This window comes from Salmo salar, chromosome 16 (assembly GCF_965601325.2).
Source record: "Salmo salar chromosome 16, fSalSal1, whole genome shotgun sequence".
In the NCBI taxonomy this organism is placed as follows: Eukaryota; Metazoa; Chordata; class Actinopteri; order Salmoniformes; family Salmonidae; genus Salmo; species Salmo salar.
This window is the reverse complement of record NC_138306.1, coordinates 23720320-23792408: the sequence shown is the minus strand read 5'-3', so window position 1 is coordinate 23792408 and position 72089 is coordinate 23720320. Positions and strand designations below refer to the sequence as shown.

Sequence of the window (72089 nt, the reverse complement as noted above, 5' to 3'; positions counted from 1 at the left end):
ATTTACAGAACAGTAAAGTAACTGCTGATATTTACAAAGAAGTGCCAATACAACTGAGTATTACTAGTGTCCTAATCACAATGTTTTACTGTTATATCCTCTTAGTATGAATAGATTGTTTTTATACATCCTGAGAAAATAGTGTTAGGTTCAAGCTCTGTGTAGGAGAAATGTAATTACAGTGCACTCGGAAAGTATTCAGACCCCTTCCCTTTATCCACAGTTACGTTACAGCCTTATTCTAAAATGGTTTAAACATATTTTCCCCCCCCATGAATCAATCTACACACAACACCCCATAATGACATCACAATACCCCATAATGACAAAGCGAAAATGCACAGCATTTATTGGACTGCAGGAATGTGTACTCCCAATAACTCAAAGCCTCTCCTGACTGATAAGGTGATATGCACGGAGAAGTACGGAGAAATCCTGGGTGATGGAAAAGTACATCTTTGTGGCAGGTGGATGCATCCTGTCAGTAACAGTGGATAGAGCCATAGTTACTAAATCAAAGGGGAAACAGACCCAATTTATGAATATGATGGGAATGAGAGACGTTGTGTAGATCTGGTGAGTTCATTGAACCAATACATTTGTGACGGAGAAGTCCGTCGTCACTGCCCGCAGGCAGCGTTTGGTACACTAACAGGCTGACTACACCGCTTGCGTCGCGTGCGTTGCAAAATAAATTTAGAAAGATATATTATTCAATTATTGCACCCACACTGCTTGCGTGCATCTGCGTTACGAAGGGCTAAAATAGAAGTCAGTTCTATTTCTGACGCAGATCGCGCTGCAAGTCCTGCCTCTCCCATCTCCTCATTGGTTTATAGAAGCACATACCCATTGGTTATACCCACGTGGGTAAATGAAAGACGAACGAGGTCAGTGGTGGTAATGCACCTAATTTATGAAAGTTGCCAATCGCAATATAAAGTCAAGAGAAGGAAAATGCCTAGAAGGAGATGATGACTAGAAACGATTCGGTTGACCGTTTTATGTGTGGATTAATTGTTGGAGTAGAGGACCTTGTGCATTTCAGGTAAAATAACAAATCAATGTTTATATCCCAGGACAAATTAGCTAGCAACAGCAAGCTAGCTAAATAGGACAAATTAAGTAGCAAGTGCAAGCTAGCTAAATTGCCAAAAATGTTTAACGATTTTTGACCTGTCCCCAAATTAATGTAATTGGTTCAGAGTTTGTTTTGATATTTTAACCTTAGTGTTGTGATCACGTTTGGTGTGGGGGGACAAAATACATTTATGCAGCCAGTTTGGCTTCCGTGTTACACAGACACATTCATTGCGCCCCCCTGCTCCGTTATCAGCTACGTTAACAATGTGGGTCGACATACAAGTTAACTTCAGTACATACATTTCACACTTTATTCTTACCTCCTGTCAGTAACAAGTTATGGTATAAGCAATATACAGACAAGTGTTCATGTTTAATTTAAGCAACGTTTATTGTACTTATCAATGTTATGGATGAGCGCGTTGTTTGTCTGGTTCTGTTCCTCTATCTCCAGCTCTGTAGCTTCCGGGTATGATGGGATAAGGACCTGAGCTAAGGCAATCGGGCTGGCTTTGTAGTGCCTGTCCCGAATGGCTCGTTCATGTGAATGGGCATATTGGAAGACTACATGTCAGTAGGGATGGGATTTTGGAAATGGGTTATATTGGTATATTGTATCATGAGAAACGTGGTGCAATGTATACAATTAATTATGTTTAGCTGAGTGGAAAATGTAGGCTTTGATGAAGGTAATTGCTGAATGAATTAGTGCTGGGTATGTTCTGATGGGAGGGGCTTCCCCTACAAAAGGAGTTTCTCTTTCAGTTCAATGGGGGAACCATTTTGGATTGAGCTGTTGATGGGGCAGCATTGTTTTAAGCTGTTCCCATAATGTATACTTTGGATGGCAGTACTGTTGTTTTTCTTCCAGATTCACTCTGTAAATAAACACCCAGAAGCACAGAAGTACTTTTGCGGCTCCGCCATCTTTTTATTTGATAGAGGTTAGGTTTTTCAGTTTAGCCTTCTGGCCTACTCTATGTGACAACATTCAACGACCGAGAAGTCACTAATTATTATTAGTATAGATATAATATAATTTATTATTATATATATTTTTTTAAATATGTAGAGGCAAGGACAGAGAGCTTTGTGGCGATATTGCTCTTCTTGCCTCCCAATCTACTGACCGGTGACCACAAACAGTGAAGCAATTGTGTGAGAAAGCAGAAGAGGAGTTTAAACGTGTATATAAAGGTTGTTAAAAGAGGTGATCGTGAGATGTTATGCTCCAGAGTCTACAACCCACAGCAAAAACTGGGCCCCTATGCAACTGTGTAAATAGTTGCATTAGAAACATCAGTCAATTCCAAACCACAGCCAATAGTTAAGACTAAAACTAAATTGGAAACGAAGCAGAAAGCGGTAAGGAATAGTTCAATAGATACAGTACGTTCTAAATTTGGTGAACATTGGTGTGATGACTGATGCATTTTATAATTTGGACGCATTACATATTAACCTCAAAATAAGACATTCATGAGTGTGAAGCAAATGAATATACAATGGAGATTGGTAATAAATATGTACAGCAAAAAAGTTAGGGTAGACTAAAATACACCGAAGCCTTCTGGGGGGGGGGGGGGGGGGCCTGCCTCTGAAAGTAAGTTTTGTTTTGTCTGTAATTAAAACCTTTTTGTTGACCTGGTAAAATAATGTTAGAGGGAAAGAGAGGTAAAGCATAGAAGACATGTTAAAGGGAAACTAGCGTTAGAGTGGAAGAGAAATGTACTGGGTGATGATGATTGAGAGGGCTTTCCAGTCGGAAAGGGTGGAAGAGTGAGTTGAAGGAAAACACACAGTTGAAGTCGGAAGTTTAGATACACCATAGCCAAATACATTTAAACTCAGTTTTTCACAATTCCTGACATTTAATACTTGTATAAGTTCCCTGTCTTAGGTCAGTTAGGATTACCACTTTATTTTAAGAATGTGAAATGTCAGAATAATAGTAGAGAATGATATATTTCAGCTTTCATTTCTTTCATCACATTCCCAGTGGGTCAGAAGTTTACATGCATTCAATTAGTATTTGGTAGCATTGCCTTTAAATTGTTTAACTTGGGTCAAACATTTCAGGTAGCCTTCCACAAGCTTCCCACAATAAGTTGGGGGATTTTTGGCCCATTCCTCCTGACAGAGCTGGTGTAACTGAGTCAGGTTTCTAGGCCTCCTTGCTCGCACACGCTTTTTCAGTTCTGCCCACAAATTTTCTATAGGATTGAGGTCAGGGCTTTGTGATGGCCACTCCAATACCTTGACTTTGTTGTCTTTAAGCCATTTTGCCACAACTTTGGAAGTATGCTTGGGGTCATTGTCCATTTGGAAGACCCATTTGCAACCAAGCTTTAACTTCCTGACTGATGTCTTGAGATGTTGCTTCAATATATCCACATAATTTCCCCTCCACATGATGCCATCTATTTTGTGAAGTGCAACAGTGCTTCACGGTTGGGATGGGGTTCTTCGGCTAGCAAGCCTCCCCTTTTTCCTCCAAACATAACAATGGTCATAACAGCCAAACAGTTTTACTAGACCAAAGGACATTTCTCCAAAAAGTACGATCTTTGTCCCCATGTGCAGTTGCAAACCGTAGTCCGTCTTATTTTTATGGCAGTTTTGGAGCAGTGGCTTCTTCCTTGCTGAGCAGCCTTTCAGGTTATGTCAATATAGGACTTGTTTTACTGTGAATATAGATACTTTTGTACCTGTTTCCTCCAGCATCTTCACAAGGTCCTTTGCTGTTGTTCTGGGATTGATTTGCATTTTTCGCAGCAAAGTACATTCATCTCTAGGAGACAGAACGCATCTCCTTCCTGAGCGGTATGACGGCTGCGTGGTCCCATGGTGTTTATACTTGCGTACTATTGTTTGTACAGATTAACGTGGTACCTTCAGGCGTTTGGAAATTGCTCCCAAGGGTGAACCAGACTTGTGGAGGTCTACAATTTCTTTTCTGAGGTCTTGGCTGATTTCTTTTGATTTTCACATGATGTCAAGCAGAGGCACTGCGTTTGAAGGTAGGCCTTGAAATACATCCACAGGTACACCTCCAATTCACTCAAATGATGTCAATTAGCCTATCAGAAGCTTCTAAAGCAATGACATAATTTTCTGGAATTTTCCAAGCTGTTTAAAGGCACAGTCAACTTAGTGTATGTAAACTTCTGACCCACTGGAATTGTGACATAGTGAATTATAAGTGAAATAATCTGTCTGTAAACATTTGTTGGAAAAATTACTTGTGTCATGCACAAAGTAGATGTCCTAACTGACCTGCCAAAACTATAGTTTGTTAACAAGAAATTTGTGGAGTGGTTGAAAAACGAGTTTAAATGACTCCAACCTAAGTGTATGTAAACTTCAGACTTCAACTGTACAGTGGGGGGGGGAAAAGTATTTGATCCCCTGCTGATTTTGTATGTTTGCCCACTGATAAAGAAAGGATCAGTCTATAACTTTAATGGTAGGTTTATTTGAACAGTGAGAGACAGAATAACAACAAAAATATCCAGAAAAACAGATGTCAAAAATGTTATAAATTGATTTGCATTTTAATGAGGGAAATAAGTATTTGACCCCCTCTCAATCAGAAAGATTTCTGTCTCCCAGGTGTCTTTTACACAGGTAACGAGCTGAGATTAGGAGCACACTCTTAAAGGTCAGTGTTAGGGGAGGGTTTGGCAGGCAGGAATGTCCTTGTCCCATCGCGCTGTAGCAACTCCCTGTGGCGGGCCAGGCTCAGTCGCCAGTTGTACGGTGTTTCCTCCGACACATTGGTGCAGCTGGCTTCCGGGTTAATTAGGGCTAGGCCCCTTTTTTCTCCATTTCCGCCTGAATAACGTGCCCAAAGTACACTGCCTGTAGCTCAGGCCATGAAGCCAGGATATGCATATAATTGGTACCATTGGAAATAAAACACTTTGAAGTTTGTAGAAATGTAGGGAGAATATAACACAATAGATATGGTAGGAGAAAATCCTAAGAAAAACCAACTGGAATTTTTTTGCTGTTGAGAGACCATCCTCTTAGAAATGCAAGAGAAAGGTCATATTGTAAATTAGCTCCCTGGATGCAATTCCTATGGATACCACAGGGTGTCAGGGGTCTATATCCAAGGTTTCAGGGTTGTAACTTCAAAAATGAATAAGAAATAACAGTTTTTGTAGAAGAACACAGTCCCGGAAATCCGTGTTTGCGCACACCATGAAGAAATTACGTACCTGCTAAAATCGGGTTTCCTAATTAACATACTTCTTTCTGAAATAAATAGTATAGTTTGATTACATTTTAGGGTATCTGAGGAGTAAATAGAAACGTATTTTGACTTGTTGAAACAAAGTTTAGGGGTAGATTTTCGGATTCCTTTCTCTGAAAGTTGAACGAGTGGATTACTCATATCGATGTCGCCAACTAAACTGACTTTTTGGGATCTAAAGAAGGATTTTATCTAACAAAACGACACTACATGTTATAGCTGGCACCCTTTGGATGACAAATCAGAGGAAGATTTTCAAAAAGTAAGTGAATATTTAATCGTTATATGTGAATGTATGAAACCTGTGCCGGTGGAAAAATATTTTGATGTGGGGTGCCGTCCTCAAACAATCATGTTTAGGAGGACGCATGGTTCTTCACCTTAGCCTCTCCCGAGTCCGTACAGGAGTTGCAGCGATGGGACAAGACTGTAACTACCAATTGGATATCACGAAATTGGTGAGAAAAAGGGGGAAAATGACAAACGAATGAACAAATTTAAAAAAGATAGCTGTGGATTATTTCAAATCACAAGTTTGTAGGTCTATGCCTATTTGAGAAGCCCGCAATTATTTAGTTGTGGTTGTCTGTAAAAAGCATCTAAAATGTGTGAAGATAGTGTCTTGAGTATCATTTAAAATGTTGAGACAAGAAGAAGGGCAGGTGTGTGGCGAAGAAAGGCAAGTCGCTCCACAGAACAATTCTTGCGCATTTACGGTTTCGATGAGTATGGTTACATGCACACAATGCAATTATATTAAAACTATAGTTCCTCACAGTAAACTATTTGAAAAATCTATCCAACAATCTCCCCCTTGATAATCACCAATCCTCAGTGTGAAAGAACAATGGAAGTTATAGGCCTACTGCTGCATTGGCCTATAGGCTGAGTTCCATGTGCTCATTTCTTTAGCCGCCAATGCTTCACGGTGTATCAATGTGTCCATATGGCAAAGGCTTTTGATCTCGCATTAGTTGACTTTTAGATTTTTTGCATTTTAATTCAGATTTTTATGATTAACCACGTGACAATGACATTAAAAAAACAAAACGTTATTATTGAAATGAAACTGTGGCACGAAAGTGTGCTTGTGAAAAATCATAACTGGCACACAGAACGGTAGAAATGGCAGGATAAGGCAAGCTTCCCCAAACTTGAAACTCACGTGCCGAATATTACATCTTCATAAAATAATGCCCCCACCTTCGGATTTTGCCTATAGGCTACTTTGAAGCAAGGTAAGATATGCCTCATAATATGAAATAAAACATTCAGGTTTAAAACAATTAAGTATGTTTTCAAAGTGCATACTGCTTCCAGCTCCCACTGTAAAATGGTGGATGACGCGCACTTGAATGGTGAATGGGAGGCGAGCTTCAATTACCAGTAGAGAAATAAAAATAGTAGCTCTTTTTAATCATGCACCAAAACTGTAATTGCATTTAGAATTGTTGTGCAATGAATGGGCTTATAAAAGCTAATGTTTTATTCCAACAGCAACCAGCTGATGAGCTGCAGAAATCCAGCTCAAAAAAGGCTCTGTATGCTGTGCTTATGCAATAGTTGTGCTGGATAAATAAGTTACATGATGACTAATGAAAAACACAGCCTAATGTAACTCAACTAAATTAAATTAACCTATAGACTGATACTCATGACTGTCAAATACATTTCTATCAACTGGTATTTCCATCCATTTTTTTTCTCCTGATCATTTTGGCCTTTATTTAAATCGGCTTTTCATTCATCTGCATTATTATTGCCAGTTATGTTTATTGTATATTGAGATCTTGGTCCTATCACTATGATCATTGATATTCTAAAGAAGCTATCCCTTTTCCTTTCTTTCTGTGCCACCAAATGTTTAAATATACTGATAAAGTTACCAGATAGATAAAAAAAAAAAAATCTACCAGTCACTCAGAATACTTACCAGTCATAATAACATTAAAAACCACAACAAAAAACTACTCGGTTTAGTTTTTCCAGGTTCACTCAAAATCTATAATTTTTTCAATAAAAAAAAATAAAAAATTGATGTTCCAAGTCCATGAGAATGATTAAAACCACATCAGGAGATCACTTTTGAGGCCGGGGAAGAAAATTAAATATTTGATGGTACTTAGCGTCGCTAACTGGCTACACAAAGTGGTAGACAGGCATTCTCATGCAGTTCTCTTCAGAACGTTACAAGAAATACAAATCGCTGGTGCATTCTTTACAATATTAAAGAATCTGTGCTCGCTTTTTTCTCTAGGGCTCTCAAACAATTGCACAGTGAAGCCTATCATTACAACAGTTATTATCTGGGTGATTCCCCCCCCCCCCCCCCCCTGGTCACACCAGTGCTCCCAAAAGAAAATGTCAGGTCCCACAGCAAAATATCTAGGAGCACCTAATAGAGCCCTGGTGATACCAGTCCTCTGTGACCTGTCTTCCCACACCGGCTTTGTCTGGAGCTGGGAGGCTGTCTGGTCTAGTCTAGGCTGTGAGGGAAGAGATGGGCCTCGGTGTACATGGGGTTGGGGTGGGTGGTGTATAACCTAGACTATGTCTGGGGAATAAAGCCTTGTGCTTTAGTTTTACTGATCATGGGACAGCTTTAATAACCGTGTGAGAGGGGATTTCAGCTCCTCCCAGTGTAGTGCCTACTAGGGTTGGGTGGTATTGACTTCTGTAACTTCATACCGTTCCTGTACCATACCAGGGTATACGGTATTACCACACAATGGGCAATATTTCATTCAAAAAAACTTTATTTATTTTTTTACACACAAAACAAAATTTAGGCAGCGGGCATCTTGATCCAGGAGGGATTGTCTCTTCTGTACCCAAGAAGCTTGATTTTGCAAGCTAGCAAGTTAGCAAACCAAACGCATAGCTGTAGTCCTGAGCTAGAGATCATTTCTTTGGCAGATCTTAGATTGTTAACTTATACTTCTCAGTAATGGCGTAGCACACACACACCACTTTATGTTTGTGACAAAGATTTGACATGTAGAGTTCGAGAGGGAGCATAAAATAAAGAAAAGGCAAGAATATATCCTGAGGCAATAGAAAATAAAATGTGCAGCTTGATTGGTTATACGCTTTAGGACTGTCAGCATCATCTCTGTAGAATGGATGGAGTGTGGAAGGGGAGAGAGAAGGGACTAAGTGGAAGGGGGAGGAGGGGATAGAAGATTGATAGATAGAGAGCTGAAGAAACAGACCTTGGCAGGCCAGCCTGCTGCACTTCACACAGGAGATTAGAAATTCATCAGTCAGGAATCTGACCCATTTTAAATTCACAAAAGCAATGAGCTCAGGGGCGGACTGAGCATGTGTGGAATTCTCTCTCTGGGCTGAACGAGGGGGAAGGGCTGTGATCGCAGCATCTCCACATTCTTGGTGTGTGTGGGATCTGTGACGGTTATGACAGGCTCAGAGGGTGTCACTATAAAGACAGTGCTTTCGGAAAGTATTCAGACCCCTTGACTTTTTCCACTTTGCCAAATTACAGCCTTATTGTAAAATTGATTAAATTAGTTTTTCCTCATCAAGCTTTACACAATACCCCATAATGACAAAGCAAAAACAGGTTTTAAAGAAAATTTGGAAAAATGTCAAGAAGGACAACCATCTCTGCAGCACTCCACCAGTCAGGCCTTTATGGTAGAGTGGCCAAATGGAAGCCACTTCTCAGTAAAAGGCACAACAGCCCACTAGGAGTTTGCCAAACGGCACCGAAAGACTCTCAGACCATGAGAAACAAGATTCTCTGGTCTGATGAAACCAACATAGAACTCGTGACGCATGGCACTCAAGCCGACATCTGGGGGAAACCTGGCACCATCCCTACGGTGGTGTCAGCATCATGCTGTGGGGATGTTTGTCAGGGGCAGGGACTGGGAGACCAGTCAGGATCGAGGCAAAGATGAAGGGAGCAGAGTAAAGAGAGATCCTTGAACAAAACCTGCTCCAGAGCGCACAGGACCTCAGACTGGGGCGAAGGTTCACAGGACAAAGACGCTAAGCACACAGCCAAGACAATACAGCAGTGGCTTCGGGACAAGTCTCTGAATGTCCTTGAGTGGCCCAGCCAGAGCCCGGACTTGAACCCGATCGAACATCCCCGGAGACCTGAAAATATCTGTCCAGCGAAGCTCCCCATCCAACCTGAGAGCTTGAGAGGATCTGAGTTTCTCCCATTATTCTCTATAATGGGAGAAACTCGCCAAATACAGCTGTGCCAAGTTTGTAGCTTCATACCCAAGAAGACACCAGGCTGTAATCGCTGCCAAAGGTGCTTCAACAAAGTACTGAGTAAAGGGGCTGAATTCTTTTTGAATGCAATATCTGTTTTTAATTTTTAATAAATGTTTGCTTTGTCATTATGGGGTAGTGTGTGTAGATGGATGAAATGAACGTTTTTTCCCCCATGAAATTTTAGAATAAGGCTGTAAGGTAACAAAATGTGGAAAGTCCAGGGGTCTGAATACCTTCCCAATGCACTGTATTTGGTCATTTTTTTTATATACAGGGTAAAGCTGATCATTTCATAACCTTCGTGAATTCTCATCCGACTGGAGAAGTGTCTGATGTGGAGCAGAAAGTTTATTGATTTATTCTGCATTAACGCGAGACACATTACTAGCTAACACGTTTAAATCGGCAAAAATGACAAATTAGTAGGTGATTTTTTAAATTTTATTTCACCTTTATTTAACCAGGTAGGCTAGTTGAGAACAAGTTCTCATTTGCAATTGCGACCTGGCCAAGATAAAGCAAAGCAGTTCGACACATACAACAACACAGAGTTACACATGGAATAAACAAAACATACAGTCAATAATACAGTAGAACAAAAGAAATCAAAACATCTATATACAGTGAGTGCAAATGAGGTAAGTTAAGGCAATAAATAGGCCATGGTGGCAAAGTAATTACAATATAGCAATTCAACACTGGAATGGTAGATGTGCAGAAGATGAATGTGCAAGTAGAGATACTGGGGTGCAAAGGAGCAAGATAAATAAATAAATACAGTATGGGGATGAGGTAGGTAGATAGATTTTCTTCAACTTGAAGTTGTAATTTAACATCATGACTTTCAAGACAAAACATGCAACACAGCTCTCTGTGACTGTACGAGTAAAGTATAAACCTATTGTGAAACGTTAGTCATACCAATACCACAATGAGGAAGGACACAAAAAACCATCACAAAATGAGGAAGTGTGGGGCTACTCTAGCGCCCTTCCTCTGACCAGAAAGAATCCAAACAATTAAAAGGGAAAAGGCAACACCGTTTCTTAAAGGGAAAAAAGCTGTGGCTGTGACTCAGGAGACTGAATCAGGGAGGAAATCACTCTGGCTGTGGGCCACGAGATTCTACTGGAACGTGAACAGTCACCGGTGTTGTGGTGGCATAGACCCATGTAGTAGGTACTAAACGGTCAATAAGAAAACATTGTCAAATTCCATTTCAAAAAGCTTTGCTGCATTGTGCACTAATGAAGATGACCCTTATATTCAGGAAGGGGTCCATCCTGATCTAAAATAGACTGTCATCTCTAGGGCCGGGACAATACCAGAATCACTATATTTTTTCCATGGCAAAAATGAAAACACGAAGCAGGCCACACACTTTGGTCCTTTAAAACCTGCGGTATGTAAAATAGTCTGCTATAGCCTGGGAAATAAATCCATTTGACTCTGGATGACAACATAATGATGTTTGTTTCCAACATTAGGGATGTTTTCCTAAACGAGTTAAATCCACTGTGTTTTGTTTCCTTGTCACAACACTTACGAGTATCAAGATATTGGTATTGTCCCAACCCTAGTCAACATTGCTATTGGCAACGGGCTAGATCTCAAAGAGGAAATGCCAGGAACTTGACTAATGAGATAAGGCTTATAATAAATACAAAGGTGAGGGTTCGGAAGAACAAAGGAGAGATTGCACTAGTGTACTAAACTAATATCAGGAGGATTATTAGCAACTATTTTACAACAGATATTTGATACGGCTTTGAGATACAGAACGCGCATTGGCCATTGCGATTGCATAGGCCTCATTGGGCGGTAGGCTGCAACTGCAAAGTTTTGTAGGATATTACATTCATTAATAGACGGCTACTAGCAGTGGGTATAATATTTACAGTTGGCAATCTAGCTCATGTGTTTTTAGTTTCCACTTACTCAGTTGGTGAATTAGCCCCTAATAAATTAGCCTATGATATTAGTGCACATAAAGATGCATGCAAATTTGCAACACCAGAGCAGAGCAATGTGAAGGGACACGCTGGGATGACTGTGACTGATTTAAACACCTGCACAGTTAATGTCCAAATGCCCCGAATGTGACTCAGACCGCATGGCAGTACCACAGTCACAGGAAGGAAAGATAGGTAGACTTATGGGCCTAGACCTCAGTAGTCATGAAGGGAGGGCTTTGGGAATACAAGTTTATTAAATAGATAGTATTGACATGCAGGTAGCCTAGTGGTTAGAGTGTTGGGCCAGTAACCGAAAGGCCTAGTTAAATAAAGTTTAAATAAATTAAAAATTAAAAAGCCCATTCTCTTACCTGCAGCTCACACCATGCCACCTCCACTGTGGTCTCTGTGTCCAGGCCCTTGTAGACAGTCTTGAAGGAACCACGTCCAATCTCAATGTCAAACTTCAGGAACCGCCCATCCGGCGACGTTCCCACCGCTTTCGTCTCTGCTTCCTCGATGTCATCCTGCACCTTTTTCTCTGCCTCTCTCTGTTCAGCCTCCACCCGGGCTTTCTCCTTCTCTTCCTCCCCCTCTTCCCTCTCCTTCACTTCATCGCCACTCCCAGGTTCTGTCGTTTGGCTTGGCGGTTGGGCAGCTAGACGGTTTGCTGGCTGAGCCACTGCTTCCCCATCACAGATATCTTGTACTACGGCAGCCTTCTGCTCTACAGACACATCTACCTTCACTTCTCCTCCTTCGCTCTCCGTCACAGTCACACGGGGTGCAGGTCTTGGGGTGGGGGGTGGACCGGCAGGATGGGACACATCTTGCACGGGGGGTTCAATGGGCGTGAAGATAGGGATTGTACTGGGTAAGGGGAGGTCAAGGGCGGTGGCATTGGAGTCGCTGATGACGCTGCGGCGGAAGAATGGTCGATATTCGGCAGGGCAGCGATCGCGCTCCATGGTGTGGTGGCGGTGCCTCAGCTCCACTGCCACCCTTTCACCAACTAGTGAGTCCGAGCCAGATCCGTTGTTTATGTTGCCATTACCACTCTTGGAAAGGGGAGCCAGGAACTTCATCTTGTCGTTGGGCTTTTCCGACATCCCACCACCCAACGCGAGAGTGAGCGGATATGATTCAACGGAGAAAAGATAAGTCAAACTTCCTCCATACAGGCTTTGGAATGAAACAAATCTATCTGGTCAAAAATCTAATCAGACTGCCACTAAACAGGAGCTTGTTTTGCAGATCTCCCTCTCCTATTCCTAGCTGTGTGCTTGTTGCTTTAAAACAGTCAGAGGAGTACAGGGCTCAGCGTCTGGATGGAGGGTGTTCTTTTGTAGATGGAAACGAACAGAACACCGTCACGGAACAGGAAAAGCTGATGCTGATACACAAGACCCTTTAGATCCACACCATCCATGCTGCAAGAAACCAGGTACAACTGTGAGCCATCATAAGGAGCCACCAGGGTGGGGGAAAAGGCTAGACTCTGCTCCAGGCACGGAGCTTCACTGCAGGCAACGACAGGCCACACACTGCCAGCTGAGATCAAGTGTCACTGCAGGGGGAAAGAAGCAGGGAGAGATGAGATCAGTATAACAACAAAATTCAGGAAGGAAAGGGAAAACTGGTTTAAGGGCAGACGAGGGGAGGGTTTGGTCAGAAATCTAGAATTCCTGACTTACCAGACCTAATTCCCTCAATGAGTGCAAAGAGAGAGGTTTGAGGAATGTCTGTTTAAAAAAAAGTTGTTAAGAAGAAGTACATTACAGAGTAAATATCTGTAGCTACCTTGTTGTGGTGGTCAAGTGGCAGACAGTTATCTCAAGCTTTACAGTACACAGCAGAGTAACAGTGATTCAACTTGGTAACTAAATATCACAATATTTACACATAATACGACAGTAGCTTCATTGGCTTGTACGTTGTAGTCAACTGCATTCAACACCGACCCAAAAGCAGCTTTGAAACACTACAAGGTTTTATGCAACCCTCTCTGTCCTAGTTATGGCACACTGTTATAGGTCTAAACCACCTTGATTAAACCCCCTAGAGTCGATTGACAAGCCTGTGCCTCACAAAGTGACGTCATTTTGAATAGCTCCCTGTGTTTATGCTAGAGACTTACTGTTTCTTGTAGTGGCTGCAACTCAAGGCCCTCTTTCCGGCCGATATAACATTTACGCCTATTCCATAACATGGGAGCTTGTGAAAGCGGCCTTTTTCTACACGATGATCCAGACAAGAAAATTGTCACGAAATCGTCTGTAAAACCCGAACCGTCTGAGCTACAAACTAATATGTGACAGTGTCGGTTGTTCGGCTATACGACAACCACAAGCTTTACAACAGTCGTCTCAACTCTGTCACTGACTTCGTCATTTTGAAGAGGTCATCTCACAAAACCGACTGTCCAGACCGAACCGTCGGAGCTACACACCAATATCGAAAGGGGAGACTCACAAACAAAGGTGTCGGCTGTTCTGCTCTAAGACGCACACAATCCTCAGGGGAGTCGTCTGAAGGTAACCAAGTACCGGGCTGTAAAACGTGCATGGGCATACAATGTGCCAAAAATAATATGACCAAACATGGGTCTACAATTTATTTTTTCTAAGTTATTTTCCTCTCTCAGATATAGATCTCACTTCAAAACCTTGTTCCTTATTATTTATTTACTTTCTGTTTTGTCATATGTGAAAGTGTTATTCAATATATTTCTATGGGCTATAGCATTAAATGCCAAATTCAATATTTAATCAGTTATTTTGTTTGTGTGATATATATATTTTCAAAGAGTTAGTTAATATACAGAAAATTGGTCAAATGAAATTAATTCAATAGGCCCTGATCTATGTATTTCACATGACTGGGAATACAGACATGCATCTGTTGGTCACATACCTTGTGACCAACAGAAAACCAGTCAGTATCTGGTGTGACCACCATTTGCCTCATGTAGCGTGACATCTTCGCATAGAGTTGATCAGGCTGTTGATTGTGGCTTGTGGAATGTTGTCCCACTCCTTTTCAATGGCTATGCGAAGTCGCTGGATATTGCCGGGAACTGGAACACACTGTTGTACACGTCGATCCAAAGCATCCCAAACATGCGCAACAGTGTGACATGTCTGCTGAGTATACAGGCCATGGAAGAACATTTTCAGCTTCCAGGAATTGTGTACAGATCCTTGCAACATGGGGCCGTGCATTATCTTGCATGAGGTGATGGTGGCAGATGAATGTCAAGACAATGGGGCTCAGGATCTCGCCATGGTATCTCTGTGCATTCAAATTGCCATGGATAAAATGCAATTATGTTGGTCGTCCATAGCTTATGCCTGCCCATACCATAACCCTACCGCCACAATGGGGCATTCTGTTCACAACGTTGACATCAGCAAACCGCTCGCCCACACGATGCTATACACATGGTTTGCAGTTGTGAGGCGTTTGGACATACTGCAAATTCTCTAAAATGACATTGGAGGCGGCTTATGGTAGAAAATGAACATTCAATTCTCTGGTAACAGCTCTGGTGGACATTCCTTGCAGTCAGCATGCCAATTGCACACTCCCTCAAAACTTGAGACATCTGTGGCATTGTGTTGTGACAAAACTGGACATTTTAGAGTGGTCTTTAATTGTCCCCAGCACAACATGCACCTGTTATCATGCTGTTTAATCAGCTTCTTGATGTGCCACACCTGACAAGTGGATTTTGGCAAAGGAGAAATGCTCACTTTTTATTTTACCTTTATTTAACTCGGCAAGTCAGTTAAGAACAAATTCTTATTTTCAATGATGGCCTAGGAACAGTGGGTTAACTGCCTTGCTCAGGGGCAGAATGACATGTCTACCTTGTCAGCTGGGGATTCGATCTTGCAACCTTTCAGTTACAAGTCCAACGCTCTAACCACTAGGCTACCTGCTGCCCACTAACAAGGATGTTAACAAATTTGTGCACAAAATTAGAACAACCTTTTGGTGCGTATTGAACATTTCTGGGATCTTTCATTTCAGCTCAAGAAACATGGGACAAACACGTTACGTTTTTATTTTTGTTCAGTATATATTTTTGTTATACCTAAAGGGGTCCTAAAATCCAATGGCTAAATGATACATTTTATGACAATCTTTAAACAATTCTATATGCTAGCTTTGCAGATATTGCGGTCTAAGGGTTTAGACCTACACGGCTTAATTTCTGAGCTTTGTAGAGAAAATCGTGTGATTCAATTCAGCACAACCTATTTGTGTATATGCTACACTCAACAAAAAGTTGACATTGATGAGTCAGTTATCAATGTGAAATGCTTGACCTAAATTTGTTCACATTTTCTAGCTAGATAGATAACATTAGCGACCAAATATACTCAACGCCCAAACTGCAGAATTTCTAAACCCAGAGTCGCAACATCGCGAGACTTCCAGGAACGCTTGCGAAACAGACCTGGGTTCAGAGTTAGATAAATCAGTCAGAGAAGTGAAAGATTATTTCTTAGCTGTTCATTTTCTCGAACTCTAAAGTAACAACCTTGATTATAGCTAACGTCGTAACTAGTTGAACACGTTATTATTCCAACCTCGGGAAAATAAAATGTTTTAATTTCCCTAAAAGCAACTTGATATTTAAGGAGTGGCTTTGATTTTACAGTATGCACATGCGCAGTTCGGCGCGAGACGACCGTTACACCTATTTATATGCATGAGTTCAGCGAGCCAAAGTCGCCTACAATCAAAGATGTTACAATTGTGATTGGGGATTTATATTGGATTAACAGTTTTAGCCTAACTTCTTTTCTATATTCCCCTAAAATGACATACCCAAATCTAACTGCCTGTAGCTCAGGCCCTGAAGCAAAGATATGCAAATTATTGGTACCATTTGAAAGGAAACACTGAAGTTTGTAGAAATGTGAATTGAATGTATCCGAATATAACACAACAGATCTGGTAGAAGAAAATACAAAGAAAAAAAGCAACCGTTTAAAAATATAAAATCTGTATAGTCTTTTTATTGTTTTTCTGTATCGTCTGTCGACAAACGTTAGCTACTAGTTAGTTAGCTCACCATCATTCCATGGCGACTGCGCAGTTAGCTAGCTAGTATTATTAACTTACCTAAAAATGAGTGATAGAAATATAAAAAGGTTCTAAACCCAAAGGCAAGACCTCCGGGAATGCTTGAGAAACAGACCAAACAAACCAGAAGTGAAGAATTCTTACTTGGTTGTTAATTTTCTCAAAATCTAAAGGCGCAACCTAGATTCAAGCAAATGTCATAAGTGGTTTAACATCTTATTACTCCAACCTCGTGAAACTGACCAACTGGCACGTTTTAATTTTCGTAAAAAAATAACTTTATATCACAGGAGTGCCTTTGAGTTGACCGCCTGCACATGCGCAGTTCGACTCGAGACGACCGTTAGACCCGATGATGTGTTTCTACGCATGAGCTAAGGTAGCCAAGGTCCCCATGATATCGCCTACTAGTGTGATCGGAGAAGCAGTTTTAGCCTTCACACTGTACTGTATTTGGAAATATCTCATAGTTAGTTAACTACTTTAAGTTATCGAGATAAGTTGCTAGTCGCCATCGTAACAGTTAGCTACCCCAACTTGATAAAATAACAATTGATTAATTAACGTTTGTCAAATTACATCATCGTGAAATCGAAACGTTAACTAACACAAAACAATAATAATACAAAGACAAAAAACGAACATGAGATTTGGCACTTGACTGTTTGAAATCTGTCCGATTCGCGTTGGCTAGCTGGAGCGAGAGTTCTTTGTTAGCCCATCTCCGCATAGAACATCGAAGGACAGTTCCGCGTTGCCAAAACTGCGATTTCTCTCCCGCTCATAGAATACTAATAGAAATACGGTAATCGGTAGTTTCATTTACCGTTGTGTGGTCAAGTTTCCATCCATAAGTAGCCACCAAGCTGTGAGAAAACTCTCCGAGACGTTTGTTTACCCAAGAAGGTCCTTGCCAAAGGAGCCGGTTGGAGCCTTCCAAACACAGAAAGGCAGCGTTGATTCTTCTTCTTTGGGTTTATTGGCGAACTACACGCAAAAATTTACATTGTCACCACCAACCGGACAGGGGTGAAAAATTCACTAAAGAAAAGTACATTCCACTGTCTACAGGAAAGATCAAATGAACATTATTCCACACAAACTACGAAAGAAAGAAAAAACGCTGCCCGTTTGTGTTTGGAAGGCTCCAACATATATATATATATATATATATATATATATATATATATATATATATATATACATACAGTGGGAGAAAAGTATTTGATCCCCTGTTGATTTTGTACATTTGCCCACTTACAAAGAAATGATCAGTCTATAATTTGAATAGTAGGTTTATTTGAACAGTGAGAGAGAGAATAACAACAACAAAAAATCCAGAAAAACGCATGTCAAAAATGTTATAAAATGATTTGCACTTTAATGAGGGAAATAAGTATTTGACCCCTCTGCAAAACATGACTTAGTACTTGGTGGCAAAACCCTTGTTGGCAATCAGAGGTCAGACGTTTCTTGTAGTTGGCCACCAGGTTTGCACACATCTCAGGAGGGATTTTGTCCCACTCCTCTTTGCAGATCTTCTCCAAGTCATTAAGGTTTCGAGGCTGACGTTTGGCAACTCGAACCTTCAGCTCCCTCCACAGATTTTCTATGGGATTTAGGTCTGGAGACTGGCTAGGCCACTCCAGGACCTTAATGTGCTTCTTCTTGAGCCACTCCTTTGTTGCCTTGGCCGTGTGTTTTGGGTCATTGTCATGCTGGAATACCCATCCACGACCCATTTTCAATGCCCTGGCTGAGGGAAGGAGGTTCTCACCCGAGATTTGACGGTACATGGCCCCTTCCATCGTCCCTTTGATGCGGTGAAGTTGTCCTGTCCCCTTAGCAGAAAAACACCCCCAAAGCATGTTTCCACCTCCATGTTTGACGATGGGGATTGTGTTCTTGGGGTCATAGGCAGCATTCCTCCTCCAAACACGGCGAGTTGAGTTGATGCCAAAGAGCTCCATTTTGGTCTCATCTGACCACAACACTTTCACCCAGTTGTCCTCTGAATCATTCAGATGTTCATTGGCAAACTTCAGACGGGCATGTATATGTATTCTTGAGCAGGGGGACCTTGCGGGCGCTGCAGGATTTCAGTCCTTCACGGCGTAGTGTGTTACCAATTGTTTTCTTGGCGACTATGGTCCCAGCTGCCTTGAGATCATTGACAAGATCCTCCCGTGTAGTTCTGGGCTGATTCCTCACCGTTCTCATGATCATTGCAATCCCACGAGGTGAGATCTTGCATGGAGCCCCAGGCCGAGGGAGATTGACAGTTCTTTTGTGTTTATTCCATTTGCGAATAATCGCACCAAATGTTGTCACCTTCTCGCCAAGCTGCTTGGCGATGGTCTTGTAGCCCATTCCAGCCTTGTGTAGGTCTACAATCTTGTCCCTGACATCCTTGGAGAGCTCTTTGGTCTTGGCCATGGTGGAGAGTTTGGAATCTGATTGATTGATTGCTTCTGTGAACAGGTGTCTTTTTTACAGGTAACAAGCTGCGGTTAGGAGCACTCCCTTTAAGAGTGTGCTCCTAATCTCAGCTCGTTACCTGTATAAAAGACACCTGGGAGCCAGAAATCTTTCTGATTGAGAGGGGGTCAAATACTTATTTCCCTCATTAAAATGCAAATCTATTTCTAACATTTCTGACATGCGTTTTTCTGGATATTTTTGTTGTTATTCTGTCTCTCACTGTTCATATAAGCCTACCATTAAAATTATAGACTGATCCTTTCTCTATCAGTGGGCAAACGTACAAAATCAGCAGCGGATTAAATAATTTCCCCCCCCACTGTATATATGTGTGTCTGTGGGCCAATTGATTTCATTTTAAATTCAAGCTGTATCACAACAAAATGTGGAAAAAGTCAAAGGGTCTGAATACTTTCTGAAGGCACTGTACATCATTGGTACTGACTCGTGTGGTCCCATCCTGTCGAGCCTGAGCAGGGGATTTGAGGTTTCAAATGACTGAAGGAGTGGGAATATTTACAGTGTATTTACAGTATAATATGTACAGTGCCGTCAGAAAGTATTCAGACCCTATGACTTTTTCCACATTTTGTTGTGATACAGCTTGAATTTAAAATTAAATCAATTTTAAAAATTGTCACTGACCCATACACAAACAATACCCCATAATGTCAAAGTGGAATTATGTTTGTTTTTTTAACAAATTCATTATAAATGAAAAGCTGAAATGTCTTTAGTCAATAAGTATTCAACGCCTTTGTTACGGCATGCCAAAATACGTTCAGGAGTAAATATGTGCTTAGCAAGTCACATAATCAGCTGAATGGACTCTCTGTGTGCAATAATAGTGTTTAAAATGTTTTTTTAATTACTACCTCATCTCTGTACCCCATACATGCAATTATCTCTAAGGTCCCTCAGTCGAGCAGTACATTTCAAACACAGATTCAACCATAAAGACCAGGGAGGTTTTCCAATGCCTCGCAAAGAAGGGCACCTATTGGTAGATGGGCAAAATAAATTTGGGGATTGATCAACAACTTTGTAGTTATTCTACAATTCTAACCTAATTAAAAGAGTGAAAAGGAAGCCTGTAAAGAATACAAATATTCCAAAACATGCATCCTGTTGGCAACAAGGCATTAAAGTAATACAGCAAAAAAATGTGGAAAGGAATTAACTTTTTGTCCTGAAAACAAAGTGTAATGATTGGGGCAAATCCATTACAACACATTACTGAGTACCACTCTCCATATTTTCAAGCATAGTGTTGGCTGCATCACATTATGGGTATGCTTGTAATAGTTAAGGACTGAGGAGTTTTCAAGATAAAAAATAAATGAAATGAAGCTAAGCACAGGCAAAACAATCCAACTGTGGAAAGCTCTTAGAGACAGACTTACCCATAAAAACTCACAGCTGTAATCGCTGCCAAAGTTGCTTCCACAAAGTATTGTATGTACATTTTATATTTCGACTTATCTAAAAAATATATTTCTGTATTTCATTTTCAATACATTTGAAAAAACTTTCAAAAACATGTTTTCACTTTCACCCATCAACCAATAGGTGCCCTTCTTTGCAAAAAAATCTAAATTGATTTCATTTTAAATTCAGGGTGTAACACAACAAAATGTGGAAAAAGTCAAAGGGTCTGAATACTTTCTGAAGCCACTGTACATCATTGGTACTGACTCGTGTGGTCCCACCCTGTCGAGACTGAGCAGGGGATTTTAGGTTTCAAATGACTGAAGGAGTGGGAATATATATATATATATATATATATATATATATATATATATATATATATATATATATATATATATATATTTGTTTTTTTTCTTCTTCTTCGTAGTTTGTGTGGAATAATGTTAATTTGATCTTTCCTGTAGACAGTGGAATTTACTTTTCTTTAGTGAATTTCTCACACCTTTCCAGTTGGTGGCGACAATACACATTTTTGTGTGTAGTTCGCCAATAAACCCAAAGAAGAAGAATCAACGCTGCCTTTCTGTGTTTGGAAGGCTCCAATCCTCTCCTTGGCAAGAACCTAGTATGTGTAGATGGGTGAGAAAAAAATAGAGTACATTTAATCCATTTTTAATTCAGGTATGAAAACTTTCTGAAGTTCGGAAAGTATTCAGATCCCTTGACTTTTTCTACATTTGTTACGTTATAGCCTTATTCTAAAATGTATTAAATAAAAAAATATTTTCAGCAATCTATGCACAATACCTCATAATGACAAAGAGAATACCGTTTTTTTTGCAAATGTATTAAAAATAAAAAACTGAAATACCTTATTTACATAAGAATTCAGACCCTATGACCCTTTGAGAATCGAAATTGAGCTCAGGTGCATCATTTTTCCATTGATCATCCTTGAGATGTTTCTACAACTTGATTGGAGTACACCTGTGGTAAATTAAATTGATTGGACATTATTTGGAAAGGCACACCTGTCTATATAAGGTCCCATAATTGACAGTGCATGTTGGAGCAAAAACCAAGCCATGAGGTCGAAGGAATTGTCCATAGAGCTCCAAGACAGGATTGTGTCGAGGCACAGATCTGGGAAAGGGTACCAAAAAATGTCTGCAGCATTGAAGATCCCCAAGAACACAGTGGCCTCCATCATTCTTAAATGGGAGAATGTTGGAACCACTAAGATTCTTCCTGGAGCTGGCCACCTAGCCAAACTCAACAATTGTGGGATTAGGGCCTTGTTCAGGGTGGTGACCAAGAACCCGATGGTCACTCTGATAGAGTTCCTCTGTGGAAATGGGAGAACCTTCCAGAAGGACAACCATCTCTGCAGCTCTCCACCAATCAGGCCTTTATGGTAGAATGGCCAGATGGAAGCCACTCCTCAGTAAAAGAAACATGACAGTCAACTTGGAATTTGCCAAAAGGCAGCTAAAGACTCTAAGACCATGAAAAACAACTGGAGGTAACCTGCCACCATCCCTATGGTGAAGCTATCCCTATGGAACATTTCTGGGTTCTTTTATTTCAGCTCATGAAACATATTACGTTTATATTTTTGTTCAGTGTAGTTCAGCTGCAGAAACAATGATGTCAATCTTTCTTGAACTCTTTTCAATTTGTGCAGTGCCATTTATCACCATTGCTATAAAAGCGACAAAGTCCACTTTCTTCAGCGTTGATTCTAACAGACTAGGCGGGTCTTGAAACTCTCGTGCCACCCGAGGCCTAGAACCAAATCAAATCAAATGTATTTATATAGCCCTTCTTACATCAGCTGATATCTCAAAGTGCTCTACAGAAACCCAGCCTAAAACCCCAAACAGCAAGCAATGCAGGTGTAGAAGCACGGTGGCTAGGAAAAACTCCCTAGAAAGGCCAAAACCTAGGAAGAAACCTAGAGAGGAACCAGGCTATGAGGGGTGGCCAGTCCTCTTCTGGCTGTGCCGGGTGGAGATTATAACAGCACATGGCCTAGATGTTCAAATGTTCATAAATGACCAGCATTGTCAAATAATAATAATCATAGTAGTTGTCGAGGGTGCAACAAGTCAGTAACACAAGAGTAAGTGTGAGTTGGCTTTTTCATAGCCGATCTTTGAGAGTATCTCTACCGCTCCTGCTGTCTCTAGAGAGTTGCAAACAGCAGGTCTGGGACAGGTAGCACGTCCGGTGAATAGGTCAGGGTTCCAGCAAGTCTGGGACAACAGGTCTGGGACAGGTAGCACGTCCGGTGAACAGGTCAGGGTTCCATAGCTGCAGGCAGAACAGTTGGAACTGGAGCAGCAGCACGGCCAGGTGAACTGGGGACAGCAAGGAGTCATCAAGCCAGGTAGTCCTGAGGCATGGTCCTAGGGCTCAGGTCCTCCGAGAGAGAGAAAGAAAGAAAGAGAAAGAGAGAATTAGAGAGAGCATGTTTAAATTCACACAGGACACCGGAAAAGACAAGAGAAATACTCCAGATGTGACAGACTGACCCTAGCCCCCCGACACATAAACTACTGCAGCATAAATACTGGAGGCTGAGACAGGAGGGGTCAGGAGACACTGTGGCCCCATCCGATGAAACCCCCGGACAGGGCCAAACAGGTAGGATATAACCCCACCCACTTTGCCAAAGCACAGCCTCCACACCACTGGAGGGATATCTCCAACCACCAACATACCATCCCGGGACAAGGCCGAGTATAGCCCACAAAGATCTCCACCATGGCACAGCCCAAGGGGGGGCACCAACCCAGACAGGAAGACCACTAGCAGGATGAATTTGGGGGAGTGCCCAGTTTTAAACTAGCTAGCAGACTGCTGTCGTTAGCGCCTCCTTCCCGCTAACGACAGCAGTCTGCTAGCTAGTTTAAAACTGGGCACTCCCCCAAATTCATCCTGCTAGTGGCTACATAAACTACTACTATGTGTTGGCTATGGTCATTCGACTAAATGGCCTGAAATGTAGGCACCACGGCTGGCCAGTGATCATCAATGAATACTGCAACCTCACATAAACACTTACCTCCCAGTGCAAGTTAAGAGAACTACCGTAGCATGTTAGGATAATTGAGGTGGCAGGTTAGGAGAATGAGGTTAAAGTTTGTAAAAAGGTTAGGCTTAGCTAAAATGATACAGTTAAACAAACTTGTCGTGCATACCAATCAGCCACGCAAAATGGTCTTGAGTGGCAAGAAATCTCCCCAATTAGATGATTCGCTTTCAATACACCCACTTCTGTTGACAAGCCCACTTTCATACGCACGCCAAGTATGCAGATAGAACAATGAGCCAGATATTCCACCAGATGTATAAATTTGAAGCATCCGGTTGGCGGTTCTACTAACTACCAAATATGGTGATGAGAGGAATCCCAGTGGCAGGTAGTTGGAGAAGATGGAGCGAGATGGATTTTGGCTGACATTCTGCAAATTTTCTTATCGATTAAACAGGCTTCTGTTTCCAAAACTAGAATCGGAAACAAACAGAGTGGACTGTGTTTTCTAGACTTCGCCCTTTGCTAAAGTTTTTAAAAAATTGCAAGAAGGAGTGCAAGGGAAAATTGCGATATTGCATACGGGGGTAGGCGTTCCATAAAGGAAATATGCAAATAAATGCTAGAACGCGCCAGTAGGATCTCACTAGCTCGTGCTTGGCTCTGCCCACCTGCTTGCTTGTTCTGCCCACTATGACGCGACCCGCTTTGGTCTATCTTGGGTTAGTTATAACAATCTTTGACCAAATCTTTGGCTCTGTCCCTGCTATACTATAGGCCTACTGCCCTGTCCAAAACTGCGACTGCTGCTTCGGAAAGACAAGAAGACCCGGCGTAAACCGTTTGATGATGAAAATCTAAACAAGAGCACCCCCCCAGGTGAAAATTTAATTTAGGCAGAGTTTTAGAATGCATAATGTTCCGTTATCTATATATCATGACACGTTTGTGATAATGTACAAGAGAAAATCACACAAGACAACAATGACAAAACGGGACAAAACATACCAAGAATTTGAGTAGACATTGTACAGGGAAAGTTCAATCGCTTTTGGTTCAAGGGACAGTGGACTTGAGGCCTCACTTTTATCATAAGGGCCAACTGTCTCTCTAGGCTACGCCTAGCCCACAAATTCGTTGTTTTTTTCAATATGGTCCATGCGGTGATTGAGTTTGACACTCCTGCTTTAGAAAGTTGGGTTGCCTCAAATTATTTATATATACACTAGATCAGGGGTTCCCAATCTTTTTAACTCGGGGTCCCCCTTCCAGCATTGGGGAACATCCCGTACCCCGCCTGCACGCCCCACGTCTATATCTACGGGCGCAAGCACTGTTCATGACACAAACTGTAAACAGCCCTCGCTGGTGGAGAGAATTTTGAAGGTTTAAAGTTGAATTCCTACAATTCTACACATTTTGTCATGGGGTGCAAAGAAAATGTTGCAACTGTGAAGCACATTTTCTTGCAATTCTATACCATGTCTAATTTGTATTCATGTAATATTTGAGTGACAAAAGAATTTCAACAACATCTATGGGCTGAACAACCAAAATAAAAAAAACGTTTGCTGACATGGGCTAGTTGATGACAAGTTATAAATAGCTCTCTAAGGTATGCAATGACTAACATGACAAGAGGAACTGATGATGCACTACCCAATTTTGAAATTGCACCTTGTGCATTCTCAGGGGTGCGTTCTCAAGTATGCGTACTTAGTCCCCTCCTGTACTCCCTGTTCACTCATGACTGCGTGGCCAAGCACGACTCCAACACCATCATTAAGTTTGCTGACGACACAACGGTGATACGCCTGATCACCAACAACAATGAGACAGCCTATAGTGAGGAGGTCAGAAACCTGGCAGTGTGGTGCCAGGACAACAACCTCTCCCTCAACGTGATCAGGACAAAGGAGCTGATTGTGGACTATAGGAAAAGGAGGGCTGAGCACACCCCCATTCTCATCGACAGGGCTGTAGTGGATCAGGTTGAGAGCTTCTAGTTCCTTGGTGTCCACATCACCAACAAACTATCATGGTCCAAACACACCACGACAGTTGTGAAGAGGGCACCACAATGCCTATTTCCCCTTAGGTGACTGAAATGATTTGGCATGGGTCCTCAGATCCTCAAAAAGTTCTACAGCTGCACCATTGACAGCATCCTGAGTGGTTGCATCACCGCCTGGTATGGCAACTGCTCGGCATTCAACCGCAAGCAGGCCATCATTGTAAATAAGAATTTGTTCTTAACTGACTTGCCTAGTTAAATAAAAGGTTAAATAAAATAATAAATAAAAATACAGAGGGGAGTGCGTGCGGCCCAGTACATCACTGGGGCCAAGCTTCCTGCCATCAGGACCTCTATGCCAGACGGTGTCAGAGAAAGGCACTAAAAATGGCCAAAGGCTCCAGCCAACCTACTCATAGACAGTTCTCTCTGCTACCACACAGCAAGTGATACTGGAACGCCAAGTCTAGGTCCAAAAGGCTTCTTAACCCCCAAGCCATCCCCCCCCCGTCTTTTTTACTCTTCTGCTACTCAGTGTTTATTCACTATGCATAGTCACTTTACCCCAACCTACATGTACCATACAGGTCAAAAGTTTGGACACACCTACACATTCAAGGGGTTTCCTTTATTTTAAAATATTTTCTACATTGTAGAATAATAGTGAACACATCAACACTATGAAATAACACATATGGAATTATGTAGTAACCAAAAAAGTGTTCAACAAATCAAAATTTATTTTAAATTTGAGATTCTTCAAAGTAGCCACCCTTTGCCTTGATGACAGCTTTGCACGCTCTTGGTATTCTCTCAACCAGCATCACCTGAAATGCTTTCCCAACAGACTTAAAGGAGTTCCCACATACGCTGAGCACTTGTTGACTGCTTTTCCTTCACTCTGCGCTCCAACTCATCCCAAACCATCTCAAATGGGTTGAGGTCGGGTGATTGTGAAGGCCAGGTCATCTGATGCAGCACTCCATCACTCTCCTTCTTGGTCAAATAGCCCTTATACAGCCTAGAGGAATGTTGGGTCATTTCCTTCTTAATGCATTTGAGCCAATCAATTGTGTTGTGACAAGGTAGGGGTGGTATACAGAAGATTGCCCTATTTGGTAAAAAACCAAGTCCATATTATGGCAAGAACAGCTCAAATAAGCAAAGAGAAACAACAGTCCATCATTACTTTAAGACATGGAGGTCAGTCAATACAGAAAATGTCAACAACTTTGAAAGCGCAGTTGCAAAAACCATCAAGCGCTATGATGAAACTGGCTCACATGAGGACCGTCACAGAAAAAGAAGACCCAGAGTTACCTCTGCTGCAGAGGAACTCCTTCTTGATGTCACCAGACCAGAGAATCTTGTTTCTCATGGTCTTAGAGTCTATAGGTGCCTTATTACTGAGGAGTGGCTTCCGTCTGTCCACTCTACCATAAAAGGCCTGATTGGTGGAGTGCTGCAGAGATGGTTGTCCTTCTGTTTCTCCCATCTCCACAGAGGAACTCTAGAGCTCAATTTCGATTCTCATAGCAAAGGGTGTGAATACTTATGTAAATAAGGTATTTCAGTTTTTTATTTTTAATACATTTGCAAAAATGTCAAAAAAACTGTTTTTGCTTTGTCGTTATGGGGTATTGTGCATAGATTGCTAAGGATTTCTTATTTATTTAATCACCCTACCACTGAGGGGATTAGATTAAGCTGGCCCTGTTGCCCGTGTGGGCGGAGTTTGCACCGGGTGGACAAAAATATAAACGCATCATGTAAAGTGTTGGTCCCATGTTTCATGAGCTGAAATAAAAGATCCCAGAAATGTTCTATATGCACAAAAAGCTTATTTCTCTAAAATTTTGTGCACACATTTGTTTAACTCCCTGTTAGTGAGCATTTTTCCTTTACCAAGATAATCCATTCACCTGACAGGTGTGGCATATCAAGAAGCTGATTAAACAGCATGATCATTACACAGGTGCACCTTGTGCTGGGGACAATAAAAGGCCACTCTAAAATGTGCAGTTTTGTCACACAACACAATGCCACAGATGTCTCAAGTTTTGAGGGAGTGTGCAATTGGCATGCTGACTGTAGGAATGTACACCAGAGCCGTTGCTGTTCATTTATTTACCTTAAACCATCTCCAACATCGTTTTAGGGAATTTGGCAGTATGTCCAACCCGCACAACCGCAAACCACGTGTATGGTGTCGTGTGGGCGAGCGGTTTGCTGATGTCAATGTTGTGAACAGAGTGCCCCATGTTGGCGATGGGGTTATGGTATGGGCATTTTTACCATCCTCCTCTTGGTGATTGCAACCCTAAAATTGGTTCTCAAACACTTTAGGCCTATCCGGTGAAAAAGTTATAGGCTACACAAAATAACACAATTAGATAAAAAGGCTAGTAAATTAATTGTAAAGTAAACCGACTATTTGTACGTTATGGTATGTCGTCGGGAACACGCCTTTGGGATTAAAGCGAAGCGATGACAGTCGTGAACGCGCATCACGGGTTTGACGTCACTGAAGCGCCCAGGCTCTCCAGAGCGAGAGCCGCTGGTTGTGTTGGCAAAAAAGATGGGAAAATTAGATAGAGGTATGCTGAGGAAATAAGGGAAAATGTCCGTATATGTAGCCGTTTTCCATTTGACGCAGGATACAACAAACTGACCTCTATCAGACAGAGCTACAGCACGGTAGGCTAGTTCACTCTAAGTGATTTTCGTCATCATTGTGTTCATTTCTAAGGATTCTGCTTGACCATATCATATTTATGAATATGTATGCATCAGAATATTATGACCTTTTTGGCAAAGAAAATAACGGCATTATTGTTAGTTTTTTTTTTAGGGAGGAGCACATTTCTTTAAATGAAGGAAAACCCCGTAAATGATGTTCAGCCCTACAGCAATGGAGGAGGAAAAGAAAGGGATATTTGAGAGGGAGCTATTGGGTGGCTCCTGTATTTAACGAATATTTTTTTAGATGTCCATTACTAAAGATTTTAGACGTCTTGCCATCCAAGTTGACAATCGTATAACCTTCAGACCATTTATCAGTTTTGTTAGCAGTCTATCTTGCATCCATGAGGTTTTTATTCCCCAATGTTTAAATGGCCAGCCCTTTCAGTCATAGCTAACGTAGCGAACAAGAAACAATGTAGCACACTACCTTGCGCGATATAGGCTAGTGCAAGATCCATCTACATTCAATGTCGGAACAGTGCTACATTACAAGATTTTTTTTCGATATTGCAGCAAAACGTTACATTGTAACGCTTGATAAGTCACATTAGCGTCATTTTTGCTGTAGGCTAGGCTGCCATTTGAAACTCCTCGAAATGGTCCATGGTGAAATGTATCACTGATAAAGATAGTAAGTGGGTTTTCTTAGGAAATTCTGTACTTTCGGTCGCATTTTTGGGCCCACAACTCGCAGTCATTGGATACAATTGAAAAGGGGCGCTCCTCCCTACATTAGCCAGGTGACGTGACACATACAGTACCAGAACGTACCAGCGTCCCTACATGAAATTCTATCTTTGACGCTGAACGTAAGGAAAAAAATCTAAATGATCTATACAAAACGGTCTTTGCAGAGCCTACTATTGAACTGTAGGTGTAGCGGATTTCACATAGGCATTGAAACAACTGTCCATTCATTCATAGTAGCAATAGGCCTACATTAACACGGCGATGTGGGAATTATTCCATAGTAGCCTTTATACATTAGCTAGTAGAAATAAAAATGTTCAACTAACCTGTTCTTGCCGATACTTTCTTCGTTCTCTATTGGGAAGAAACGTATTTCACATGTCCGTGTTCAGTTGCAGGTGGTTCTCAAAAAATCTGAGAATATTCAGAAAGATAGTCAAATTCATATTTTTCCACCAAGTAAGGAGTTCCCTCTTTTAATCTGCAGGACATCTTGCATTTTCCAAAATATTTTCAGGAACTAGTCGGCGAGAAGTCGAAACAAAACAGGAAAAATAACGTACTTGCTTTATGAAACATGATACACAACATCCGGGACTAGCATTAGCCACTGTAGCATGGTGGGGGAAAATTGTGTTTCATAAAGAAATTATGCATATTTTCCCCGTTTCTTTTTGCCTTCTCGCCATTAAGTCGAATGAAGGCGAAAACCAACGCCTTTGCAGCCTGAATGGAGAATGTTTTATGTACGAACCGGTCCACGGAGGATACGAGTGTATAGCTGGCTGCATACATTCCCTTTGGATGGTAAGATGACATGACTACCGACATAGTTTCTATGCGACACAGCCGTGGCCATGTGTAGAAGTAGATGCCAGTGCAACCAAAACAAAAATCAACACGCATGCAAGAGGGGCGCCCTAAAGCTCAGGTGTGAGTGCTACGCCATTGCTTATAACTATAAGTAAATGTATTTGCCACACCTTAGATAGTTATCTCGAGTTCAGGGTTCCAGCTATATGATTTGCTAACTTTCTAAGTGGCTAGCTTGCTAGATCAAGCGTCTTGGTTACAGCAAATCCCTCTTGGATCAAGATCCCTGCTGCCTAAATTAGTTTTGTGTGCACTACTGGTAATACTGTATACCCTGGTATGGTAAAGGAATGGTATGAAAATCTGGATACCGCCCAACCCTATTTCTCACTCCATACAAAATCTTGATTTTACAATTTTTCTTTATATTCTCTTGTTTTTGGAGAACCGCCTGCAACTGACATTTACAAGATACACTTTTCTACCGAATCAAGAACAAAGCATGTATCTGCTAAAACAGGTTAATTGAAAAATTGCTTTACTATGGAAGAATTCCCATATCACTGTTTTAATGGATAGCTACACCCATAGATGAGTTTATTGGCTGTCTATATGGGAATTTCTTACTGGACACGCTCAAAGCATCTGCCAAAATGCATTGTCCCTTTGAAAAACCTTAGAGCAGGTTTTATTGCAAGATTATGCCCATGGTTGGTAGTCTCGTTTCCACTCTGGTTTCTCCTTTAGTCAGCTTGTCTTTAATGTATTTGGAAATGCAACAATGTATTGTTGAATGCAGAAACATGAGTATGACCTCTTCTGGAGTGTTCGGTACAGACTCATCTAGAGTCTGCTTCCTCTCTAGGTTTCTTCGTAGTTCCTGCATACTAAGTTTTTTCTTTTCTTGCCGCTATAACCGCTGCTTGCTCTTTGGGGGCTACGTTCTGCATCGTTGTGACTAGAGGTCGACCGATTAGGATTTTTCAACGCCGATACCGATTATTGGAGGGCCAAAAACTCCGCTACCGATTAATCGGCCGATTTTTATTTTATTTATTTTGTATTATTATTTATTTATTTCTCTCTATACGATTTGTATTTCATATACCTTTGACTATTGGATGTTCTTATAGGCACTTTAGTATTGCCAGTGTAACAGTATAGCTTCCGCCCCTCTCCTCGCTCCTACCTGGGCTCGAACCAGGAACACATCGACAACAGCCACCCTCGAAGCAGCGTTACCCATGTAGAGCAAGGGAAACAACTACTCCAAGTCTCAGAGCGAGTGACGTTTGAAACGCTATTAGCGCGCACCCCGCTAACTAGCTAGCCATTTCACATCGGTTACACCAGCCTAATCTTGGGAGTTGATAGGCTTGAAGTCATAAACAGCGCAATGCATTGCGAAGGGCTACTGGCAAAACGCACGAAAGTGCTATTTTGAATGAATGCTTACGAGCCTGCTGCTGCCTACCATCGCTCAGTCAGACTGCTCTATCAAATCATAGACTTAATTATAACATAATAACACACAGAAACACGAGCCTTAGGTCATTAATATGGTCGAATCCGGAAACTATCATCTCGAAAACAAAACGTTATTCCTGTTACATTGCACAACCTTCAGTGTTATGTCATAATTACGTAAAATTCTGACAAATTACCCAAAGTGTTGCATATACCCTGACTGCGTGCAATGAGCGCAAAATGACACAATTTGACCTGGTTAATATTGCCTGCTAACCTAGATTTCATTTAGCGAAATATGCAGGTTTAAAAATATATACTTCTGTGTATTGATTTTAAGAAAGGCATTGATGTTTATGGTTAGGTACATTCGTGCAACGATTGTGCTTTTTTCGCAAATGCGCTTTTGTTAAATCATCCCCGTTTGGCGAAGTCGGCTGTCTTTGTTAGGAAGAAATAGTCTTCACAGTTCGCAACGAGCCAGGCGGCCCAAACTGCTGCATATACCCTGACTCTGTTTGCAAGAGAAGTGACACATTTTCCCTAGTTTAAAGAAATTCATGTTAGCAGGCAATATTAACTAAATATGCAGGTTTAAAAATATATACTTGTGTATTGATTTTAAGAAAGGCATTGATGTTTATGGTTGGAGCAACGTGTACCTAAGCGATTATATGCAACGCAGGACAGGCTAGATAAACTAGTAATATCATCAACCATGTGTAGTTAACTAGTGATTATGATTGATTGTTTTTTATAAGATAAGTTTAAAGCTAGCTAGCAACTTACCTTAGCTTCTTACTGCATTCGCGTAACCTCGTGGAGTGCAATGTAAAGCAGGTGGTTAGAGCGTTGGACTAGTTAACCGTAAGGTTGCAAGATTGAATCCCTGAGCTGACAAGGTAAAAATCTGTCTTTCTGCCCCTGAACAAGGCAGTTAACCCACCGTTCCTAGGCCGTCATTGAAAATAAGAATGTGTTCTTAACTGACTTGCCTAGTTAAATAAAGGTAAAAAAAAAAAAAAGGCCAAATCGGCGTCCAAAAATACCGATTTCCGATTGTTATGAAAACTTGAAATCGGCCCTAATTAATCGGCCATTCCGATTAATCGGTCGACCTCTAGTTGTGACATCCTACACGATTGGTGTAGGGACCCTGGATGTACAGTTGTGGCCAAAGTTTTGAATGACACAAATATTAATTTTCACAAAGTCTGCTGCCTCAGTTTGTATGATGGCAATTTGCATATACTCCAGAATGTTATGAAGAGTGATCAGATGAATTGCAATTAATTGCAAAGTCCTTCTTTGCCATGCAAATGAACTGAATCCCCCAAAAACATTTCCACTGCATTTCAGCCCTGCCACAAAAGGACCAGCTGACATCATGTCAGTGATTCTCTCATTAACACAGGTGTGAGTGTTGAGGACAAGGCTGGAGATCACTCTGTCATGCTAATTGAGTTTGAATAACAGGCAGGAAGCTTCAAAAGGAGGGTGGTGCTTGGAATCATTGTTCTTCCTCTGTCATCCATGGTTACCTGCAAGGAAACACGTGCCATCATCATTGCTTTGCACAAAAAGGGCTTCACAGGCAAGGATATTGCTGCCAGTAGGATTTCACCTAAATCAACTATTTATCGGATCATCAAGAACTTCAAGGAGAGCGGTTCAATTGTTGTGAAGAAGGCTTCAGGGCACCCAAGAAAGTCCAGCAAGCGCCAGGACCGTCTCCTAAAGTTGATTCAGCTGCGGGATCGGTGCACCACCAGTACAGAGCTTGCTCAGGAATGGCAGCAGGCATTCAAAGACTTTTGGAGGATGGCCTGGTGTCAAGAAGGGCAGCAAAGAAGCCACTTCTCTCCAGGAAAAACTTCAGGGACAGACTAATATTCTGCAAAAGGTACAGGGATTGGACTGCTGAGGACTGGGGTAAAGTCATTTTCTCTGATGAATCCCCTTTCCGATTGTTCGGGGCATCTGGAAAAAAGCTTGTCCGGAAAAGACAAGGTGAGCGCTACCATCAGTCCTGTGTCATGCCAACAGTAAAGCATCCTGAGACCATTCATGTGTGGGGTTGCTTCTCAGCCAAGGGCGTGGGCACACTCATAATTTTGCCTAAGAACACAGTGATGAATAAATAATGGTACCAACACATCCTTTGAGAGCAACTTCTCCCAACCATCCAGGAACAGTTTGGTGACGAACAATGCCTTTTCCAGCATGATGGAGCACCTTGCCATAAGGCAAAAGTGATAACTAAGTGGTTCGGGGAACAAAACATCGATATTTTGGTCTATGGCCAAGAAACTCCCCAGACCTTAATCCCATTGAGAACTTGTGGTCAATCCTCAAGAGACGGGTGGACAAACAAAACACCAAAAATTCTGAGAAACTCCAAGCATTGATTATGCAAGAATGGGCTGCCATCAGTCAGGATGTGGCCCAGAAGTTAATTGACAGCATGCCAGGGCAGATTGCAGAGGTCTTGAAAAAGAAAGGTCAACACTGCAAATATTGACTCTTTGCATCAACTTCATGTAATTGTCAATAAAAGCCTTTGACACTTATGAAATGCTTGTAATTATACTTAAGTATTCCATAGTAACATCTGACAAACATTTCTAAACACACTGAAGCAGCAGACTTTGGAAATTAATATTTGTGTCATTCTCAAAACTTTTGGCCACAACTGTACAGTACCAGTCAAAAGTTTGGACACAACTACTAATTCAAGGGTTTTTCTTCATTTTTACGATTTTCAACATTGTAGAATAATAGTGAAGATATCAAAATGATGAAATAATAAAAATATATTTTATATTTGAGATTCTTCAAAGTAGCCACCCTTTGCCTTGATGACAGCTTTGTACTCTCTTGGCATTCTCTCAATTAGCTTCATGAGGTTGTCACCTGGAATGTATTTCAATTAACAGGTGTGCCTTGTTAAAAGTTAATTTGTGGAATGTATTTCCTTCTTAATGCATTTGAGCCAATCAGTTGTGTTGTGACAAGGTAGGGGGGTATACAGAAGATACCAATTCGATATTATGGCAAGAACAGCTCAAATAAGCAAATAGAAACAACAGTCCATTGTTACTTTAAAACATGAAGGTCAGTCAAGATCTTTGAAGTGCAGTCGCAAAAACCGTCATGCGCTATGATGAAACTGGCTCTCATGAGGACCACCACAGGAAAGGAAGACCCAGAGTTACCTCTGCTGCAGAGGATATGTTCATTAGAGTTACCAGCCTCAGAAATTGCAGTCACAGAGTTCAAGTCACAGAGTTCAAGTAACAGACACATCTCAACATCAACTGTTCAGAGGAGACTGCGTTCAGAGGAGACTGATTCAGACCTTCGTGGTCGAATTGCTGCAAAGAAACCACTACTAATGGACACCAATAATAAGAAGAGATTTGCTTGGGCCAAGAAACATGAGCAATTGACATTAGACCGGTGGAAATCTGTCCTTTGGTCTGATGAGTCCAAATTTGAGATTTTGGGTTTCAACCTCTGTGTCTTTGTGAGACGCAGAGTAGTTGAACAGATGATCTCCGCATGTGGTTCCCATCGTGTGACACTGTCAAGTGATTTATTTAGCATTCAAGGCACACTTAACCAGAATGGCTGCCGCAGCATTCTGCAGCGATACGCCATCCCATCTGGTTTGCGCTTAGTCCCACTGTCATTTGTTTATCAACAGGACAATTGTGTGCCGCCCTATGGGACTCCCAATCATGGCCGGTTGTGATACAGCCTGGAATCTAACCAGGGTCTGTAGTGACGCCTCTAGCACTGAGATGCAGTGCCTTAGACCGTTGCGCCACTTGGGAGTGAAAGGAAAAGCAGCCAACAAGTGCTCAGCATATGTTGGAACTTCTTCAAGACTGTTGGAAAAGCTTTCAAGGTGAAGTTGGTTGAGTGAATGCCAAGAGTGTGCAAAGCTGTCATCAAGGCAAAGGGTGGCTATTTGAAGAATCTGAAATATAAAATACATTTTGATTTGTTGAACACCTTTTTTGGTTATTACATGATTCCAAATGTGTTATTTCATAGTTTTGATGTCTTCACTATTATTCTACAATGTAGAAAATATTTAAAGATAAACCCTTGAATGAGTAGGTGTGTCCAATCTTTTGACTGGTACTGTATGTTAGTGAAATTCAAATTGTTCCTCATTTCATGCATCATGGCTAGACCGATATTACAGTAAGGTAGGGATGGTATGCTTTTGCCTTTCGGTGTACAGACTTTCTCATTTAGCCAACTCTGTTCCTTCCAGATCAGTCTCCTGTGTATCGACCCTCTGAATGGTCGTTATCTAACTCCAAGACCACCTGTCACTCAGTCCCTTCTGAGATTGAGTGAGCTTGGAGCGAGAGAGAGCGCTCAGCGGTTTCACATGAAACGAGCGCTCACTTACTTCAGTTGAGTCCGTCACACACTAGACAAGGCTACATCTCCACGTTTCAGACACTGCACCTCTTCCCACTATCCAGCCGTCCACTCCTCTGCTTCAGCGAACATGTACGGCAGCGCCCGTTCCGTTGGCCGAGCGGATGCCAACCACAGCGGAGGAGGGAGAGACGCAGGGAGGGATGGGGGGAGCAGCCAGGGTTCTGGGCGCTCCCCTCGTCTCCCCCGCTCACCACGGATGGGCCACCGTCGCACCAACAGCACGGGGGGCAGCGGAGGATGTCCAGGCGGAGCGGGGGGTAAGACCCTCTCCATGGAGAACATCCAGTCCCTCAATGCGGCCTACGCCACCTCAGGACCCATGTACCTGAGCGACAACGAGGTCGCCATGTCTGACCGCGTTAACAAGAGTGGTCGGGAGATGACCACAATGGGGCGACAGAGGGTGACATACGGGTCGAGGGCGAGCGCAGGTGGGGGTGGAGGCGTGGCAGCCAGCACGCCAAACATCGCCACGTCGGCCCCAGCCAACGCTGTGCTCCCTGGGGGTATGATGGCAGGTGACTCCCTGGCTTTTGGGGATCACCACATGGCCTCTACGGTGCCCCACTCCCTGAGACAAGCCCGGGACAACACCATACTGGACCTGCAGGCCCAGCTCAAAGAGGTCAGTAGCTGCAACTGGGGCCATCTAATTTACTGGTTTGCATATTTTAGTGAGACTGGAAGCTGTGATGTCATAAGGACATTTTGCAATGACACGTTTGTCATGTACCGTATTTTGAGCAGCGCATCCAGTTTGACTTTTACGGAGTGTCTGCCATTCCAAGGTTTGTGTGAGAACGATTCTGTGCAGAGTGTGTGTGTGTGTGTGTGTGTGTGTGTTTGAGTGAAAGTCAGACTGTATGTTTGACTGACTGAGTCTCCTGGTCCCTCAGGTACTGCGTGAGAACGAGTTGCTGTGTCGTGAGGTGGAGGTGAAGGAGAGCAAGCTGAGTTCCTCCATGAACTCCATAAAGACCTTCTGGAGCCCTGAGCTGAAGAAGGAGAGAGCCCTAAGGAAGGATGAGGTGTCTAAGATCACTGTCTGGAAGGAACAATACCGCGTGGTGCAAGACGATACACAGGTTGGTGTGGGTGATGTTTTTCATCCATGTAATTGTTAAAGAAAGAATTGGGGGTTAGATAATCTGATCATAGATTTGTGTTTAGGGGCAATTTACTACCTCGAGCAAAGGGCAGGTTAGAGCCTATAGGCTGTGTGTGTGACAGGGGAGAGACGTAGGCTCTAACCGATCCTATAGCTATCGGCTGTGTGTGTCTGAGGGAGGATGTGTAGCTTTAGCAACATCAGCTAATCCTCTTCTATGCAGCTATGTGCTCATGCTCCATACTGTAGATGAAAGAGGGGTGTTAGTTTAATGGCTGCATAAGTCTGATTACAACATCCCCCTTTTGTTACAGGAATGGGAGGATGTAGTGAGCAGATATGAGAGGAAACCCGTGAAAAATTTGCTTCAGATTGAGCTAGGGGGATGTTACAACGCTACTGTACCTGCCATAGAGAGAAAATAAATAATGGAAACAGCAGAACAGCCTCTTGAGGATAAGACGTAGAGTAAATAGCAGGCTCTTGGGAAAAGCATATAAAAGCAAGCATTTAGTCCCCTCCCACCCTCCTGTGTGTGTGTGTGTGAGAGAGAGAGAGCAAGCTTTTAGTTTCCTCACATTGCTGTCTTATGTGGTGACGGCTCACAACTCAGCATACTGAAGACGAACCTGCTAATCAGAGACCAAGGGCTCTATTTTTGGCTGCCGCTACGGCGGTGCGAGTACCAAACATACGTTAGTTTGCATTTTCAGCATGTAAAAACTGTCCCCATGCGCCAGATTCATGCCTAATATCAGCTCACTTGCGCTGAGGTGGGAGAGATGGCAATATTTCAGGTGTGTCCTTGAAAACAAGCACAAAACGGAATTTAATGCGCCGCATATCGGGAGATTTAAGACCAATGAATAGCTGGTAGCTCTTAGCAGTAACGCGGTTGGTAATGGAATGGATTTTGTGAGCGGAAGGGCAACCAATCCAGCCGTGACGCAGGGTGCCCTTATGCTCATCGAACAAGAGAGGGGATGTGCTTTTTGTTCCGGTAACCCTCGGGGCGGCAGGTAGCCTTGTGGTTAGAGCGTTGAAAGGTTGCTGGATCGAATCCCCAGCTGACAAGGTAAAAATGTGTCGTTCTGCCCCTGAACAAGGCAGTTCCCCGGTAGGACGTCATTGTAAATAAGAATTTGTTCTTAAATGACTTGCCTATTTAAATAAATAAAGGTTAAATAAATAAAATAATAAACCAAGCATATAGCCTCCCCTCAGTTAATGCTGCTTTCAAGCCTGAAAGGGTTTGACTCGTGAGACTGCTTTGAAATCTTAATCTCCAACGCTTTATTAAAATATCAAGTTTGGGAGCAGCAAAACAGTGAGCCAACATCCCCTTTTTATGTATTGCGTAGGCCTACATTATTTTAGCCACCTCTCGTTTTGGGTGTGCGTAAACCACCTCCAAATAGGCTACATGTGTCCATATGCCCATCACCAAACGAGATATGACTTGATGCTGGTGCCCCTTGTGTTTAGAACTTATTTTCCTTGAACAATTGCGTGTTTTCCATTTCACATGATTAAAAACCATTCCCTCCGTAGGCTACCCTTACCCTAGACCTATAGGCTGTAACAAAGGCTGGTTCAACAGCCAGCCGTCATGTCTTTTTTATCCTGTTGCTTTTATTATGATATGGTTCTGACCCCAAGCTATTTAGAAATATTGTTGTAAAAAAAAAAGACAGTGATTTTGTTTTAATTTGATTAAAAAAACAACTTATTAGAATGATTCACCGTCCTAGCTTTGTGATGAGATCGTCCAGCTCGCATGCAATGGAATTTAGGAGCCGTCTGCAAGATGGCAATCTGCAAGATGGCTCCATTATGTTTCTAAAACCTGTTTGGGAGCAGTATAACGGTTTGACATTCTCTTTATATTGGAGCTTTGTCCAGCTTCTGTGAAAAGTTTGGATGTGTGTAAAACCTTCCATTGCCTTATTATGCTCATGGGAACAATTATGGTGCCTGTATATTTATGCATAGCCTATTTTAAAACAAGTTTTGATTAAAATTTTATAAAAATGTTTCGCTCTTTTTAGGCCTTATCAATAGTGAATTCAATCTTGCTTATTGACTATGTTTGGCATGTCCATGGCTCAGACATAATGCAATTTACAGTAGGCTTATCCCCTGATTCAGAGGGGTTGGGTTTGTATTATGTATTTATTTATAGACAACAATCATTTTTTTACCTCTTCCACACTGACTTTACGAATTCAAAAGTACAATTCTTGTCTTTCATAATTTGGTCCGATATACTTAGATGTGTAGTGTCAGCGTTTGTTGCTGGCATGTCATCCCTAAGTTTGCTAATCTTGCCAATGAAAGAGTAATTAAAGTAGTTTGCAATATCAGTGGGCTTTATGATGAATGAGCCATCTGATTCAATGAATGAAGGAGCCGAGTTGGCTTTTTTCCCCAACATTTTATTTAAGGTGCCCCAAAGCTTTTAACTATCATTCTTTATATAATGTATCTTTGTTTCATAGTGTACTTTATTTTTATGTAGTTTAGTCACATAATTTCTTAATTTGCAGTACGTTTGCTAATCAGTTGTGCAGCCAGACTTAATTGTCATACCTTTTGCCTCATCCCCTCTTAACCATACCATTTTTTCTCATCAATCCAAGGGGATTTAACAGTTTTTACAGTCATTTTCTTCATGGACGTGTGCTTATTAGTAACTGGAATAAGTAGTTTCATAAATGCGTCAAGTGCAGCGGCTGCTTGCTCCTCATTACCCACCACAGACCAGCAAATATTATTTACATCAACAACATATGAATCACTACAAAACTTATTATATGACCTCTTATACACTATATTAGGCCCAGCCTTTGGAACTTTGGTTTTCCAAGATATGTGTGCGGGGGAAAAAATGTATGAAATGTATGCATTCACTACTGTAAGTCGCTCTGGATAAGAGCGTCTGCTAAATGACTAAAATGTAAAATGTAAAAAAAATTATAATATGGCTACTATATTGTGATCACTACATCCTATGGATCTGGATATTGCTTTCAAGCTAATATCTGCAGCGTTAGTAAAGATGTGATTAATACATGTTGATGATTTAATGCCTGTGCTGTTTAACTACCCTGGCAGGTTGACTGACAACCTGAACCAGGTTGCAGGCACTGCTTACAGTTTGAAGTTTTTTCCTGAGTGGGCAGCTTGATGATAGCCAGTCAATATTTAAACCCAGAAAATATACTTCTCTGTTGATATGATATACATTATCAAGCATGTTATCCAGATACTGACTGTTAGCACTTGGGGGTCTATAGCAGCTTCCCACCAGAATAGGCTTTAGGTGAGGCAGATGAACCTGTAGCCATATTACTTCAACAGTATTTAACATTAGATCGTCTCTAAGCTTTATAGGAATGTGGTTCTGAATATAGACCACAACACTGCCTCCGTTGGCATTTCTGTCTTTTCGGTAGATGTTATAACCATGTATTGCTACCACTGTATCATCAAAGGTATTATCTAAGTGTGTTTCAGAGATAGTCAGAATATGAATGTCATCTGTTACAAGCAAGTTATTGACTTCATGGACCTTGTTTCTTAGGCTACATATGTTAATATGGGCTATTTTGTAGCACTTTTCTGTGTTTGTTTGATTGTTTTTAATGCTTTACTGGGAAGCTTATCAGAGGTGGACTTACTCATGTTATTTAGATTGGAGCTGATAGTGCAGGGTGAGTTACATAAAGATGTATTCCTACTAGGTGTACAACGGCTCAGTGCTAACAGTGGAACTCTGATTTATAGGCTCATGATTAAATGCGGAAGACACATTTCAGTTGGACAACTGACTAGGTATCCCACTTTCCCTTTCCTTTCCCTATATTAGTAAGAATGCTATGTTTTAACAATATATTTCCATATTGAAGCCATTCAATTACTTAGAACAATGTGTACTGCAAACATGTTCAGCATATTATGCATAAAGACTAACATTGGAATTGGAGTTGATGGTACATAAGACTGTAAATACACAAGTTGAAGCAACTGCATATTTAGCCAAGGAGCACATTCTGATTGGCCAGTGAGGGGTCAAGCCTTCAACTTATTTATTCATCAAAACTCCTACTTTAGCGGTGAACGGCATTTGATTCTTACCCCCTCCTGTCTCCTTGGGGGTTGTGCCAAGTTCAATTCCACATCAGGTGCTTCAAACACAGCTACCCGTCTCTCTGTCTCTCCTACTCTTCAGAGTGAGTGAGAGGAGACGCTGCCTCTGCGTTTAGGATAATGCCCAGCTCAGCAACCCATCACTGCGTGTGTATAATGTGTGAATGCTGGCGGGGGGATTTTCTGCACTCCAACCTTCTGTCATCGTGTGTGTGTGTGTGTGTGTGTGTTAACTAGCAATATCAATCCTGGTTTAACAGGAGATTAACTGTATGAGAAATGGGGATCAATTCTGTTTCAGAACTAGTGTATTTAGGAAATCATCTATAATCCAGATGTCTGGAAAACATGGATGATTTTTCACTTCATGTTTTGGACTTCACTAATCAAATGAATGTATTTCCCCTCTGAACACTGGCATCCTGACATAAGGCAGGTCTTTAATGATTAATGGCCTGATCTGGATCATTTGGAGTTTCTTTTCCTGCCCATTATGCCCTGCTGAGTCACACACACACACACACACACACTACGGGAGAGTGGCTGTGTGAGGGGGCTGACGGTTAGACGGACAGGGTAATTACCCAGATGCCTGTGCAGTGGGGGGCTGACAGTCTGAAAACAGCCGTCTTTGAATTAGAGCACCCGCTGATTAGCCCTACAGTAGCCTCACTACTGTAGCCTCACTACTGTAGGGCTAATCAGCGGGGCTCTAATTTAAAGATGGCTGTTTTCAGACTGTCAGCCCCCTCACACAGCCACTCTCCTGGTGTGTGTGTGTGTGTAGTGTGCAGTGTGACGTGCGTGCATTGGTTGCAGCTCTTGTCATCCCAGTAGAAAATAGAGGACATTGATCCCCTTCATCCCCAGTGATAAGTGACTGCTATTAGTCTCAGAATGTGTGGCGAGCGCTGTAAAATGGCTGTCATCTTCCATCTCCTACAGTAGTACGACTGATACTCAGTTATTTAACATCGCCTGTTACTCACTAAACACCACTCGCCTCTCCACTCAGATACACCATTTGTCATGTCAGAATGTTAAAAATTCTTAATTGGCTCAAATTAAAGTGGGTGTATAAGAGATATGTGGTAAGATAGGGAATGAATACAAAAGGGAGGGAGGGATAAATATATAAAGAGAGCGAGGGAGGGAGTGTCAGTGTTGATATGTTAGTGTTTATCATACGTTTGACCCATATATAGCATTGTACTGCAATGTGTTGTGCTGCAGAGCTTTGCTTACTGTGTGTGTGTGTGTGTGTGTGTGTGTTCTGTTTAGATCAGCTTGCTGTATCCAATCTCTTAAACGCCTCTCTGTTGTCTCTTCTCATGAGGGAGAGGAGTGGAGCGAGGGATCAGTGAGTCAGACTTAGTCACTGGGTCTGGGAGGGGCGAGGAGGAGAGAAAGAGGATGAGGGAACGTGTGAGAGAAACGGGAGGAGTGAAAGAGACAGAGCAAAGGAGAGCGCGGGTGGCAGAGGGAGGGAGCGAGGGATACAGACACGGACTTGTCTTTGTGCTGTTGTCTGAAACACCTCCCAGCTGATCCAAAGCAGAGAATAGAGCACAGCATTGTATTTCTGTCACATAGCTACTCTGTCAAAGAACTGTGGCAGTACAGGCTGCAAACAATGAATGCTGGCTGATTGTGCTTTTGCTCTCTGTATTTCACTACATGGGAACGCCGGAATGTCCTGATTGAGTAGGTGGTGTATTTGTTGCTGTACCCACCGATCATTTTCTTCTCTCCCCTTTCCTCCCCTTTTTGATACATATAACTTCTCCCCCTATCTCTTGCTTTCACTCTAGCACCTCCACATGACGGTCCAGGCCTTGCAGGATGAATTGAGGATCCAGAGAGACCTGAACCAGCTGCTCCAGCAGGACCCTGCCAGCCAGGGTCGCGAACTGGCCCTGAACTCTGAACCCACGGAGGAGAACTACCGGCGGCTTCATGGGGACCACGAGCGTCAGGCCAAGGAGCTGTTCCTGCTCAGAAAGACCCTGGAGGAGATGGAGCTGAGGATAGACACCCAGAAACAGACCCTGGGCGCCAGGGACGAGTCCATCAAGAAACTGCTGGAGATGCTGCAGAGCAAAGGTGGGTTACTGGGGGGGGGGACACACAGCGACCCATATTAGTCATTTTCCAGTGTTAACGCATCTTCTAAATGACCATGTTATTGTATTCCAGGGCCGTCGGCTAAGGCCTCAGAGGAAGACCAGGAGAGAACCAGGAGACTGGCTGATGCTGAAATGCACAGACACCATCTAGAGTCCCTACTGGACCAGAGAGACAGGGAGACGACTGCTCTACGAGAGGTGAGGGACACTGGGAGAGATGAGGAGGAGAGAGGGGAGAGGGGAGACGGAGGAAGGTAACACACAGAGGGGCTTTAGTTGGGTCACAATACAAACCATTTGGGATTGAGTGTTGTCTAGTAGACTGTGTGTGAGGTGTGACAACCTTGTTCTCTTTAGGAGCTGCATCGTCGATACGAGGGAACCCCAGAGTCCACCAAAACCAAGGCTCTACAGACAGTCATCGACATGAAGGTACCCGTCTCTGTGTGTGTCTGTGGCTGTGTCTGTAAGTGTGTTTATGTCTGTGGCATAACCCCTTATCTCTCTGGTGTGTGTCAGGATGCTAAGATCAACTCTCTGGAGCGAGGTCTGAGGGACATGGAGGAGGAGGTGATGATGCTCAAGTCCAACGGCCTGCTGAGCTGTGAGGAGAGACAGGAGGATATGAAACAGATGGAGGTCTACCGAAGCCACACCAAGTTCATGAAGAACAAGGTTAGATGGTCACTTCCCCTCAGTTCCCATTGGTCTGAATTCAGTTGCCGTTGGTTCTGATAGGTCAGAATTCAGTTCCTTCCAATCAGCTCAATATCAATCTGTTCTATAGTTGTACGTGTTCTCATTACGTTCTCTTCATAGCCATGCACTCCTTCCTCTGCTCATCACCCACTACTTCTCTACCATTCCTCTTCTCCCCTCTCCTGCTCTTGTTTTCCCTCTTCCTCCACCTCTCCCCCATCTCTCTCTCTCTCTCTCTCTCTCTCAGATGGACCAAGTAAAGCAGGACATGTCCAGGAAGGACACAGAGCTGCTCGGTTTACAGACCAAGCTGGAGACTCTGACCAACCAGTTCTCTGACAGCAAACAGCACATCGAGGTCCTCAAGGAGTCGCTGACCGCTAAAGAACAACGAGCTGCCATCCTACAGACAGAGGTACACACACACACACACACACACACACAGAGAGCCAGTATGCTGAGCGGTTCCTCTCTGCTGGCCAGGTGGATGCGTTGCGTCTGCGGCTGGAGGAGAAGGAGACCACGCTGAACAAGAAGAGTAAACAGATCCAGGAGATGTCTGAGGAGAAGGGCACGCTCAACGGAGAGATCCACGACCTCAAGGACATGCTGGAGGTCAAGGAGCGCAAGGTCAACGTCCTGCAGAAGAAGGTGGAGCTTGACTATATATCACGCTGTATAATGCAATAGGATACAAAGTCATACTACGTCCTGTTTAGTAAGCGTTTTGTGTATGTTTTTCGTCTAGCTCACCTAATTGTGTGTGTGTGTGTGTCCAGATTGAGAACCTGCAGGAACAGCTGAGAGACAAGGAGAAGCAGATGAGCAGCCTGAAGGAGAGAGTCAAGTCTCTGCAGACAGACACCTCTAACACAGACACAGCTCTTAACACACTGGAGGAGTCCCTCGCTGAGAAGGTACACACACACACTAGAATCCTACACGGGTCAGTTTTGTGGAGCCGCGCCTGCCACATCAATTCAGATACCCACCTGACATCAGGACAGGTTGTTCTCCCCAAACCGACCCACGCGCTTAGAATTGTTCCCGAGAGCCGGTCCATTACCCGCCAAATTGCATCAATTTATTTCATTGTTTTTATGACTCCAGACAGTAGGCTATTCCTTTTCCTTGCTAGAATGAATTTGTCTGCATGTCTATTCAACAGTTGGATAAAGGAAACCATGTGGCACATTGATAACTCAAATAGCTTTGAATAAGAGCCTTCTTACCTAAGGAAAGCTATAGGCTTAGCCTACATAACAAAACATGACCTTTGTATTCAATATTGTTTTGATTTTCAATTATTTTAAAATAATTGCCCAAATTTAATATAGCCTACATAAATTCTTAAACCTTTTCCAGCCACACCGGTCAAACGCAAATTATATGGGCAGTGTATGGTGAATGAAAGTCTGAATTGCGAAAGCCTCTGCACATAGACAAATTAAAATGTTTCAGCCCCAATAACGGACAGTTCCCTGCTCCACACTCTCACTGTGGCTGGGTCTGGCACCGCTCACACAATGGGATTTACACCAATAAAACAGCTCCACACTCTCACTGTGGCTGGGTCTGGCACCGCTCACACAATGGGATTTACACCAATAAAACAGCTCCACACTCTCACTGTGGCTGGGTCTGGCACCGCTCACACAATGGGATTTACACCAATAAAACAGCTCCACACTCTCACTGTGGCTGGGTCTGGCACCGCTCACACAATGGGATTTACACCAATAAAACAACCTGCTGGGTTTGTACAAATTGTATAAGAATGATTTAAAACATTTCCGACCCGCAATATAATTGTTCTGAACTGCAAGCCAACTCACGAGTTCCAAGAATGTTTTCATTCCACCCGCCAGAAGATTTGTTGTTGTTGTGGGTCACCTGTGGGGAACTGTCGGTACCCGATGCAGTGCTCGAACACACACAGACACACACTGTCCAACTCCGGCAGAGACTCATGAGCAGTGCTGTTTCTGTCCGGGGTGTTTGTACTCTCATATGGGCTCTGAAATGACACACGTCTGTAGGAGCGTATCATCGAGCGTCTGAAGGAGCAGAGAGACAGAGACGACAGGGAGAAGACTGAGGAGATCGACAGCAACAAGAAAGAACTGAAGGATCTGAAGGAGAAAGTCAGTCTGCTGCAGGGAGATCTGTCTGACAGAGAGGTACACACACACACCCAAAATGTAGTGACACTGTTGACACATTTGAAGTTTTTTGGGATTTTTTTTTTTCAAAACACTATATCAACAAATGTTTCACATTTGTTTTTGTTTTTTTCCTAAAAAATTATTGCTTATGAGTACCTTCGTGTGTGTAAAATATTACAGATTTTTTTATTAAAAGATTAAGAGTAATTTTTTGTTGTTGGGAAAAACACTATATATCCATTGTTTAGCTGGAACAGAATGTTCATATCCTGTATATTTGACTGATACGTGGTTGTCTCACCTAGCTATCTTAAGATGCATGCACTAAATGTCTAATGTCAAATGTAAATGTTTTACATAGAGGTCATATTACTGTATAGAATTATTCTTTTTTTAAATTTAAATATTGATGTCACAAATGTATGTATGTATGTATGTATGTATGTATGTATATATATACACACACACATACACATATATATATATATATATATAAAAAATGTGATGTAGTTATTTGTTACATTTTACTATGTAAAACCCAGCAGTACTCCTTATTTCCTGAGAGTGAGTCATTTACACTGAGTGTACAAAACATTTCCATGACATAGACTGACCAGGTGACTCCAGGTGAAAGCTATGATCCCTTATTGATGTCACTTGTTAAATCCACTTCAATCAGTGTAGATGAAGAGAAGACAGGTTAAAGAAGGATTTTTAAGCCTTGAGACAATTGAGACATGGGTTATGTGTGTTATTCAGAGGGTGAATGAACAAGACAAAAGATTGAGGTGCCTTTTGAACAGGTATGGTAGTAGGTGCCAGGCGCACCTGTTTTAGTGTGTCAAGAACTGCAACGCTGTGGGGTTTTTCACGCTCAACAGTTTCCCGTGTGTATCAAGAATGGCCCACCACACCCAGCCAACAAGACACAACTGTGGAAAGCATTGGAGTCAACATCAATGTGGAAAGCTTTCGACACCTTGTAGAGTCCATGCCCCGACAAACTGAGGGCAAAAGGCAGGGGTGCAACGCAATATTAGGAAGGTGTTCTTAATGTTTTGTACACTCAGTGTATGTAGCATTTAGCAAAAAAACATGATTATTTGTCTCTGAAATGAAACCATCAAGTGATAGACATGTATTTGTTTAAAACCTGTCATTGAACAACCCCATGCCATGATTAGATAGTGAAAAAACACACATCCCTTTCATAGATTCTTTAAACAATAAAAGCTAATTCACCAACATTTCTGAAAATGGAAAGATAGCATTTTGGAATGAAACTCTTTAATTTATTAACTCCCTCTCTCTAGAACAATCTGTTGGACCTAAAGGAGCATGCATCATCCCTGGCCTCCTCGGGGCTGAAGAAGGACTCCAAGCTAAAGAGTATGGAGATCTCTCTGGACCATAAGAAGGAGGAGTGTCTCAAACTGGAGAACCATCTTAAGAGGGTGAGATGTTGCCTCTAGACAATGATCTAAGGCCACTTTTACTTACTTGTCTGATCATAGAAAAAAAGATGTGTCTGACTGTGTGTTTTCAGGCCCAGAATGCGACGTTGGAGGCCAAGGCGAACACGGAGCTGTCGGAACGCATCACCTCTCTGGAGCAGGAAGTGACCCGACACAGAGAGGATTCTGGCAAGGCTCAGGCGGAGGTGGACCGGCTGCTGGAGATCCTGAGAGAGATGGAGAATGAGAAGAACGACAAGGACCGCAAGATCAACGAGCTGGAGAAGTATGTGCATCTTTCTCTGACTCTACTTGTTTGTGACTAACTCAGTCTCTGTAAACAGCAGTTTATCTATATACATGTGTACCTGGTCTAATGTAGGTGTTTTCCTCTGAAATACCACATGGTCCTCCTCTTCTCCTTCCTTTCATCTCGTCTTCCTGCTCTCTGAATCTGTGTCTCTCTGTCTCTTGCCTTCTTGTCTTTATGCTGGAACTCTCTTGTCTCCTCTCCAGTCAGTCCTCCAGGTTAGTAACATGTTCTCTGCTCTGTCTACTGGCTGGACTTCCTACCTTTCCCCCACCACCCCCACTCTCTTTTAATCTCAATTGCTTTTGCTCTCCCTGCCCTCTCACTTTCACCACTCTCTTCACTTTATCCCACTTCACCCCCCCCTCTAACACCCTCTCCCTCTGTGATGCTTTAGTGTTATGAGTGTAACCTTATGGGAATGTCTGTAACCCAGTCCTCTTGTGTCCCATGGTACCTTGCAGGCAGACCAAGGACCAGAGTAAGAAGGTGGCATCCCTGAAACATAAGGAGCAGGTGGAGAAAAGTAGGAACGCCCGACTGGTGGACGAAGCTAAAAAGAGAGAGGACAACATCTCAGAGAGCTCTCAACAGGTCAAGGTAAGGCACACGTGTGTGTGTGTGTGTGTGTGTGTGTGTGTGTGTGTGTGTGTGTGTGTGTGTGTGTGTGTGTGTGTGTGTGTGTGTGTGTGTGTGTGTGTGTAGGGGAGGGGGGGGGTCTATGGATGTGTGACTAATAACAACACTGATAAAGAAAGCTCTTCTTGTTGCACAAAAGTTTGTTCGACATATAGTACCAGTCAAAAGTTTGGACACCTACTAATTCAAGGGTTTTTATTTATTTTTTTACAATTTTCTACATTGTAGAATAGTAGTGAAGACATCAACACTATGAAATAACACAAATGGAATGATGTAGTAACCAAATAAGTGTTAAAAAAATTAAAATATATTTGAGATTCTTCAAAGTAGCCACCCTTTGCCTTGATGACAACATTGCACACTCTTGGCATTCTCTTAACCAGCTTCATGAGGTAGTCACCTGGAATTCATTTAAATTAACAGGTGTGCCTTGTTAAAAGTAAATTTGTGGAATTTATTTTCTTCTTAATGCATTAGAGCCAATGAGTTGTGTTGTGACAAGGTAGGGGTGGTATACAGAGGATAGCCCTATTTGGTAAATACAGAGTCAGCTCAAATAAGCAAAGGGAAATGACAGTCCATCGTTACTTTAAGACACAAAGGTCAGTCACTCAATCTGGAAAATTTCAAGAATTGTAAAAGTTTCTTCAAGTGCAGTTGCAAGAACATCAAGCGATATGATGAAACTGGATCTCATGAGGACCGCCACAGGAAAGGAAGACGCAGAGTTACCTCTGCTGCATGACCTCTAGGCTGTATAAGGGTTATTTGACCAAGAAGGAGAGTGATGGAGTGCTGCATCAGATGACCTGGCCTTGACAATCACCTGACCTCAACCCAATTGAGATGGTTTGGGATGAGTTGGACCGCAGAGTGAAGGAAAAGCAGCCAACAAGTGCTCAGCATATGTGGGAACTCCTTCAAGACTTTTGGAAAAGCATTCCAGGTGAAGCTGGTTGAGAGAATGCCAAGAGTGTGCAAAGCTGTCATCAAGGCAAAGGGTGGCTACTTTGAAGAATCTCAAATATAAAATATATTTTGATTGAACACTTTTTTTTGGTTACTACTTGATTCCATATGTGTTATTTCATAGTTTTGATGTCTTCACTATTATTCTACAATGTAGAAAATAGTAAAAATAAAAACCCTTGAATGAGTATGGGTGTCCAAACTTTTGACTGGTACTGTAAATATCCTTTATGTAAAATGTCTTTATCTACCTCAGTCTTCTCTCCCCTCCCATCTAGGACTCTCTGCGGTTGAAGACTGAGCGTATCGAGGAGTTAGAGGAGGCTCTGAGGGAGAGTGTTCAGATTACAGCAGAGAGAGAGATGGTGCTGGCACAAGAGGAGGCTGCCAGGAACCACCAGGAGAAACAGGTACACACACACTTAACACAAGTACACACACCTGGAGGAGGTGTTGGAGATGAAGTAAGATGCACACGCGCAACACAAGGGTACACACGCAAAACACGTGCAACACAAATACACACGTATGTACAAAGCTACACACACACAGCTTCTATATCCTTTCTCCTCTCATCCCATCTGCTGGCCATGTTTCACCCTGTCCCTCCTTTTCTCAGTTTTCTTGTCTCTCATTTTCTCCTGTTTTCTCTGTTACTTACTGCCTCTCAGAAGCACTCACACAAACCAATGCATGAGTCCAACCACATCCACTTTAAGTGGTCTAAGGTATGACGTAATGATCCTCCTCTGTTGTATTTCACCCTTTTGGATCAGTAGCTCTTTAGACCATGTTATCATGTACCATTTACCTACTATTCACTTCGAAATTACATGGTGTAAACTAAACCAGAACAATCTGATACTTGTTTCTCGTGACGCCAATCTATGACTTGTTGGTAACCAATGATACCAACATTGCACCCCAGAGAAAGTCAATAGTTATTATTTAGCAATGTTGAGTTGTACTATTAACCATGTGACTTCTAAGTAAATGCCAGTTAAATGAAAGTACTATAGTGAAGTAGTACCTGTATTGCTGTTTAGATCTGTCATTGGAGCCCCTTGTTGTACGTTCAACACCTCAGTGGGGTTGGATCCAGAAACAACCCCTAGCCCTGTTCACCATATTGCTGGTCTATTACCCATCAATCCGTTCAGATTTACACTAGTACCTAGGTGCTATAGGGTGTAAGAGCCAGTGCCAAGGGGATGGGGTGTAAGAGCCAGTGCCAAGGGGATGGGGTGTAAGAGCCAGTGCCAAGGGGATGGGGTGTAAGAGCCAGTGCCAAGGGGATGGGGTGTAAGAGCCAGTGCCAAGGGGATGGGGTGTAAGAGCCAGTGCCAAGGGGATGGGGTGTAAGAGCCAGTGCCAAGGGGATGGGGTGTAAGAGCCAGTGCCAAGGGGATGGGGTGTAAGAGCCAGTGCCAAGGGGATGGGGTGTAAGAGCCAGTGCCAAGGGGATGGGGTGTAAGAGCCAGTGCCAAGGGGATGGGGTGTAAGAGCCAGTGCCAAGGGGATGGGGTGTAAGAGCCAGTGCCAAGGGGATGGGGTGTAAGAGCCAGTGCCAAGGGGATGGGGTGTAAGAGCCAGTGCCAAGGGGATGGGGTGTAAGAGCCAGTGCCAAGGGGATGGGGTGTAAGAGCCAGTGCCAAGGGGATGGGGTGTAAGAGCCAGTGCCAAGGGGATGGGGTGTAAGAGCCAGTGCCAAGGGGATGGGGTGTAAGAGCCAGTGCCAAGGGGATGGGGTGTAAGAGCCAGTGCCAAGGGGATGGGGTGTAAGAGCCAGTGCCAAGGGGATGGGGTGTAAGTTAGGAATCATCAACTAGAGCAGCCGCGAGACCATTTTGTTTTTTGCGCGGATGTTCGGGGGGCCGGAATCTATTTACAAATAATTTGTAGACTGCAAACTTACCACAAGAAGCCCAAACCGATGTAATCATTTCAGTCCTTGCTTATATTTGTATATGATCATGTGTGTCTCTCTATTTTGCGTGGGAATACTTGGGAACAGATTTACACAATTATATAACTTGGAGCTGATTTCCTGACTTTTTTCCAGGCTTTTATGTCCAACAATGAACATTAGAAAACTTAGGGGTGGCAAATATTTGGCCTGCAGTCTGCCAGATGGGGGAACCCTTGTGTAAGGGCTAGTGCCAAGGGGATAGGGTGTAGGGGCTAGGGGTTCTTTCTTTTGTGCCTTTGCTTGACAGCTTGAGGGTACTTGAGGAAGGTTATTTCTTTGAATGATAAACATATCTCATACATTTTCACTCTGCTTGTCTTTGTATTGTCTTATTTTTATTATGTGTGCAGATTGAGGAGCTGCTGGGGGCCATGGAGAAGGTGAAACAGGAGCTGGAGTCTATGAGGGCCAAGCTGTCATCTACCCAACAGTCCCTGTGTGAGAAGGAGACTCACCTGACCACTTTGAGGGCCGAACGCAGGAAACACCTGGAGGAGGTGCTGGAAATGAAGTAAGACACGCACGAAGACACACGCATCATACACACACAGTATATACACCCATTCCCTCCACTTTCACACTTTGCAACATGTCTGCTGACTTGGTAGTCAGGTAATGCTGTAATACAGTCAGGTAATAGAATATCCTGTAAATGACTCATTCTAAAATGCCACCCTGTAATACCTCCTTGGTGCAGACAGGAGGCGCTGCTGGCAGCCATCAGTGAGAAGGACGCCAACATTGCCCTGCTGGAGCTGTCCTCGTCCAAGAAGAAGAAGACGCAGGACGAGGTGGCTCTGCTAAAGAGAGAGAAGGACCGTCTGGTACAACAGCTCAAACAGCAGGTAGGGAACAATCCCTCGTCATGTTACCTATGTCCAGCCACATAGGCCTCTGTAAAGTCACTTCCTCTACTCATCTCCTTCACCTGAAATGGGGGGAGACTAAACAGACCTGAGATGGTTTGTAGGTATAGCTTTTAACTTTGCAGCAAGTGTCAAAATCAAACAGTAGGCAGCCATAAACTTCTCTTGGCACAGCTGTCTGCTCAATGCACCATGATTAGGGTGGCAGGTAGCGTGGCGGTTAAGAGCGTTGGGCCAGTAACCGAAAGGTCGCTGGTTCAAATCCACAAGAAGACTAGGTGAGAAATCTGTCTGTGCCCTTGAGCAAAGCATTTAACCATAATTGCATCTGTAAGTCGCTTTGGATAAGAGCATCTGCTAAATGACTAAAATGTAATGTAAATGAGTATGCTGGTCAAAAAATCCCTTTAGTCTCCCCCTGAAATCTTGTCCACATTCTCTCTATCGCTCTCGTTCAGACTCAGAACCGTATGAAGCTAATGGCAGACAACTATGAGGACGACCACTTGAAGACCGCCCCCGACCAGACCAATCACAAACCTTCTCCAGATCAGGTGGGTACCCAGTCAACCAAACAGAATCATATTTTTTGAACACACGTGTAGCTTAACCAGAATAGACCTTCCTTCTCCAGTACATAAAGTTATCACGGCCGGACAGCTCATTAGGCAGGATTACACCTGCATTACTTGCTGTTTGGGGTTTTAGCCTGGGTTTCTGTACAGCACTTTGTGACATCAGCTGATGACAGAAGGGCTTTATAAATACATTTGATTGAAATTGGATTAGGCAGCCACCTATGGCGGCAGATTGATGAGGGCGGCATCTTCTGAACTAAACTGACCTAGACACACCTCCAACAACAAATAAAACCTCACATAATTCTGCCCCAAAACAATGACAATTTCTCCCAACCAGTGGCATATGGGATTTTTTAGGTGAGCGCTGATGACGCCCTGTGATAAACCGTGACCACTTTGTCAAAGGGGCGCAAAATATTTAGTTTGTCCATTCCCAGCGTGCCTCTCCAGGGTGCTGTTGGAGAGATGCATTGCTGCGGTGCTCCACCAACGTTCCGTCAAAATAATAATCTAACATAAATCATGTAGCAGATATAGGGTAGGGTTTCCCAAACTCGGTCCTGCGCCCCCCCGGGTGAACGTTTTGTTTTTACCCCCCTAGCACTACACAGCTGATTAAAATAATCAAAGCTTGATGATGAGTTGGTTATTTGAATCAGCTGTGTAGTGCTAGGACAAACACCAAAACGTTCACCCAGGGGGGGCCCCAGGACCAAGTTTGGGAAACTCTGATATAGGATATGGTAGAAAGAGTATGTGGCCTTTTCTGTAGCCTGCAGGCTGGAGATAAAATATATGACAATGCAATGAGATGGACACTTTTTACATCATGCAGGTTTCTCTGGTCAAATTGCCTAACCTAAATAATGCTAAATCAAATAAAATATGTGCTGTCATGTTAACAAACAACATATCCTAAAAACAGGCCAGGTCAAACAAAGTAAAATGGACAAAATGGAATGGACAATCACACTGTTGTCCTGGAGTTTCACCCCTTTGTCATGATCAGAATTTTTAAGTTTGTATCTGTCCATTTTTGACAAGCTGATCATTGAGAAAAATTAAATACTTCTGCTTTTCCCGCTGTGTAAACACATTGCAAATAGGCTCACGATAACTCCTGATAAAGTTGAGTAGCTGATATACAGAACTTAAATAGCCAAATTGATTATTTACAGGAATCAGGACTAATAAATCCAATACAACAGTCTGTTTTACAAATGGTGGTCCTACCACATGAATGGGCATTGATAACATGCAGACATGGTAGGCTACACCTCAGTAAGCACGGACTGATGCAGATGCCTTTTGGACATCTTTTTTGGTGCAATCCGGACCGTCCTTGATTTCAATGTCCACAGACATTGATTTTTGGTCAGTTTTCTGTCTCGCACTCCTATTTTTCTGTCACACTCTCTCTCACTCACTCACTCACACACACACACACACACACACACACACACACACACACACACACACACACACACACACACACACACACACACACACACACTAACCAAGTGTTCTTTTCTAATGCTGCAATTGGCTAAACCATCTGTCCAATAGGATGATGAGGAGGGTATTTGGGCATAGCCAACCCTGCGCCCCCCTCCCCTCTCTCTCTCAGCCATTTTGTTCAGAAGGGTGAGAGCACAAATTAATGTCCGAGTCACCTGTCCATTTTTCACCACCTTCCTGGCATGTATGCCCGTCTCTCATTCCATCGTCAGTGTGTCCCGTTTTGCTCCTCCATTTTGTTTTGTCGTCTGTTTCTCCTCTCACCATTTTATGTTGGTGCAGTGAGTTGGTCCGTGCAGTGTTTGGTACATGTCATCTGTTCTCATATTTGTATTTTCTGCGGGAATGATATCTCTGTTACTGTGTTACCTTGGATGGTGTTTCAGTGTTTGTCTGCCCACCATGTACTGTAGCTTGGACACTGTTTGTGAACAACTGAGTCGGCCAAATAGGCAGACACACACACACACACACACACACACACACACACGACACACTTCTGTCCCACATACCAGACTCCACAATCTTATCTCCTTGTGATCTAATGCATGTGAGATGCAGCCTTATTCCTCCTCCTTCTGCATGCTCCATGATTCTGGTTTAGCATGGTTTCGTCTCTGAAAACACACAGGGACCTAATGTCACTTTTCTTATCTCTCTTCTTATCTCTCTCTTATCCAACTGGCTCTTCCATTTCTTTCTCCCTTTCCTCTCCCCCCTCCAGATGATCCCCCCTCTCCTGTCCCTGAGTGAGAATCGCAATAAGCTTAAGCTCTACATTGCCCACCTGACTGACCTCTGCCACGACCGAGACCCCAGCATCCTCAGCGTCCTGACCCCACCCCCCCACTATCACCACGCCAACCCACCAGCCTGGGAGGAGGAGCTACACAAGATGACTTTGGAGCAGGTAACAGAGGAGTCCCTCCCTCTGGTGTTTTCTCTCTCTCTTGTACCCCGTCTCTTTCTCACCCTCCATCTTTCTTTCTGTGCTCTGTCATATCTTACTCTTAACAGGAATGAGTGAAGTTTTTATCGCCTCAAGGGAGATGGAGGGGGAGGAGAAGTATGCTAACTCATTATTTCTCCCTCTGTCCCTTTCTCTCCCCCCTCCCTTCCTCCTTAGTTGGAACTGGAGTTGGAGTTGTGTGAGAAGGAGAGTGGGGAGCTGCAGGAGTATGCCAACTCAGTGCTGCAGCAGATCGCTGACTACTGCCCTGACATCCTGGAGCAGGTGGTCAACGCGCTGGAGGAGTCCTGCTGAACTCTCACCTTTACAGACCACCCCTGATGACCCCAGGACCATGCATGAGCTTCAGACAACCTTCCTCCCATCTATCCAGACATGATCTTGGCGGAGGGAGGACTGAGCGATCATACTACACCCCCACATGCTCAATTCTCATTCCTGGGGAGATTCACCAGCCTGAGGAGATGATGATGATGATGATTAACTGATGAAGAACAGTCACACAGTGGGCTAATGGTGGAAGGATGGAGATGCATGCCAGTCATGGGTTGTGTTCAGTAGTGCACATCGCACAAAAACGTTTTGAAAGAGAAAACAAAGTTAAGGTAGCACCTCCCTGTTTCATTTCTTTCAGTTTTCTCTGTTTTCGTCCCTACTGACACAACCGTTGTTTTCTCTTTGTATCTAAACCAGTGTTTTTTCTGAATGGTGGGGAGTCGTGGCATGGAAATGTTTAGAAACCAGTGACCATTTAAACAAAAACATTTAGCATATATTACGTGTTATTTCCTATTAAGAATCTCCTATGTGAGTTTCTGGACAACAAAACTTTTCCCATTTTCCCTCCACCACCCAATTAGATCCTTAGAGAGAGAGAAACACTAGCTGGGTTTTAGGGCTTGTGGGGCTTTATCTCTGGCTGACTTACTGCATGTTCTGTGAACGGATCTTAAGACCTAAGCGGGAGGAATCCTAACTCAATAACCTAACTTGAACTTCCACACACATCTCCCATTGACATCAGTGTCTGATTTACATCAAGTAAGGATTTGGACCAGAGGGAAAACGGGGGGAGAGAAACAGAGAGGAGAGGGGGGGTAGTGGTTGGTTTTAGATGGTTTTTGCACACAGCACCCTCTTCAATATGAGGTATGCAACGTTAGTTTATTTTCAGAGAGTCATAGCCACGTACACTTCTAGTAGTGGACCACAGGAGGTTGGTGGCACCTTAATGGGGGAGGACAGGCTCGTGGTAATGGCTGTAGGGGAATGGTATCAAACACATCAAACACATGGTTTCCATGGTTTCCATGTGTTTGAATCCATTCCATTTACTCCGTTCCAGGCCTTATTATGAGCCGTCCTCCCCTCAGCACCCTCCACTGTAGTGCACTATATGGAATAGGGTGACACTTGGGACGGTACGATTGAGTGTGCAAAGGGATCAGTACTGGACCTACATGAAGGACCTTTTTATTCCTCAGTTCTATTGGTGCTACAGCTTGACATGAAGAGATTACCAGTCATAGGATCTCATCCAAGGTTTCTATAGATATGACTTTATAAAACATTATCATTGTTTAATTTTTGATTGAATTATGTTCCCTGAGATTGACGTTGCCCATTTTGTGCATTTTTCCAAAGCTTCAGAGCGTACGGTTCTTGTAATGAAATGATAGTGAATCCTAGTTAAAAGGATATGAAAGTCCTTTCCCGGTGGGTTAGAACTTTATTTTTAAACCAATTTGTAAATGACTCATTAAATACGTAGTGACACGGGTTGAATATTTTCCCGGTGTTTTAGAAATGTTCCATCCCGAAAATAAATCACTTTTCTCCTGGGTAACCTGGTGTTTCCCACCAAAACCGGAAGTTTCATTCAAAAGAATTACAAACGCATATATGTTTGGATTTGATTAGAGCTTTGATCAGCATGAACATTCTAACCTGAATCTACCTGAGCCTGATGAGCCATATATTTTTCTAACATTTATGAGCCCTACATTAACAACATTAAATGAGCCCAAGCCCAAATGATTATGCCATTATCCAAAACATGTATGATAAAGGCTACTGCACATTATGTGTGACAGAAAAACATAGAAGCTCCTAGATGTTGCCAGCTATAGCCTATGCTCTCTTGGGTAAATACATTAAAGTAGCTCTACTAGGTTATTCTTTTTGAGGGTGAACTGTATTGTATTATATGGACTGGAATTAGGCACATTGTTGAAACCATGATGAAGCAGAAGAGAACATGCAATTCTGGTGCAGCACATGCGGCCTACAAAGTTAAAAGTATTGGCTAGCGAATTTGATTTTAATTTTGAAATATAATTGGGCCTATTTGTATAATTAGCAGGCTGACACATATTTCTATACCTACCTTTATATACCCAGGATGTTATCCTCTTTCTCTCATTCCTGCCGCGATTTTCAACAATTCAATGAAATACGTTTCGTTGTCCTTATCTTCATCATTCTAATGACATCCTTGAATAATATAGGACTAGAATTAGATGCAACAGGCTTTCACTTCACAAAAATTGAATGGTTATGGGTCTGAATGAATAACTGCTATAGCCTACCGCCATCGCGAGTTCGCTCATCTTTCAAATTACCCATGAGTTCTATTGGCTTCTGTGTATAACATTCAGCTAAAAAGAGCTTGCATCCCTCTTCGAATAGTCTATTGGTATAAAAAATGCTAAAAAAAAAATGATGTCCAGCAAGCTATTCTGGTCTAGCTTTTCCTGCATGGGACTCCAAGAGCTAAGGAGCGTTTTTTAAGGAGAGAGGCCAGCGAAGCACAGGCGCTTGCATATTGCATAAGAGACAGAGGCTATAAGTTAGAAGCTTATTATGCATAACCCATCATTAATTAGCTAAATATAAGGATAATACTGCATTGAACGTATTACCTGCAGAAGGTAGGCTAGAACATCTCTATATATAGGGATATATATCAATCTAGAACAGGATTATCTATTTTGGATGGAGTTGATGAACAGCGACAGAGAAATAACAAGACCCCCGAAAGCCAAAAGGAGATGGGTAAATTAGACACACATTAGGTCTTTATATTACTGTAGCATAGGCTATGCTGCAGCAAATGTAGTCCCCGCCTGTCACAAGAACAAAAAGTTGAGATGATAGGTCTACATGCATTATGAACTGTGCTCCATACTGAGATGGGCTGTCTGTCCCCACCCTGAGCATTGATTCATGCAGAGGCTGTAGAGAAGCCAGATTTAGACATTGCATATAATATAACAGTTCCATTTCACACCATGCTGTTCATATAAATAATTTATTATAATTTACCGGTTTCTCGCAGTTATTTATCCCAGGGAAAAGCGAGTGATTTTGAGAGGTAAATCCCGGTAACCGGGTTCCCGCCGTTCAACCCTAGTAGTGACTACATAAATGTAACCCAGTGGAAGATGTTGTGAATTCTGTAAAAAACAAAGTGAGAAGCTAAAAGCAGTGCAGTTAGTTGTCTATTGTGTGTGTGTGTGTGTGTCTCAATTTGTCTGAAGACAAAAGATATGACCGTACTGCCATAAATTGCGGAAAGTCATGTTCTATAAATATATATACATATAAAGTATGATGTTGACCATATGGATATATATGCATTGAATGTTTGCACAGAATTATGAGGAGCAAGGCTCTCTGAACAAAATGGCGGACCGTTCTAGTGTCTTCAGCTAAAACTGGAGAAATATTTGTAAAAAAAAAATAATACACTTTTATAAATGTCAAATTACATGTAAACTTCAAACGTTTTCAAACTGTGACTGTGTAGAGGGAGAGTACTTTTTTATTTTCTTTCATTTATATTTCTTGAATTTTTTATGTATACTTTTTCCACATGATGTAAACGTATTACCCTGAGGTTCCAGTGTTTAGTTATTTCATATATCCGAGATGTTTGTGGGAATGACGCCCCCTAGACTGTGTTCCTCTGTTCTCCACTTGTCTCACAGTAGTCTGACCGTTTAGGACAGAACGGTTTCCAACCATGGTTCTCCTGGTGCTTATTCAGTGGCCTGATTTACAGAGAGCACGCTGCCAGTCTCTGGCATTTAGAACTGCTCTGTACAGTACATTTCCATTTCAATCTGTCCATGGTTGAACAATGATAAGCTACAAATCAGCTTGGTCTCCAGGACCAGAGTTGGAGACTAGGCTACTGTTTAGGTTCTCCTATCCTGCCCCTTATCCATAGGCCAGAGAGTACTTTAGAATCACATCCTGGCTATCTCCCTTTCCAGAAGTTATTACTGACCTGACAAAATCGTAGAGGTAAAAGCAAAGGGTTTCACTGGTCAGCTTTCACCTATCCAGGTCATGAGAACAGTTTTATTTCAGGAAGGAGGAAAAAAATGTGTCTTTCAGAAAAGTTGCAACAGGGCCCTAGCCTGTGTATCCCTGCCCTTGCCTTAATGTCTGTGGACTCACCAGTCTGTGATAACTTTGTTTTAAACTCTTCATTCAGGAACACAGTGCTGTTAAAGGGGCTACTTCTAAAGTCATGGTTCTCATTTTATTTTTTTACTTTCTTTTGCATTTGTAAAGGAAATGTACTGCCTTCCGTCTGTGTTAATGATGAAAAAAGTTATCTATGTAAAATGAAAGCAAAACAGACACGTTTGAGTATTTGCATTTTGTATGTAAATAAACATATCCTATCAGTCTTTCACTCTCTTTGGGGATTTTTGTTTACAGGACTACCATTGTGCATATTTATAAGCATAATTAAGTGTAACATAAAACAAAATGATTTGTCACACACCGGATAAAAGGCACAGTGATGCTGAAACATTTTTTTTTACCCAATAAATTACTGGGAGGTTATACATATGAAGTGTGCGACTCTTTGTAACACACCGGAGAGGTGCAGTGAAATGTGTTGTTTTACAGGGTCAGTTATAATAGTACAGCACACCTGGAGGAAATTAGGGTTAGGTGCCTTGCCGGCTCGGGTAATCGAACCAGTGACCTTTAATTTACTAGTACAACACTCTAACCGCTACACTACATGCCACCCTAATAGCTTATCTTGGAATACCGTAATACATGTCTGTCATTTTATACCTAATAGCTGTCTCAGTTGCCAAGAATGGTTTTCATGCCCTGATATTTAATTTGACTGTGTCCCGCTGTGGATCCACTAGGGAGATGAGGTCAAATGTGATTGGCAACCCTTCGCCTCAACTCGACTTCTGAATAGGTGTGTAAAGAGTGACAGAAACTCATCCATGGTAGGTGCTAATCCACTATTTCACTTCATCTATCCGGTTCAGACCTGAAAACACCAGGGAGATAGAAAAGGACAGATTTTATGCCAATCTGGTTGTTTCTGGACCAGCATAATCTGTATTAGAGTAAGATAATGGAATGGCCCCTAATGTTCTGAACACCCTGCACCTTCTGCCATATTTAGTACCTGCTTTTACATAAAAAGGCCCTCCTATAAACCTCAAAATGGGCAACAGAACTCAAAATAAACAAACCATTTCCACCCAAAAAAAACATTCAGAATTTTTAATAAATATCACTGTTGTATGAATATAAAACCATTTTAAATTACCCTTTTTAAGAAACACACCAATGATCTTTCCTTGAAGGCTTTACAGGAGAAAATATGATGTAGGTTATTGATATGATGTTGCATACAGACTTCAAATACATGATGCTCTTGATAACCAAGGGCAAGATAAAGTCTATTTTTCCACTCTCCACTCTAAAGTCCCCAGGGGGGAGAAGGCAGATAGTTTACCCCTGTCATATCCACACTGTTCATGTTTACCAGAAGGAATTAGGAAAGGCAGATTACAATGTTAGAGTACAACTTCTCAGGCATGGAAACTACCAATTCAAAAAGGTGTACTTCAAAACCAAACAATTCACTTCAATTTGAAGTACAATGTTCTGGCTTACAGCCATTCATTATAAAAAATATATTTATTAACATAAGAAAAATACTTCTTAGTCAAAGCTTCAATCCAAGGCATTAAGGCCTTCGTGTGCAGTGTTAAGATGGACTGTGTTAGAACATAGTTGTTTTGCATGAGTTGTCTATCATCAATACTGGTAAACAGTTAAAGGGAAAGTTGAAAAATGTGGTAGATAACCCATATTTTTTTTTGTTTGCATGGAAAGACAGTGGGGTTGTGTCCCAGGCACTCCAGTTTCTTCAATGAATGAGGTAGCTAGTAAAAACCTTATAAATGTGATACAATGACAGGATAGTTAACACGGAAATAAGAGAGAAAGCAATTATACCAAAATAAGGGGTGGAATAATGCTATGACAGTGAATGTTTAAAAAGGGTTGATCCCTTCTACTAAAATTAAGGTCACAGTATTATAGTTATTAAAAGGTAATGTAATAGTCTACAAACTGTTCCGCTCAGGTATTCTATGAAGATGAAAAATAATACACCTTCCACGGTGAAAACCCCCACTTCTTCCTCCCAGCTTGGCTTTCACCTCACTTTCTCACTCTCCGTCATCTGCCAGAGTCCCAGGTTTAACACTTTAAGGCACGGGAGCTGCGTTATCCTCTCCAGACCCCGCTTGGTGATTTTGGTACACCCGTACAGGTCGATACCGGTGAGCTGCGTCAGGTGGTCGGCGATCAGCTCCAGGCCCTTGTCAGTGATACGTACACACTGCCCGATGTTCAGGGTCTTGAGCTCGTGCATCTGGCGCACCATCCGGTTGATCCCGTCGTCACTGATGTGGCAGGAGCACAGGGACAGAGACTTGAGCTGGTACAGCCCCTGGGCGATGTAGGCCAGGCTCTGGTCACCTATCTTGTCGCAGAAGGACACGTCGAGGCCGGAAAGCTGTAGAGACCCCATTGCCAGGTGCATGATGCCCGTGTCACTGATGTTGTCACACGACCGCAGGTTGAGGCTCCACAGGTGAGTCATATTCGACAGGTGGATCATACCGGAGTCTGATATTCCTCCGCAAAAGCTGAGGTTGAGCACCTTGAGATTGGCCAGTCCCTTGGAAACGTGTTTGAGGGACAGGTCCGTCAGCTTTTGGCAGTCCTGCAGGGTCAGCTGCTCTAGAAAGAGGCAGCCTTCGGCAGCGCTTCGGGTCATCCCAGCCAGGTGACCGATGCCCACGTCTGACACATGCCTGCAGCTCCGCAAATTAAGGCTCTTGAGTTTGTGCAAGCCCCAGGCAATGAGCAAAAGGCCTGTGTTGGTGATGTTACTGAGGCCACCGAGTTCCAGCACCTCCAGATTTTTCAGATACTGGGCAATCCTGCCCAGGCTTGAGTCTGTGATTGGTTTGCAGAGGCTGAGGTTGAGGATCCGCAAGGACGGGATGTCCTGAACAAAAGCATGTCCGAGGCCGTTGTCCGTGAGGTTAAAACAGCCGCATAGGTTAAGGCTTTCAATGTTTGGCATCCCCTGGATTACGTAGCTCAGGCTGCGCCGCAGGCTGAGGATCTGGACCTTCTTGATTCCCCGGGTATGGAGGCTGGGGAACAGGGACGGATTGGCCCTCCGCAGATGAAGCTTCGCTTCCACCCCCCTCCAGACAGACTTGTGGTACGAAGCGTCCCTCCAGGCCGCACACACTTGGGCCACCCTACCTTTGTCCCTTACGTCCAAGTAACTGAAAATCATAGCTAAAATTTCCGGAAAGAGGCCAGATATGTGTGTCTCCATTTCAAACATGTTTGGAAAGGGAGAGGTTAGCCAAAACTAACCTGGTATCCGATTATTCGAGTAGGCTAGCTAACGTTAACTGTTCGCGAAGTTAGCTAATGTAACTCAGAAAAATAACATGTTCAAAGTCCAGGCATCCCAAGCCATCTTTACATAATACATATCTGAAATTCCAACGCGAAGTTTTCAGGTTGTGTTATATTATTCCAAATCAACTGAGATAGTTAGCTAACTACTTCCCATGAAAACGTAGATAACTAGCTGACGTTAGCTTGCCTGGCTAGTAGCCTAGGCTAGCTAGCGAACCATAAGGCGGAAAACAGAGACGGTCAGGCGACTCTACCCATGTTCAAGTCAGATGACGGTTGTCGTTCTTCAAATGGATCCAGTCGGTCGTTCATTTTCAAAATAAAAACTGAAAATGTATCTCTGAAACCCGCAGTATTCTTTTCTTCTGTGTAATGGGTAAAAAGGCACCGTTTATATTAGCATTTCAGTTCTGTTGATGGATTCGTGGCGCTTCTTCCCGTGGCTGCGCTGTGGTGCCTTTGTCTGGCCAACCATTTCAAACTGACGACGTTGGAACAGCAGTGCTTTGGGGGAGGGTACAAAAACAATTCACATAAACAATTCACATTAATATGAGAAGACGTAATAAATGTAATTGGCCGAAATGAATAACAAAAATTTTAAAACGTTTGATATTTTATACATAATCACTTTTCTCAGAAATTATTTAAAAGATAATAACCTTTTTTAGGACCACCATATTTTTTTATTCTTGGTTTCGCCCAATTCGCTACAAGTTAGCGGTCCTCTGGAAGCGACTGTAAATCAATTAAATCTTTTTGTTTTATCCATTGTGAATGTTAATATATTCTCACAGTATTTAAAATAGACCTCGGTGTGAAATAGTACAATGTAACGCTCTGAGGATCCAAAATATCGCCAGTGGAAATTCCATAAAATACCTGAAAATTTTCCCCACAGACAGAAGGGGTAACGCAGACACGTCACGTGGGCTATTAACCGTTTAGAACGTTTTCTCATCACCAAATATGGTAGTAAGAGGAAGTTCAGTCGCTGGGTGGGAAAAGATGCCACAGCATCCCGTTAAGATCAGCATACCCCAGGCATTTTGTCCTGGTTTAACACAACCTGGATAGAAGGTTTTGGGGATTATCTCAAAAACAGAATATTTTAGTATCCCGAATAATAACGGGCCCTCAAAGTTCCCCGCGCCAGTGATCTCGGGACAGACACAGCTGGTTTTGAAAAGGGAAATCAAATAAATGTATAACTAACCCAAGATAGTTAACCTCTGTCGTTTACATGGGAGCAAATGAAGCATCGTGAACAGAACAAGCAAGGAGGTTCAAAACCAAGCACGAGTTTATTGGCGCGTTGTAGCAAGTATTTGCATATTTCCGTTAGGGAACCCCTCCTCTGTGAAGTGCGCGTGCGCACAAACTCAATTCGACCTTGTACTGCTAAAAAATCTTTGGCAAAGCGTCAAGTCTAGAAAACTGAGAGCACTGTGTTCGTAACAGATTTGTAGTTTTGGGAACATAAAAATGTATTGAGATCAGATGTTTCATCGATGAGACAATGTGCAGAAGATCGGCCCAGTTTCACCGAGTCGGGTGTTGTGCAATCTATGGTGTTATGTTATGATGTTTTCATCTGATTGTCAAACAAATCACTTAAAAAAGTAGTCTACCTGCGCAGTTCGATCCGCCATAATATACCATAGTCGCTACTTTCACTCCTAATTTACACACGTTCTTGCTTATAATTTCCGACATTTGGTAGGCCATATTACAATTTTGGACATTTGGTAGTCTATTTGTTTGTCAACTACAATAGTTAGAAATAAATAATATTTATCCACTTCTGTTCCTGAGACAAAATGTAACCGACATTTGTTGTTTCATTTTACTGCAAGAAATGCATAATTCTGCTGGAGTTAATATTATATTACGCTACATATAAGAGGTTATAGGCCTAAAGTCAGTGTTCATTCAGTTACTATTCCATTTAATCCATATGAACTTAAATGAGGAATATTCTGTTTATTCAAGGAACAGGGATACTATAGTTAGATACATGCAGCTTATTTTATGTCATAACTCCAAAACAGTGGAAAGATTGGTTCTGTGCTAAATGTCCAATGTCATCCGTTTGACCAATTTTAAGGAAATTGAAAGCTGAGAAAAATGATTAAACATGTTTTTGATAAGACTTCAGTTCGTCTTGGGTGCATATTTTATGTGGTTGAAATACTGTCTGCTTGCATTCAGTTTATTCACAGGTATAGGGATACTCGTGAATGGGACATCAAATATGCATGTAAACAGCTTATCCCGAATAAGACCTTAATCAAGATATGAGATACTATCTGGAATACTATGCGCATGTAAACGTGGTATGTTTTGCAAGTTCGCTAGCCACAGCTTTGGGCTGGACCTTCACAGTCATTGGGCTGGACCCAGTTGATTGGATAGACTACAATGACACACTTCACTAGTGATAGCTCAAGTTAAGACAGATCCAGTCTTAGAAAAAAGGGTTCAAAAAGGGTTCTTTGGCTGTCCCCACAGGAGAACCCTTTTTGGTTTCAGGTAGAACCCTTTTTGGTTCCAAGAAGAACAATTTTGGGTTACATGTAGAACCCTCTATAGAAAAGGTTCAACCTGCAACCAAAAATGGTTCCTCAAAGGGTTATCTTATAAGGACAGCCAAAGAACACTTTAAGGTTATAGATAGCACATTTTTTCTGAGTGTAGAAAGGGAAGCAGACAGGCGAAGTAGAAAGATGAATGTGATTGAAAGAACCTGCATTTTCATCAGGATATTTCAGTTTGTATTTGTCGTTGTTTTTGTAGGCTATTTTTAATTAGTTGACAATTAAAAGCCTACTACTACTTTGGCCTAGGCTATCTCTTAGTTCCATGCACCCATGGTGAATCAATGTGTCCATATGACAGAGGCTGGTGCTCACCCATTAGTGGAATTTTAACTTTAAGATTTGTATCATTTTAATTCAATTTGTATTATTAAGCAAGTGATAATGATTTTGAGAAACAAAAAGTTATTATTGAAATTAAACTGTTCCAAGAAAACGCACATATGAAAATCATGACTGGCACACATATTGGTAGAAATTATAGAAAACATTTAATTGTAAGCTTCCCCAAACTTGAAACTCACAAACTGGAAACTCAGGTGCAGCCTAGGATTAGACAATTCTGAACAGAGCGCACGTTTCTTTGTACTGCATAATTACAGGTGTACAGTTGAAGTCGGAAGTTTACATACACCTTAGCCAAATACATTTAAACTCAGTTTTTCACAATTCCTGACATTTAATCCTAGTAAAAAATCCCTGTCTTAGGTCAGTTAGGATCACCACTTTATTTTAAGAATATGAAATGTCAGAATAATAGTAGAGAGAATGATTTACTTCAGCTTTTATTTCTTTCATCACATTCCCACTGGGTCAGAAGTTTACATACACTCATTAGTATTTGGTAGCATTGCCTTTAAATTGTTTAACTTGGGTCAAATGTTTCGGGTAGCCTTCCACAAGCTTCCCACAATAAGTTGGGTGAATTTTGGCCCATTCCTCCTGACAGAGCTGTCAGGTTTGTAGGCCTCCTTGCTCGCACACGCTTTTTCAGTTCTGCCCACAAACATTCTATAGGCTTGAGGTCAGGGCTTTGTGATGGCCCCCCAATACCTTGACTTTGTTGTCCTTAAGCCATTTTGCCACAACTTTGGAAGTATGCTTGGGGTTATTGTCCATTTGGAAGACCCATTTGTGACCAAGCTTTAACTTCCTGACTGATGTCTTGAGATGTTGCTTCAATATATCCACATATTTTTCCTGCCTCATGATGCCATCTATTTTGTGAAGTGCACAAGTCCCTCCTGCAGCAAAGCACCCCCACAACATGATGCTGCCACCCCCGTGCTTCACGGATGGGATGGTGTTCTTCGGCTTGCAAGACTCCCCCTTTTTCCTCCAAACATAACGATGGTCATTATGGCCAAACAGTTCTATTTTTGTTTCATCAGACCAGAGGACATTTCTCCAAAAAGTACGATCTTTGTCCCCATGTGCAGTTGCAAACCGTAGTCTGGCTTTTTTATGTCGGTTTTGGAGCAGTCTTCCTTGCTGAGCAGCCTATCAGGTTCTGTTGATATAGGACTTGTTTTACTGTGGATATAGATACTTTTGAACCTGTTTCCTCCAGCATCTTCACAAGATCCTTTGCTGTTGTTCTGGGATTGATTTTCACTTTTCGCACCAAAGTACATTCATCTCTAGGAGACAGAACGCATCTCCTTCCTGAGTGGTATGACGGCTGTGTGGTCTCATGGTGTTTATACTTGCGTACTATTGTTTGTACAGATGAACGAGGTACCTTCAGGCGTTTGGAAATTTCTCCCAAGGATGAACCAGACTTGTGGAGGTCTACAATTTATTTTCTGAGGTCTTGCCTGATTTATTTAGATTTTCCCATGATGTCAGGCAAAGAGGCACTGAGTTTGAAGGTAGGCCTTGAAATACATCCACAGGTACACCTCCAATTGACTCAAATTATGTCAATTAGCATATCAGAAGCTTCTAAAACATCATTTTCTGGAATTTTCCAAGCTGTTTAAATGCACAGTCAACTTAGTGTATGTGAACTTCTGACCCACTAGAATTGTGATACAATGAATAATAAGTGAAATATTCTGTCTGTAAACAATTGTTGGAAAAATTTATTTTGTCATGCACAAAGTAGATGTCCTAACCGACTTGCCAAAACTATAGTTTGCTAACAAGAAGTTTGTGGAGTGGTCAAAAAACGAGTTTTAATGACTCCAACCTAAGTGTATGTAAACTTCCGACTTCAACTGTATGTGTGTTTGTGTGTGTGCGAGAGAGATAATGAGTGGGGTGTTGTCGCTAAGATTGTGCCTATTAAAACTGAGCACAAATGTACAGCTATGCTATTTATCCCGGAGAAAATCGCGGAGAAAAGCATTCACATCGATCCAGCACCAGTGGGAGGAAAGCACCGGGTGGAAAACACAACGCACCACTCAACACTGTGTTACTTGCTAGACTAGTGGGCTAGTACACCTACATGTTTGATATGGGCAGGAGCAGGCCTGCGAGCCGAAGTCGACATAATTCCATGTTCCTTATTTGATATTGTTCCCATTCCATTTTCGCCAAGCTTAGAATTGTAAACTAATAGAAAATACAAGGGAAAACTATTGCAAGTACTGCTCCAGATCACTTGATATCCACCACATGGGGGAGATAAGAGAAGAGGGAGAGAGAGAGGGAGACAGAGAGACCCGACGTAACTCAAACTAAACTGTATACAGCAGAGCGTGTCGGACTCCAAAGCCCCACAACTGAATAGATAAGAGCAAGTGCACTACTTACAAAACAGAGCTGAGAGCACCATAAGGCAGAATGGGGCCCATATATAAATAGCCCATGTTCTATTTCTCTTCCCTACTCCAATACCGTTATCATGTATATCAATAATGTATCAGAAAAATAGTTTAATAGTTTTTTATTGTAACAACACAAATTCTTGCAGTTTTACCATCTCACTAACAGGGGGTGCTGCAGCACCTTCAGCACTGCTCTGCTATGTCAATTGATGTTTACTGATCATGAAAAATATGCAGTTGCTTGGTTTATAATGATAGGCCTAGAGCTAAATTTGCGAAATAGTTTTTCATGAAATAATCAGAAATGTGTAGTTCTGACTATGCTCTTCAAGAGGTGATGTTATTACAACCAAATAGCTAACAGTTATTTAACAATCCCTTGAAAACGGCACACAGTTGTCAATGATTTTAATGGAACTTGGGGTCTCCTTGCCCTCCAGCAGGCAAATCGACTGCGCTGCACCTTATTGTGACGTTTGATAACGACCTATGACCTCCTGACTAATCAGAAATGTTGAAAAACCATGAAACATGGTGAAGCCCCAAAATTGCCCTCCCTGAAAGCCTGTGTTTTAGACATAAGGAAGTGGATGCCGGCAAATGTTCTACTTTTAAACTCTGACAAAACAGAGATGCTAGTGCTAGGTCCCAAGAAACAAAGAGATCTCTTGAATCTGGCAATCAATCTTGATGGTTGTACAGTCATCTCAAATAAAACTGTGAAGGACCTCGGCGTTACTCTGGACCCTGATGTCTCTTGATGAACATATCAAGACTGTTTCAAGGACAGCTTTTTTCCATCTCCGTAACAATGCAAAAATCTGAAACTTTCTGTTAAAAAATGATGCAGAAAAATGTATCCATGCTTTTGTCACTTCTAGGTTAGACTACTGCAATGCTCTACTTTCCGGCTACCCAGATAAAGCACTAAATAAACTTCAGTTAGTGCTAAACACAGCTGTTAGAATCTTGACTAGAACCAAAAAATGTGATCATATTACCCCAGTGCTCGCCTCTCTACACTGGCTTTCTGTTAAGGCTAGGGCTGATTTCAAGGTTTATCTGCTAACCTACAAAGCATTACATGGTCTTGCTCCTACATATATTTCCGATTTGGTCCTGCCTTACATACCTACACGTACGCTACGGTCACAAGATGCAGGCCTCCTTACTGTCCCTAGAATTTCTAAGTAAACAGCTGGAGGCAGGGCTTTCTCCTATAGAGCTCCATTCTTATGGAATGGTCTGCCTATCCATGTGAGAGACGCAGACTCGGTCTCGACCTTTAAGTCTTTATTGAAGACTCATCTCTTCAGTAGGTCCTATGATTGAGTGTAGTCTGGTCCAGGAGTGTGAAGGTGAACGGAAAGGCACTGGAGCAACGAACTGCCCTTGCTGTCTCTGCCTGGCCGGTTCCCCTCTCTCCACTGGGATTCTCTGCTTCAAACCCTATTATAGGGGCTGAGTCACTGGCTTACTGGTGCTCTTCCATGTCGTCCCTAGGAGTGGTGTGTCACTTCAGTGGGTTGAGTCACTGACGTGATCTTCCTGTCCTGGTTGGCGCCCCCCCCTTGGGTTTGTGCCGTGGGGGAGATCTTCGTGGGCTATACTCGGCCTTGTCTCAGGATAGTAAGTTGGTGGTTGAAGATATCCCTCTAATGGTGTGGGGGCTGTGCTTTGGCAAAGTGGGTGGGGTTATATCCTGCCTGTTTGGCCCTGTCCGGGGGTATCGTCGGACGGGGCCACAATGTCTCCCGACCCCTCCTGTCTCAGCCTCCAGTATTTATGCTGCAGTAGTTTATGTGTCGGGGGGCTAGGGTCAGTCTGTTATATCTGGAGTATTTCTTCTGTCTTATCCGGTGTCCTGTGTGAATTTAAGTATGCTCTCTCTAATTCTCTCTCTTTTTCTCTCTCTCTTTCTTTCTTTCTTTCTTTCTTTCTTTCTTTCTTTCTTTCTTTCTTTCTTTCTTTCTTTCTTTCTTTCTTTCTTTCTTTCTTTCTTTCTTTCTTTCTTTCTTTCTTTCTTTCCTTCTTTCTTTCTTTCTTTCTTTCTTTCTTTCTTTCTTTCTTTCTTTCTTTCTCTCTTTTTTTTCTCTTGGAGGACCTGAGCCCTAGGACCATGCCTCAGGACTACCTGGCCTGATGACTCCTTGCTGTCCCCAGTCCACCTGGTCGTGCTGCTGCTCCAGTTTCAACTGTTCTGCCTGCGGCTATGGAACCCTGACCTGTTCACCGGACGTGCTACCTTGTCCCAGACCTGCTGTTTTCAACTCTCTAGAGACAGCAAGAGCGGTAGAGATACTCTGAATGATCGGCTATGAAAAGCCAACTGACATTTACTCCTGAGGTGCTGACCTGTTGCACCCTCTACAACCACTGTGATTATTATTATTTGACCCTGCTGGTCATCTATGAACGTTTGAACATCTTGGCCATGTTCTGTTGTAATCTCCACCGGGCACAGCCAGAAGAGGACTGGCCACCTCTCATAGCCTGGATCCTTTTTAGGTTTCTTCCTAGGTTCCGGCCTTTCTAGGGAGTTTTTCCTAGCCACCGTGCTTCTACACCTGCATTGCTTGCTGTTTGGGGTTTTAGCCTGGGTTTCTGTACAGCACTTTGTGACATCAGCTGATGTAAGAAGGGCTTTATAAATACATTTGATTTGAAAATTTGATTTGATGTTCCTGGGATCATATGGTACCACAAATATTATCCCAAAATTCTAAATCGTCTGACTGAGGTTCACACCCTGTCACAACTTCCGCCGAAGTCGGCTCCTCTCCTTGTTCGGGCGGCGTTCAGTGGTCGAAGTCACCGGCTTTCAAGCCATCGCCGCTCCATTTTTCATGTATCCATTTGTTTTGTCTTTTTCCCTGCACACGTGGTTTTCATTCCCCAATAAATCTACATGTATTTATTCCTTTGTTCCCCATCATGTCTTTGTGTAAGATTGTTTGTGTTACGTGTGTATTGTTGACGCGCCAGACTGGCTTGTTTTTCCGTGTTATTTTCACGAAGATGTTTATTGTTAAACATAATTCTTGTGACTTTTTTGCGCGTTTTGAACTTTTGCCTAAATAAAGTGTGCGCCTGTTCACAAATGTCTGCTCTCCTGCACCTGACTTCGCTACCAGTACGCACACGCCTGACACACCCGTTCCAGGAGGTTCCAGGAAGATCAATATGGAGTAATGAGAGCAGCAGCTGCCTGTCTGCCAGGGTCTAGGACTTTTGCATTGAAAGATTCACTGCTGGCCTCATGCGATCACTATCATATCTCTGTTGAGGATGCTGAATTGGCAGTGTTTTTTCAGCAACTGCGTCGGAAAGTGGTGGGAGGTCAGGAATTGCCATCCCTTATTGAAGTTTTGGACAGCTGCAGCCCTGACATTTTCCCCAACATCAATAGACTACTAAGGGCCATTCTCAACCTTCCTATGACTTCATACTGTTGAGAGACTCTTCTTCACTACAGGTCGTATCAAAACATTCATCAGATCTTGCATGCTGACTGTATGTCTCAACTATCTAGTCCTATTGTCCTTTTAAAGGGAATACAGTGACTCTTTGGACTATGAAATAATCTTCTTCTTCAACACCAAGCCTAGGCATCTACGCCTTGTGCTGTAAAAC

General features: G+C 42.5%; 3 protein-coding genes and 1 long non-coding RNA gene across 8 annotated transcripts in view; 1 reads left to right on the top strand and 3 right to left on the bottom strand.

Moving 5' to 3' along the window:
• The window catches only part of LOC106573365 (serine/threonine-protein kinase WNK1), a 50852-nt gene extending 33253 nt beyond the window's left edge, over positions 1–17599 (bottom strand). For both annotated transcript variants that reach the window (XM_045697046.2, XM_045697047.2), the window contains exons 1-2: positions 17465–17599; positions 11916–13111 (exon numbers count right to left, since the gene is read on the bottom strand). In XM_045697046.2, coding sequence (XP_045553002.2) covers positions 11916–12653 — 738 coding nt within the window. In that variant the 5' untranslated portion in view covers positions 12654–13111; positions 17465–17599. The remainder of the gene's footprint in view (positions 1–11915; positions 13112–17464) is intronic.
• A 3774-nt stretch (positions 17600–21373) lies between these two features.
• On the bottom strand, positions 21374–30041 carry LOC123727799 (uncharacterized). Its single transcript, XR_006759695.2, has 3 exons — positions 29788–30041; positions 29360–29447; positions 21374–22969 (listed from the first exon to the last, which is right to left on the bottom strand). It is a non-coding gene; the product is annotated as an uncharacterized LOC123727799 (long non-coding RNA).
• LOC106573366 (ELKS/Rab6-interacting/CAST family member 1) lies at positions 28127–60000 on the top strand. Of its 4 annotated transcripts, none has more exons than XR_014380863.1 (20): positions 28127–28295; positions 35599–36399; positions 36671–36859; positions 42843–43134; positions 43228–43355; positions 43515–43589; positions 43677–43832; positions 44104–44271; positions 44340–44507; positions 44636–44773; positions 45896–46036; positions 47335–47475; positions 47568–47761; positions 48250–48385; positions 49675–49806; positions 51716–51876; positions 52063–52210; positions 52690–52785; positions 54379–54456; positions 55055–55185. XR_014380863.1 is itself a non-coding variant. In XM_082962613.1 (20 exons), the coding sequence occupies exons 2-20, from the start codon at positions 35842–35844 to the stop codon at positions 55592–55594; spliced, it is 3345 nt and encodes a 1114-aa protein (XP_082818739.1). In that variant the 5' UTR covers positions 28127–28295; positions 35599–35841; the 3' UTR covers positions 55595–60000. The 4 variants fall into 4 exon arrangements, 3 of the variants coding, with proteins under 3 accessions (XP_082818739.1, XP_082818740.1, XP_045553011.1); XM_082962613.1 differs by lacking the exon at positions 54379–54456 and adding an exon at positions 55457–60000 and having other exon boundaries at positions 55055–55240; XM_045697055.2 differs by lacking the exons at positions 28127–28295; positions 54379–54456 and adding exons at positions 29631–29840; positions 55457–60000 and having other exon boundaries at positions 55055–55240.
• Positions 60001–60836: 836 nt separating this feature from the next.
• Positions 60837–63996, bottom strand: LOC106573369 (F-box/LRR-repeat protein 14). The gene is made up of 2 exons (XM_014148370.3): positions 63748–63996; positions 60837–63589 (listed from the first exon to the last, which is right to left on the bottom strand). The coding sequence occupies exon 2, from the start codon at positions 63003–63005 to the stop codon at positions 61794–61796; it is 1212 nt and encodes a 403-aa protein (XP_014003845.1). The 5' UTR covers positions 63006–63589; positions 63748–63996; the 3' UTR covers positions 60837–61793.
• Between the last annotated feature and the right edge of the window lie 8093 nt (positions 63997–72089).

Bases quoted from the DNA above. Each gene is read 5' to 3' on its own strand.
- LOC106573366 (XM_082962613.1), top strand. From the start codon at position 35,842: ATGTACGGCAGCGCCCGTTCCGTTGGCCGAGCGGATGCCAACCACAGC. The intron at 44,272-44,339 runs GTACACACACAC...TCTGCTGGCCAG, and splicing joins CTGCCATCCTACAGACAGAG to GTGGATGCGTTGCGTCTGCG. The intron at 52,211-52,689 runs GTAGGGAACAAT...GCTCTCGTTCAG, and splicing joins TACAACAGCTCAAACAGCAG to ACTCAGAACCGTATGAAGCT.
- LOC106573369 (XM_014148370.3), bottom strand. From the start codon at position 63,005: ATGTTTGAAATGGAGACACACATATCTGGCCTCTTTCCGGAAATTTTA.